General features: G+C 49.9%; 1 protein-coding gene, 1 long non-coding RNA gene and 1 other non-coding gene across 5 annotated transcripts; 1 reads left to right on the top strand and 2 right to left on the bottom strand.

Annotated features, from left to right (window-relative positions):
• Positions 1 to 22985: 22985 nt before the first annotated feature.
• LOC119873043 lies at positions 22986 to 23092 on the bottom strand. The gene has a single exon (XR_005363848.1). It is a non-coding gene; the product is annotated as a U6 spliceosomal RNA (small nuclear RNA).
• A 16174-nt stretch (positions 23093 to 39266) lies between these two features.
• On the bottom strand, positions 39267 to 43182 carry LOC111097151. The gene is made up of 4 exons (XR_005363727.1): positions 43032 to 43182; positions 42157 to 42300; positions 41763 to 41920; positions 39267 to 40947 (listed from the first exon to the last, which is right to left on the bottom strand). It is a non-coding gene; the product is annotated as an uncharacterized LOC111097151 (long non-coding RNA).
• GSC (goosecoid homeobox) lies at positions 43097 to 66025 on the top strand. 3 transcript variants are annotated; one of them, XM_038545639.1, is made up of 4 exons: positions 43097 to 43682; positions 44128 to 44387; positions 44684 to 44810; positions 45943 to 51570. In XM_038545639.1, the coding sequence occupies exons 1-4, from the start codon at positions 43328 to 43330 to the stop codon at positions 46155 to 46157; spliced, it is 957 nt and encodes a 318-aa protein (XP_038401567.1). In that variant the 5' UTR covers positions 43097 to 43327; the 3' UTR covers positions 46158 to 51570. The 3 variants fall into 3 exon arrangements, with proteins under 3 accessions (XP_038401567.1, XP_038401568.1, XP_038401569.1); XM_038545640.1 differs by lacking the exon at positions 45943 to 51570 and adding an exon at positions 65655 to 66025 and having other exon boundaries at positions 43102 to 43682; XM_038545641.1 differs by lacking the exon at positions 45943 to 51570 and having other exon boundaries at positions 43111 to 43682; positions 44684 to 45113.
• The last annotated feature ends 4503 nt before the right edge of the window (positions 66026 to 70528 follow it).

The following is a 70528-nucleotide window of genomic DNA, read 5'->3' as shown; positions in this document are numbered from 1 at the left end:
TACCGCGTGCTGAAGGGCAGAGAGTACGTTTGCTTCATGTCAGCAGCTACCTGGCCTTCAGGTGAATAGGTTAAACACAGCAAGGCCCAGGCACTCATCCATCTGTCCGTCTACCCAGCCATCCAGCCAACCATCCATCCAAAACTTTCAGACTCCACTGCACAGCAGTGGCCTCATAAAACATCAGAACTGACCCCAATTGAACCACGGCCTCCATACCCCCACATGGACCAGTCGTCGGATGCAGACGCCCTTGGGAAGGGGGTGTGAGCCTGAATGAGGACACTTAGCACAGCAAGAGACTCAGCTGGGGGCAGCTGGCAGCCCACGTTCCCAGTGGGAGGCGGACACAGGTTGCCATCCCGAAGGGACATCCGGGGGACACAGCACCAGCTCCGTCACACCCTGCTTCTCTGCTCTCCGTTCCGTTCATAGTCTGCCTCCCTCCGGGATAACGTGATCTCCACTTTCCTGTTTCACTGCCGTGTCTGCGGAGCCTGGGACGGTGCCCGGCCCACAACCCCTGCCCTACGAGCCACCGCCGAATGAAAGGAAGGAAGTAGACACAGCAGCCAATGTTACCGTGTGCTCCCAAGGTGTCAGGCACCGCGCAAAATGCTTTGCAGGAAATATCTTGTTTGAGCCACAGGACAACCCATGAGCTGGGTACCGTTACTCTTGTCCTACAGAGTCAGGACACAGGGCTTCAAAGAGCCAAGCCATTTGCCTGGTGGCACACGGAGTATAGGTGGTGAAGTCCAGGTTTCAAGGATTCTGAAGGCGGGCTGTTGGGTCCAGAGACTTCTAGTTTCCCATGTGCCATCCCTCAGAGCAAGTCCAGAGGGAGTGGTGGCTGCTGAGAGTTCAAGGAGAGCTAGGGACCCAAGGGGCCCTTTCGGGGTCCCACTTAGGTGATATGGGAGAGTCCACAGGAATGCACGCAAGACCCAGCTCCTGGGGGGGAAGAGCCAATATCCTGTTACTTGGGTCCCCGCAGCACCTGCAGGCTGGCAATCCCGAGTCCCCACCTCCAGCCCAGGACTTGTGCTGACCTCCAGACCCCAGGGTCTCCTCGACTTTGTCTCAAGGATCTCAGACCCAACGTGGCTGAACCAGAGTTCATCAGACCGCTCCTTTACCAGATTCCCCATCTCCCCGAGTGGCACCAGCAGCCCCGCAGCTGCATGGTCACACACCTGCGGTCACCTTTACTTGCTCTCTCCCTTCATCCCCTACATCCTTCAGCAAGACCCACAACTCTGCCTCCACATGAAATCCCACATCAGTCCACTTTCCTGCATTTCCGCAGCTGACTCGGGGTGACACGGATGGGCCTAGATGAATGCTTGCTCGTGCAATGGATTTGCGTTACAGGAGAGAAACTCTTGAGCTTTTATAAAAAGTAGGCCGGAAATAAACCCGCTCTCTGTCATGAAGGGGACATTACTTTGTGTCTCAAGCTTGCTCACTGCAAACACAACCCTGAGAAACGGGTCGAGTAAAGAGCGGTCAGAGCCTTGCATCCGTGGCATACCCGATAAGATGAATGTCCTACTGACCTAGAACAAAATTCAGACTATTTCATGTGGCTTTCAAGGCCCAGAGTGATCTGGCTCCTGCCTGCCCCTCTGACCTCACCTGCCAATCCCACTGCCCTCATTCACTCTGCTTCAGCCACAGAGGCCTCCTCAGGGCCTTTGCACTTGCTCCCTTCCCATCTCATCACATGGGTGGCTCCTTTCACCCTTGACACCCTTCGGATGTCACCTCCTTGAGGAAGCCTTCCCCAACCATTCCACCCAACCATTCCAGCTAACACCGCACACCCCCTTCATCATACATCATACACGTCCTATTCTTTTTAAATGCTATCACATCCTGAAATGACCCTTCCTTATAATCATGTTTCCTCCACTTGTATGTCATCACCCCATGAGGGCAAGAACCACAGGTGTCTTGCTCCCCGTTGTACCCTCAGAGTTCAGAAAAGGGTCTAGATGCTAAAAAAAAAGGGGGGGGGATATATAAATGCAAGTCCCCAGCTCAGGAATCTGGAGGCTCTGACAGTGGCCCTGAGGGTGGGAAATGCCAACTGAGTTGCTTCTCAGTGCTTTGGAAACATAAAACCCAGCATGACTCAGCTTAATACCAGGGTGCAAGTGCTGTGTGACTCAGTGCTATGCTTTAAACACGAGGCTTCTCTTTGAAGCAGCCTCAGAGAACATCAGTGGGGACATGGCGGCATGATTGTAGGGGAAGCCAAGTGGTGGAAAGTGGCCAAGTGATGGAATGTCTTCAAAAAAATATATAGAGGGATCTGTTGCTTTAAAAAAAAAAATGCAACTAACATTCCCATAATGATGTACTTGCCCCTCTTATGGAGTGATTAAGAGCTTGAACTCAGGCTCAGACTAACTTGGGTTCAATTTCTGGCCCTGCCTGCCCGAGTCCCCACTGGTATCAGTAAAGGGAGGAAAGCTTTTAGCTAACAGCACTGTCTGGAAGGTGAAGAAGGGGACAAGTTTTTGGGGAAAGATGACAAGGGAGCTTTCAGATACAGAGACTACAAGGATGCTGGATTTCCACAAGGAGGACATTGCCCAGGAGGCAGCTGTGAGTTCGGGGCCTGGACAATAAGGAACCAGCCAGGCTGAAGGAATGGTGGCTCAGGTTGTCAGGATGGCAGGGTGCCCAGGAGAGCAATCCTCAACTCCTCAGAGTGCCCAAGGATGGAAGTAGAAGATAACCCAGCGCCAGAAAAGAAGACCAAGAAGAAATATTATAAGTTGAAGACAGGGACACCTAAGTGGTTCAGTGGTTATGCACCTGCCTTTGGCTGGGGGCATGATCCCAGATTCCTGGGTTCGAGTCTCACATCGGGCTCCTTGCATGGAGCCTGCTTCTTCCTCTGCCTGTGTCTCTACCTCTCTCTCTCTGTGTCTCTCATGAATAAATAAATAAAATCTTTAAAAAAAAGAAAAAATAATTGCTTTAAAAAAATCTAAAAAAAAAAAAAAAGAAGTTTGAAGACAGAGAGAGGTGGTATCTTCTCTGAAGATGATAGAGGAACCAAGGGACAAGGACTGATGGGCAGGGAGCAGGGGTGATGGTGGTCAGCAGTGTCTGTGCTGGAGACACCAGAAAGGATGAGGCTGCTCATTACCTGAGAGAGCGTGGGTCCAGTCCCCTAACCTCTCTGAGCCTTTGTAAGTAAGAGCAAATCTCTTCACCTGCACCTGGTTGGGGAAGCAGTTGGGTCTCTTCTAACTCAGCTGCTGCCCTTCTCAACCAGCAGAGAATGTCTGAGAATTGGCTACCACATGGCGCTGGGTTTCCATTGGGCCATGGGGCAGGTGGGTGGACTTCATTGCAAGCTGGACTCAAGGTCAGGGAAATAACAGGCAGCTGTTTCTTTGAGGTTGGCTGATAATATACAAGGGAAATCCAAGTAGATCTTGTGTTTGTCCATTTGCCAAACACGGCCTGATCCCCTTCTAGGTGCCAGCTTGTGCTGGGCATTTGGGATAAAAGATAAATGAGCCACAGTGACTGCATGTGGTAGAAACAGTAGGCTACGGGCACCCGGGGGACTCAGTTGGTTGAGTAGCCGACTCTTGGTTTCGGCTTAGGTCATGATCTCAGGGTCCTCATTGTCCTGGGATCAGGCTCTATGCTCAGTGCTGAGTCTGCTTGAGATTCTTTCCCTCTCCCTTCCCTTGCTCACACTTTCTCTCTAAAATAAATTAAATAAATAAATAAATAAATAAATAAATAAATAAATAAATAAATCTAGAAGGAAGGAAGGAAGGAAGGAAGGAAGGAAGGAAGGAAGGAAGGAAGGAAGGAAGGAAGGAAGGGCAGGAGGCCAGCCTGGCACTTGCATACAAGAGCCCATGGCCACAACGGCAGTGAGTGTGCCTCCCCAGCTGGCCTCATGGGGCTTGCATAGGAAGTGGGGCATGGAGGCCTCTTGAAAATACAGTCATCTTTGGGGACAGATGACATCTTTCCTCCTGGAGGTCATCTCTGGTGCTCCCAACCAAAGTAAGGCTCCCCCAGGACTGTGGCTCATCATCCTGCCTACCTCCTTTAGCCATGGAGGCTTGATTGGTGGGGTGTGGAGGCCTCATGAATCCATATAAACCTGTTCCTCCCTTCAGCCTCCCTGCATCGGTCTTGGGTCCCCAACCTCAATGGCCTCCATTCTGTCAGGAGAACATACAGTTCATACACCAACGAACACAGGGAGCAGCCATGCACCTTGGTTACTTCATCTCTGTTAGTGTTTGTCAACTTCAAAGGGCTGGGGTATGTTGGGAGCTGGGGGGATGGACCGTCACCACCGTGGCAACCCCCATCTCGCCCCCGCTGACCCTAGGACTTAGGGAAGAGCTAACAGGCTGGTTGCGGGGCTGGTACCTTAGCACAGTCCACGCAGGTTGGCCCAGGATGTGGAAGTGACAGGCCAGAGGCCGCCCAGTGAACCTGGGATAGGCCTGGAGCTCAGGCCTCCCAGTGACCTGAGAAAAAGGCTGCCCGAGAGAATGTTCCTGTCGTGCTGGCATCGCCTCTTAAAAATCACCCAGAGCACAGATTTTTATAAAGCTGTCTTGGGAGACATCCCACAGCCCTACTAAATTAGAATATCTGAGGTGGGGATGGGGCCAGGGAATCTGAATTTTGAAACTCAACTCCAGCCCTGGTGGTGATTGGTTTGAGGGGGCCGGTGGAGCCTTTCTGCTGTGCTTGAAGCCTGCGGGCCAGACGTTCCTCACTTGCCTCCCGGATCTTTGTGCCCATTTTGCACCCTTCTCGGTGCCCATGAGGCTGACTCGTGAGGAGGCCGTCGCCAGGCTGCTCGTCCGTCCTCTGGTCCTTCTGCTGGGGCTGGCCAGGAGGGGAAGAGGCAGAGGTGTGCGTATGCGGGTTGCTGTTTCCTGAGCACGCGCATTGACTCCAGTCAAGGCCACGGGCAGCCCTCTCTTGAGTTGGCAGCAGTAACAGCTCCCCTCGGTTGCCAGCCCAGCCCACCCCTCATCCCTCTATCCCCTCACTCCTTCAATGAACCCCACTGTGTATGCCAGCCTCGGGAGAAGGTTCTGGAATCTGGTTGTGAAGGAGGGCACAGGAAGGTCACCCCACCGGGGCCGGGGAGCTTTCTGGACAGGGTGATCCCCGAGCCAGGGAGGAGGGCTGGGATGGAGACCAGGCCAGGGGCTGGCCAAACAGGGTGGACCCCTGGAATCGGAGAGATCCGGGCACGAGGGGGAAAGACCCAGTGGCGACCAAGAAGGGGGAGGCGGGATGAGAGGGGGTCCCCAGGAGGACTCCATTCCCAAAGCGGTGGCGGGCACGTTCGTGCAGCCCCTCGGGGAGGCAGCGTGTGCCTGCAGGTGCCAGATGATGCCAAAGGCCTCTGGACGGGGCGAGGCTGCACGGCAGCGCGCGGGCTCCAGGCTGGTCCCCTGAGCCGCGGCACCGGGTGACAAGCCCGCCGACCCCTGCCGGACGGGCCGCCGATGGGCAAGTGCTCCGCGAACTACGAAGCGCCGGCCCCAGGGGGACAATGATGAGCATTATTTAAGCAAAAGGAACAAATGGGTTTGTCGGCCGCACCGGAAATGAAGGCCCCCCTCGGCACCCCGAGCTTCCTCCAGGCCGCGGACCCCTGATCGAATAACCACAGCTCCAGCTGCTCCCCAGACAGACGGACGCCTGCTGATGGCTCCAGCAGCCCCGGGGTCCCCGGCGGCAGCCCCGCTGTTCCCGAGCAGAAGCGGGAGGTGCCGAAAATCTATTTGCAGGCTCTCTGATTAGGTGATGACAGCTCTGGTTTTAGCCAATTAAATACCATTTTCGCTCACATATATCAGTCCCAGAAATGGGGGTATTTGCTTCAGGAGGACTTCCCCTCGGGCTGCTTCTCCTTCGCCTTTATGTCCCCACGGCCGCTGGGGGCCGCTGGCCGCGCAGGTGTTGGGCTCTGTCTGCGCGGGACACGGGGTCCCGGACGAGTCCTGACCCCAGAGGGTGCAAGGTCGGCGGGGAGGCCGGGATCCAGGGTCGCCCCCCCTGGTGGTGCCCGGCACATCCTCACCTGCGCGCGGGTTCCTGACCTCTGGCAGCTCCCTTCCCAGCAAAACCCGGTCATTGTCACCTTGGGCGAGGGCCCAGGAGGAGCCCAGGAGAAGAGCAGCGGGGCCGGACACCCCCACTCCAGCCAGGTGCAGGGGCTTCCAGCCTGTGCCCCGCAGAGGTGCTCACAGGACACCTGAGGTCATGAGTCTGCCAGAGCAGGCCTGCACTGCGGAAGCCTCGATTTTCCCATCTGTAAAATAGGAATAATAATACTAGTCGTTGCTTTATAGAGCTGTGATGAAGAAGTAACAGTAATCACATTCATGGATGTGCTCTGCACCGTGCCTGGCAGGCGGGAGCTGCTCAGGGAATGTTCCCTGCTAGCACTGTTGCTCTTCCTTCCCCAGAGCCAGCTGCTGGGCCAGGCAAGGTCTCCATAAAAGCTGGCTTCATGAGGGGGCCAGAGAGAAGTGCAGCGTGGCTCCTCGCGTGTGGCAGCCGAGCACTGAGGTCAAGAGCACAGGGCAGGAGCAACTCGGGATCCTTCCCAATTCCACCTCCTCCTGGCCTCCTGGCCTCTGAGTCTCAGTTTTCTTACCTGTAAAATAGGACAAGGGTCCCTTTCTCCAGTCTCTGACTCCATGTTCTCCTCTCTTCTGTCTCTCTGGAGGTCACTTGCCACTGGATTTAGCGCCTACCTGGATAAAGCAGGATAATCTCATCTCAAGAGTCTTTTTTTTCTTTAAAAAAATATTTTATTTGTTTATTCATGACAGACACAGAGAAAGAGAGGCAGAGACACAGGCAGAGGGAGAAGCAGGCTCCCTGTGGGGAACCTTATGTGGGACTCGATCCCAGGACCCCAGGATTACACCCTGGGCCAAAGGCAGATGCTCAACCACTGAGCCATCCAGGCGCCCTTCATCTCGAGATTCTTAATGCAATTATATCCACAAAGAGCCTTCTTCCAGGGATATGTCCAAAGGACTTGGGCGTGTCTTTTGGGGGTCCATCACTCACCCCACTCAGCCGGGGAGAGCAGACACAGCATCATCTGTCCACGGGCCTCACACAGAGCCTGGTGACTTTTAGGGATTGTAAACACTTGGGGGATGGGGGGAGTTGGCAGCACTATGTGAGGAAGAAAGGAGAAGTTGAGGCCATGCTCTGACCTGCTGGGTGACCTTAAGGGTGGGGTCACTGTCCTATACGGGTCTCAGGCTTCCCTTTATAAAATTGGGAAGTTGGGTGCTGTTGCTTCTGGGTAACATCCTGAAATCTGGACCCAGATGTGCTCCCAGAGCCTGACCTGGTGGCCTCGAGGACTCAGGGGCCAGGCACTCAGGGGACCCAACTCCTCTCCTAGCCAGGCCCCACATTCCCTCAGTGGCAGGAGAGATGGCCCCTGACCAGATGCAGAGAGAGAAAAGAATGAGTATAAAGCCTCAGGAAACTTGCTGAGCGTTGATCTAATTCAACATTCCCAATGCATTATTCCCAGTTTACAGCTGTACAAACTGAAGCCCAGAGGGATCGATCACCAGCCAGAAGCCACCCAGCTAGTGTCCGTCTGCCTCTCAAGGCCTGTGCTTTGGGAGAAAAAAAGTCTGGCTCTGCCACAAGGATGCTGGTGTGAAGCAAGCGTCTGGGGGCTCCTATGCATGCTTTAGTGCCGGGCGCTCTGCTGGTGTTTTATTTTGCTGGATCACCTCATTGAGCCTCAGGAAACCCGGAGAAGTTTGTATATTATATTGGCTCACACTTTACAAATGAGGGATGGTAGCCTGCAGCTTCTGGGATGTGTAGGAGTTGCAGGGTAGCTGGTGCGCCACGAAGTGCCCTGAAGCCAGAGCTGTCCACTTGCCACTCCTGAAATCTGGGGGCCTGGGGGGCGGGGGGGAGGAGGAGTGGTGGTGGGCATAGGACAATGCATCAAAGAGGAGGCACCAGGGGGAGGTGGGTGCTCATCAAAGCAGATTCCTGGGGCTCCTGGGTGGCTCAGTCGGTTAAACGTCTAGCTCTTGATTTCGGCTCAGGTCATGATCTCAGGGTGGTGGGATCGAGCCCCGTGTCTGCTCCATGCTGAGCGTGGAACCTGCTTAATTAAGATTCTCTCTCTCTCCCTCTCCCTCTGTCCCTCCTTTCATCTCAAGTGCACATTATCTCTCAAGAAAAAAAAAAAAAGAAGAAGAAGACCCCTGTGCCAGGCCAGTGTGGGTCAGGGATGCACCAGGGGGTGACACACCATCTCCACCAGCAAAGTCAAAGAGTAGAGTGAGAAGCGCTGTGTGCTTTGAAGCAACACCATGGAAACTGACCAGCGTGACCTTCTGAATTGTGTTATATTCATTACAGAATCATCCAACTCTGCAAAATAAAATTACCTACTCTAAACTAGCTGTCCAGGGATGCCTGGGTGATGCAGGGGTTGAGCATTTGCCTTCAGCTCAGGGCATGATCCCAGGGTCCTGGGATCGAGTCCCTCATTGGGTTCCCCGCATGGAGCCTGCTTCTCCCTCTGCCTGTGTCTCTGCCTCTCTCACTGTGTCTCTCATGATTAGATAAAATCTTTAAAAAAATAATAAACTAGCCATACAATTAATGCACACCCTGTCCTATCCAACATGTTCTTTTGGGGTACCTTCAAAAAAAAAGTAGGTCTCGGAAATAGCCCATCAGTCGGCCCCTCAGCAGGTGCCCCAAGCCTCTGGCCAGGGACTCCCCTGCTTCCAGAGTCAGGAAAATGGAGGAGAGTCACCCACACCTGGAAGTGTCTTCGAGCTATTAAAACTCAGGGCCTTTATGCTAAGTGACCCCTAATGTGCTCCTCCTCAGGCTGACAGGTGCCACACTGACTCTGCTGTCCACCTGCGGATTGACATACATGCACATGTGGCAAACCGTACAGTTGATCCTGAAAAGATGTGTCTGTGCACCTGGGGGTGTGATGCGGGGGGGGGGGGGGGTTCGTATTAACTGGAAGGTTCAGTTAGAAGGGTCAGATCATCTGATATTGTACTGAACGATTCTGCAGCGCCGGAACCTGGGTCCCCCATACTGGGTACCGGGCATAGGCAGTGCTCCGGGCTGGTTCTGAAGGCCGCGTGGCCGGATAAGCCGGTTACACTGCAGTGGCTCTAACACTTCGAGAGCTTCGTAAGCAAATCAAAACCTCAGCCAGTCAGGGCACGTGAGTCCAAGAAAATGAAACTCAGGAATAACCAGTCACAGCAACAAGACTTTCCCAAACGAGGCAATTGCTTATGCTAGAATCGGTCAATTAACTGCTTTGCTTCACCGTCTTCTCTTTAAAAAGCTGCCCCAGCTCCTGCCGGTAGAGTGTTCTAGTCATCTGGTGGGGGTACTGGTTGGTGCTAATCGATGTATGCTCAAATAAACCCTCGAAAACTGTAACGTGCCTCAGTTTACACGTAATAGGGCTCAGAATCGATACTCACCGATACTGGCAGCTCTCAGCTATTGTCATTTTGGCCTGAGTAATTCTTTGTGGCGGGGGCTGTCCTGTGCCTCGTGGGATGTTTAGCGGCCTCTCTGGCCTCTACCGCCAGGAGCATATGGCACCCCATCCCTCAATTGTGACACCCCAAAGTGTCCCCGGATATTGCAAATGTCTCCTGAGTGCAAAGTCGCCCCAGGCGTATGCAAATGCCCTGTGCCTGTCTTCCAGAAATTCCCTTTAATCTGGGGAGGCTTTTAGGTGTGTGCACCCCACGTTGAAGATTTTCGAGCTGGAGGCCTGCAGTAGTCTCCTGGGGCTGCCTTGGCCAAGTACCACAAACAATGCTGGAGAAAGCTATAGAAACCGGAAGTCTGACATGGGTGTCAGCAGGTTCCTGCTTCCTCTGAGGCTCTAGTGGGGGATCCTTCTGGCCTCTCCCAGCTTCTGGTGGGAGATGGTGGCCCGCACTCCTTGGCTTGGAGATGGATGGCTCCAACTTCTGCCTCTGTCTCCAGGTGGCCTTCTCCCCAGCGTGTGTCCCCGTGTCTCTTCTCTTCTTGTAAGGACACCAGTCATACTGGAAATGGGGCCCCTCTTGCTCCAGGATGACCTCGTCTTAACGACATCGGCAGCAACCCCATTTCCAAATAAAGCTGCAGTCCCAGGAAGGACCCAAATTGGGGGCGGAGGGGACACTATGTAGCTCACTAGGGCGCCTTGGAGAGACAACAGAGTCCATTCTCATCTTCAGAGGGAGATCTGAGGCCAGAGAAATTGGGTTACTTCTTCTGGATCCCAGCATCAGATGAGGGCCGAGTTAGGAACAGTGTCAGGATTCCTGACACCACACACAGCCTCCAGGGGGATGTGGAACAGTCGGGACCAAAGTCCTGTCGGTGGGAGTCGGGCTGCCAGCCCATGGCCCGGGTCCCCACACGCACCTGCACATCCAGGCCCGAGGGGCCCCCCAGGACCGCCTCTCCACGTCCTCTCCGGCTCTGCCCCCAAGGAATCTCTTTACTCCTTCCTACTGCCATTCAGTCCCGGTCACCAAAGGAGACAAGCCTCGATGGTTAATTTTCCCCCCCCTTCAAAAAAAATAAATTCATAAATGGCCTTTGGCAAGCTGTTTACTACCCGGCTTTAATGGCCTGTTTATTACCTCGAGCCTGTGTCTGTTAACGCGCGCCTCGCATTTTCCCTCATTAACTGTCAATTTGGAGGCCAGTTTTGGCATAAACCATGCCTGGACCTAAATGGCTGCGGACAGTTGATTTTATGGCCTCGCCTTGTCTTGGAACCGCGGGGCCTGTCGTCAGAGGAGGGATGGGGCCGCGGGGCTGCGGGCGGTGGGGGCAGGTGCGGGTCGGGGGGCAGGTGCGGGTCGGGGGGCCTGCTTCACAGGCCGCGCGGAGGGACAGAAGCACACTTAGGAGTTCGACATCAGAGAGGGACCGGAAAGCATCTCTAATCTGGAAAAACTGCACTCCCATGAGTGCCCCGAAGAAAAATCCCTTTTGGGGAAACAATCTGGACAGATCCACGCCTTGACTCAGACTGACCTTCTCTGGCTCCTCAGCGCCTTGTCCTCCCCTGTTCTGTGCTCTCCTTGCTGGGAGCACACGACTCCGAAATGAGGCGAGAGCGGACTCTCCCCAGGAGCTCCCGTCCAAGGACAGCGACGGCCACATGCACAAGGGGCGACTGGCAGAGCTAGGTGAGCACAGGGAAGCTCCGTTGTCCGCCCCCCCACACCCAGCAGAGGCCCCCCCGGGAACAGAATGGCTCTGCTGAGGGGCTGCCAGGAGCCTGGAAGGATGGGATGTTCATCACAGGCAAAGGGAATGCAGAGATTCCAGGGCATCGGGATGGAGCAGAATCACGGTCACACTTAACACCCCCCGGTCCCCCACCAGCGGGGAATAAAGCCCAGATAGTGAGGCAGGGGTCACAGCCCTTCACCTGCTTTCCAGCACCTCCTGCTACGCAGGCCCTGCCACCCCTTGGGTTCCAGCCACCCCATCTATAGTGGGCTCAGCAGGACCCTCAGAATTCACATCGACCTGGAACCTCAAAATGTGACCTTAGTTAGAATAGTGTTTGGGGGGCACCTGGGTGGCTCAGTCGGTGAAGCCTCTGCCTTGGGCTCTCGGGTCACGATCCTGCGGCCCTGGGATCGAACCCCCCATTGGGCCCCCTGCCCAGCGGGGAGTCTGCTTCTCCTTCTCTCTCTGTCCCCCCTGCTCATGCACACTCTCTCGCTCTCTCTCAAATTAAAAAAAAAAAAAAAAGCCTGGCATAGGGTGCCTGGCTTGCTTCACACTTGCTCTCGACCATGAGCAGGGTCCGGGGCCAGCAGACACACTCACGTACCCCTGGAAGGCTCTGCTCTGACCTGCTCTTGAGCTTGTGAGCCGAAAAAGCAGCCACAGCACCCATGTACCTGGGGCACACGGCGGCCCCTCCAGATGCCCCACGGGGGTGCCCTCACCCGACTTTCCTTCAGGGTGCTCGAAGAGAAGCTGAGCGGAGCTTATCTCAGAGACGGTGCTCAGTGCTCAGCCCGCACCATGCACGTGGCCCTGCCTTTTTTTAATTATTTTATTTACTGGAGTTCAATTTGCCAACATACAGCATATTATCCAGTGCTGAGCCCGTCAAGTGCCCCCCTCAGTGCCCGACACCCAGTCACCCCAATCCCCCGCCCACCTCCCCTTCCACTATCCCTTGTTCGTTTCCCAGAGTTGGGAGTCTCTCATGGTTTGTCACCGTCTCTGAGATTTCCCACTCATTTTCTCTCCTTTCCCCTTTATTCCCTTTCACTATTTTCGTGGCCCTGCTTAATGCAGCCAGACTCACGCAGCATCCCAAAACTAAACTGTATTTTGGGGGGTGATAGCTACACAGGTGCTAAGGTATGAGAACTGCACTCGGGACCTCCAAAGCAACCTTACTCAGGTCAAGGTGAGCACCAGGGACCTGGTTCCACCACTTGGGAGGGGCAAGAGATGCCGCATTTCCAACAAGCCCCATGAAGAGGCCTCGGCTGCTGGTCGGGGACCCCTGAGTACCAGAGCTCTGAGTGACCGGTAACATTCAATCTCTCAACCTAAGGGTGAATTTTCTTACTGTTCTTTCAATTCGACGTATACTATTTATGCTCTTTGGTACATACACTAGGTCTCATCATTTTTTTTGGAAATCTGGTGAAATGTCTCACCTTCTCCTAGAAGCTCTCCTTACCCTTCTCAGACCCTGCGGGGGATGAAGGTGTCCCCAGGCAGTTCCTCCAGGGGTTACAAACTCCAACACCTCTGGGGACCAGGCAAGTGACTTCCCCCACTGAGGCTGGCAGGAAGGACCCAAGCATGCCAGTTCTGAAGAGGTGATAATTAGTCACCTACAGGAATGTGGACTCTGGGCTATCAGATCTAGTTTTTTAAGACAAGCTAGAATGTTCAGACTTTTGTGTAAAATCTGATCCCCCACCTCCCGCCCCACCCCGTCATCCACGGGCTATAAGGGGTCTGTGTGCGGCCGAAGCTCTGACCCAGGCCGTGGTTGATCTAGTCACATGATCTCCAAACACCTGTGGGGTCCTCTGTTCAAGAGGCTCCTCTGTGGCCCGGATGATCCTGATATAGCAGTTACTCTGCGCCAGGCAGGGCTCTAAGTGCTTTACATGTTCTTAGCTCTTTGGGTATTTTTATTTGAATCCTTGCAAAAGTGCTCTGAAGCGAGGTGCTGGCTCCATTATACGCTTGAGAACACCTGAGTCTGGGAGCATTGCCTGAGGTTTCAAAGCTGGTAGGCGGTAAGGCTGGAGCTGGGAATGTCCGCCCAGAGACACGTTCTCAGGGTCTGCACAGAGTGAAACTCAAGCACTGTGCCAAGCTGACCGGCAGGTCTACAGAAAATGCACAATTCTTATTCCAACAAGCCTGTGACCTTGGGCAAGATACACAGCTTCCCTCTGGCTTCAGTTTTCACATCTGTAATATGGGCTTACAGACAGTGCCTGGGTCCTTGGGATGGAGCGAGGACTAAACCAGAGAAAGTAGGCTGTGTCTTCAGCCCAGCCCCTATATACAGTGCTCGCCAAATTGCTGCAAGTTTTGTTATTATGACTATTTGTTTTATTGATGATCATTTTTGTCTGATTTCCAAACGGTCCCTTCCGCCGCCTGTAGCAGCTATAATGGCTGGGTAGGGATCCCTGGGTGGCGCAGCAGTTTGACACCTGCCTTTGGCCCAGGGCGCGATCCTGGAGACCCGGGATCGAATCCCATGTCGGGCTCCCAGTGCATGGAGGCATGGAGCCTGCTTCTCCCTCTGCCTGTGTCTCTGCCTCTCTCTCTCTCTCTCTCTCTGTGTGTGACTATCATAAATAATTAAAAAGAAAAAAAGGATTCTTTAAAAAAAAAATATATATATATATATATAATGGCTGGGCACATTGGGATGCATTCCTTTGCATCCCCATCTGGGGTTTGGAAATCAATATACACACAGGAACACTGCTGGTTAAATGGTGGTGGAAAGAGGAAAGGGGAAAACCAGGGAGAAAGGGAGAGGCAACAGAGGAGCAGGAGGAAAGAACTGAAATCCCAGCAGATGTGTCGTTGGGTCTCCTAAGGCAGAAGGAGCCAGCGAACGTGGCTGAGTTCCCACTGGGAGTCAAGTCTCAGGCTGCCCAAGGGACACCGCCACATCTTGTCACATTCTGGAGGAGGAGGCATTATCCCCCACCTTTACAGGAGGGGAGCCCGAAGCTCAGGGTTCCCATCTCGCCCTGGGTGTTAGCACCCCTGTGTCTGCCTGGGACTGCTGGCTGCGTGGAAAAGGTTTGGGCAAGAGGCTCATCGCTGCTTCTCATCCTGTGTTCTTGAGAACTTCGAGCTTGCAGGAGGACCAAGCCACATCACCACATCACCCAGAAAGGACCTCGCCCACCATTGATAAAATTGCCTTTTGTTTTCGAAGTCCTTTGCTTTTACGTTAATCCCATTAATGTACTTATTCTACAAGATAGTCATAAAAGGAGACTTTTTCTTTTCTTATTTACCAAATAGTTTGCTTATCTCATGTAATCCACTCAGCAACACTCTCCTCCCCCCACTCTCCTTCTCAGTCTTGTAGCCTCTGGGGAATTGGAGCTTGCTGCTCCCCTCCATCCCTCACCCCCTCACCCCAACGTCAAACGGTTCCTTCCACTGCTGCAGTGGCCCATTTCTCCAAGTAAGAGCACTCTTGGGTAAAATATCTAGTTTTAGCTTTCTCCTAGCACAAAATTCAGAGACCACCAAAAAGTAGAAGAGGTAGCCTGTTTATACCTCGGGGGCATGGGAGGATCCTTCTTTAATATTGTGATTGTTTCTAGAAGGCTGTTTGTTTTTTTCTCGTTGGATTATAGGAATTGCTTATGTATGGTGGCTACTAATCCCTTTTCTGCTGAAGTGTTACCATTGTCTTCTTCCCATTTGTGGTCTGTTTGCTGAAGGGGAGTTTGAATAACAGTTCCCGATTCCCTGAAGTCCTATCTACCAATCTTTTTTATGACTGTCCTCTTTGAGTCTTGTTTAGAAAATACTTCCTTTCTTGGAGGCCATCAGAATATCCTCAATGCTTTTTTCTAAAAGTTTTAAAACTGTGCTTTCCTTATTTACATATTTATGTGGATCTAGTTTTTGTAAGTGAAAGCTCAGAAGACTGGCTTTTTTTTTTTTTTTCTCTCCTCTGGATACAAGTGGTCCTAGCATCTTCCATAGACCAGTTGTTCATCTCTCTGGTGGCCAGAGGCTGCTGCAGTCATAGAGCAGATTCCCAAACGTGCTTGGGTTTGATTGTGAGCTTTTTATTCTGCGTCACTGGTCAGCTTCTCTGTGCCAGTAACACTGCCATAATCCACATAGCTCTATAATAAATCTCAACATCTTCTGGGCAGCTTGCCCCACTTCATGCCTCTCCAGGAATGTCTTGGCTATTCTTGGGTTTTTGTTCTCCCATATAAATTTTAGAATCAGCTTGTCCAGTTCCTTGAAAAATCCATTTGGGATTTTGATTGGCAGCGAATAAAAACTATGGCTCAATGTGGGGATATTTAAGACCTCCAACATACTGTCTTCCTAGCTATGAATTGAAAATATTTCTCCATTTATTTATGACCTTTTTAATGATCTTCTCTAACACTGTATACTTTTCTCTATAAAAGCCTTCCACATTTAAAAAATCACTATCCTCAGATGCTTTGTACCTTTTTTTTATTGTCATCGCTATTATAGATGGAATCATTTTTCAAATTACATTTTTTGTTGTTGTTGCTTGTCGTTGGTGTATAGAAAATGTAATTAATTTTTTTCATTATTGACTTTATACCTAGGTACTTTGCTAAACTCTTACTAATCTTTATTAGTAGATTCTTTTGTATTTCCTATGTAAATAATGCTATCATCTGTAAATGATGACATGGCTTTGTTTTGCTTTTTTTTTTCAATCATTACATCTTTTATATCTTTTTCTTGCCTTGTTGCATTGGCTAGCGCCTTGGATGCAATAGTGGTAATAGAATGCATTCTTGTTTTCTCTCTAATTTCTAAGGAAAATATTCTAACTTACCACCATTAAAACTGATGATTTTGGTAGATACATTTACCTGTCCAGGAAACTCTTTCCCGTTTCTAGGCTGGTAAGTGTTTCTTGTTCAACTAATTGATTACAAATGTGTAATAAGTTTTTCAAATTCTTATTTCTTTACACCTTGGGATGGTTTGTTTACTTCAGTCTGCTAACCTAGTGAATATTTATCGACTTCTTTAAATATTAAATCACCTTTGCATTGTTAGGATTAAACCCAACTTAGTTCTCATGTATTATCTTTTTTATACATTGCCAGATTCCATTTGATTGTAGATGACACTTTTGCATTTGTGTTAATAAATGAGATTGATCTGTAATAGTTTATTTTCATACTGTCCCTTACTAGTAGGTTTTGATACCGAGTTATATTACCATCATTGAATGGAATGATGCTTATCTGAAAACACAGGAATGAGTTAGGTACTTTTTATTAATCTCTGCAAGATTTTCTGTAAGATCGGAATGAGCTTGAAAGTTTAGTTGCACTCCCTGTTTTGTTTTGTTTTTTAAATCTGGGACCTGTAATTAATTTTTCCTGTAGAAAGATAATTAACCTCTTATTCATTTTACAAATGGTTTGTAATTCTCTTTGAATCAATTTTGGAGTTATATTTTTCTAAGAATTCAAATTTTTGGCGTAAAGATTTTTATAACATTCTGCTAAATCTTTGTTGTGGCTATGCTTTTGATCCACTTACATTCCTTACATTGTTGTATGTGTGTGCTTTCATTTTTTTTTAAATCAGTCTACCAGAAGCAGCCTATTTTATTAATCCTTATTAATCTTTTCAAAGAACTAACATTTAGCCTTGCTGATCTGCTTTATTGGATTTTTTTTTTATTCCTAGTTCATTAATTTCTGTTCTTTATTGTCTCCTTTATACTTTCTTTGGGGAGTATTCTATTTTTCTTTCTAATACATACATTTTCAGCTTCTCTTCGTTCTAATATGATATTTAAGGTTACATATCTCCACTCAAAGTATCATTTTTCCTGCACATTGACATGTAATCATTTTGGCATTAGACAATTCTTAATTTAAAATTCACCAAAAAAATTCACATTACTCTTCTTTTATACATGGAAGGTTTTTTGGGTGGAGTGTTTTGTTTTGTTTTGTTCTGTTTTGTTTTGCTTTGCTTTGTTTGTTTTGTTTTGTTTTCAAGAGAGAGCACATGGGGATCCCAGAAACTAACTTATTTTTAAGAAAAAAAATGCAATGTTAAAGAAGGTCAATACATAATGATAAAGAAGTTCAATTCACCAGTAAGATGTAACATTGTAAAGTTGCATCCATTTTACAAAGTCTCAAAAATATAAAAAAAAAAAAACTTGAAAATAACTACAGGGAGAAATGGACACATCTACCATAAAAGTTGAGGATTTCAGCACACCTTTTTTCGTTACTGATAAACAGACAAAGAAATTAGAAAAGACAGATTTGAATAAAAATTGTCTGGCTGTGACTCAGTGGATATATAGCTCCTCCAACAATTAAATAATGGTTATTCTTCCCAAGCATATATAGAAACTTTCATCTGTGTTTCGCAATTTCTTAGCCCTGGTTTTTATTTCTAATTTAATTGCATCATGCTCAGAAACAATGATTGAAATGTGTAGACTTTATTATGCCATAAAACATTTGTCATTAGATTTAAGACAATGTCCTACAGATATCACTCAGTCTATGATCACAATGGATTAAAAAAGTAGATACAGATCATGCAAAGACAAATGTTAATAATCTTTCTATGTTTGGAAATGTAAAAGCACACTTCAAAATAACTTATGAAGAGAGGCGCCTGGGTGGCTCAGTCGGTTAAGCGTCAGACTCTATTTCAGCTCTCAGGTCATGATAACAGGGTCCTGGGATTGAGCCCCATTTCGGGCTCCACACTCCGCACAGAGTCTGCTTAGGATTCTCTCCCTCTTCCTCTGCCCCTCCCCCACTCGTGCTCTCTCTATCTCTAAAATAAATAAAACCTTTTAAAAAACTAATAATAATTTAGTCTCATTGGTAGTGCTGATATAGGTCTTGGGGCTTAGGACAACCATGCCTTATAGTTATCCAATTTGCTTGCTTACTGTTTACCATTCCTTGCTTTGGCTCCATTTATTTACTTAGTTGCTTGCTTACATATTTATCATGGCCCTTGAAAGTGCCCTTATTTCCAATGAGCTGATCAATACATTAAGATGTATGTTTGCTGTAATTTTGCCAGGCTCTAATTGAGATTAGAGAGTCCTGCAGACAGAGTGCCATACTGCCAAAGTGGTACACTCTGCAGTCCTCACTATATTTTCCGAAAGTAGAAGTTATTGGCCCTAAAAGATAAGCCAAGATACATGGGCATCAGGGAGTACTGACCGGGCAAGCCCGTCATACGTGCCCATGTACACATGAGTATTTTCCAAACAGCTGTGGGTAAACTATGTGTTGAAGGAAGTATATACACTCCTTCCTTCATCTGTTTCTGAAATCATATTTTTTTTAAAATTATTATCTTACTTGGGTCAATGAATATTCACTATGTATAAAATGGCAAGGGTGTGAGAACCATAAAGATTTTAGAGATAGTCACATCCCTTCAATGTGAATAGTGCTTATCTCTACACGTTGGGCGTGGGGGTGATATGTATTGGCTTCTATCAGTTTTTGCTATCTCTTGAGCTTCTACTGTGGGTCTGTACAAGTTTCACGATTATAGGGAAACAGTTGTTTTACAAAGGGGTTTTCATACTTCAAAGAGTTGGAAACCACTATTTTGAATGGCGATCGAGAGCACTAGAGCAAGAAAAGCAAATTCGAAGGTGGGTATATGGGGCCAGGCCTGTGATGGGAATGAGAAAGTGGGCCAGGTGGGTTTCGAGTGACGGGACAGTGGAGGCCAGATGAAATGGAAGCAGATGCTAGTCAGCTCCAGCCCGATTTTGCCCTCTAAAAATGTAGGCCTCATGTTGCCAGATCTTTTGGTTAAGTGAAAATAGATACCTATATTTGTTATTTGAAATCTTTACAGAGTTTTGAATGCTGGCAACTAATTTTTAAAAAAATATTTAAACATGGTGCAGTTCAAGTCAACCATCTGTGTAGATTAGATATGGCTCCTGGGTGGCCCCCCTATATCCTGTTTTAGGACCTGGGCTCCTTATCGCTTTCACCTCTACTTGCGAACTCTACAGTCACTAAGATCAAGTCCAGCCCTGAAATATTTCTGAAATAGGAGGACCGTACCAAACAATTTCCTCCTTTAGTTCAGATTATTGGCAGCCTCTCCATCCACCAGTTTCAATCACACCGAAAGAGTCACCAAGTTCGTGTATCCAACCATCCATCCATCCATCCATCCATCCATGTATTCATTCAGACAACAGCAGTGTTGTGGACATCTCCTAGACATCACGTGCTATCCCAATAGTGGAGACAATAGGGAGCGAGACTAAGGCATACCCTTAAGGAACATATTACATTCTAGGGGAGGAAATAGGCAATTACAAGCAAATTACAGGCAGGGCGGGGGGTGCTATCCCAAACCAGGATAACGAGTAGTGTTGTGTGGAGAGAAGGTGAGGGGACAGCAGTGCTAGAAAGACCTTCACAGGTGGTGTCTGAATAAGGACCTGCTTGCTGAGAAAGGGCAGCTGTGCAAACGTGGAGGATGAACTTAGCTTCTAGGTAACAGACGGATAACAGGAAGTGCAAAGGCCCAGAGACAAGAATGGGATGATCTAGATTTGTTACGGGAAAACTGCTAATCCTCTTCCTGAGTACCCACACAATGCAGCCCTCCTCCCTGACTCCACTATCAAGTACTTTGTCCTGTGTTATCTCCTGAGGCTGTGGGCCGAGGCCAATCTCCGCTGGTCCATCCTCAGGTCTGGTTTCCAGGGAGAAGACAGACCTGCAGTTCTGGGTCTTCCACCCCCAGCTGAGACCAAGGGCAAGTTCTGGTCTTGACCCTCCTCTCTGATCTGCAGTGGCTATCTTCCTCTGAGAGGGGCCCACCTCCGCCAAGGGGCCTCCTTCCCACTCCTCCAGAGCAGAACCATTAAGCTCCTTTCTAATGTCATTTGATAAAAGTCCAAACTCTATTACCACCTTTGCCCAACCCTTCACCATGCACCTACCCTCCAGCGACAACCACTCCCCACCTTCCCAACCCCGCCCTTTCAGCCCACTCCCCAAACTCCCCAGGCCCTGCCCTGATATTTGACCTTTGTACATGTGCTGTGTTCTCTTAGAACAAACACCATCTCCCCTTTACTTCTAGCACCATCCCCGGTCACCTGGTCCATAGAATGGCCCCGACGCAGTGCATTTCCCATCTGCCTCACCGTGAGCCTCATTCCATTGCCTGCCTCATGTCTCATCTGTCTCCCATGGGCTTTTATCTGTTCCCCTGCAACAGTAAGCTCCTTGCCTGGCTCGCCTTCAAGCTCCTCTGTCCACATCCTGCCACCTTGTCTAACTGCTAATGCCACCTACAATTCTAGACCATTCAGTGCAGCTAATGCTTGTAGGGTGAACAGTTGTTGAATAAAATCCCTGGGCTGATCAGGGCACTCCAAATGGTCTGACTCTGAGCTAGGAGTCATCACAATTGACAGGAGATTTCTTCTTTCCAGCATCTTCTATATGCGTTTATCATGAGCATGGCATTGCCGGCATTGGTCCTAATCTATGCTCACTCCGTGGTTGTTCGGTGTAAACAGAACGCATGCATAGAGTGCTCACTACCTGTCAAGTGCCCCACCTGGAACGCAGCTACCCCTTGTTGTGCAGGTAGAATGAATGAATGCATGACATGAATGAATGAATGAACACTCCATAAAGCACTTTACACAGGTCATTAACTTTAATCTTTTTTTAAAAAAGATTTTATTTATTTATTTATTTATTTATTTATTTGACAGATGGGGAAGAGAGAGAGAGAGAGAGAGAGAGAGCTAGGGAATTGGAAGAGAGAGAGGGAGAAGCAGACTCCCCACTGAGCAGGGAGCCTGACATGGGACTCCATCCCAGCACTGTGGGATCACGACCTGGGCCAAAGGCAGACACTTAACTGACTGAGCCACCCAGGTGCCCCCATTAATGCTAATCTTTAAAAAACAACCTAAGAGATCGGTTCCCTGGTCAATTCCCATCTTACTGTCTTGGAAACATGAAGGCTGAAGGTGAGTACATGCTTTGCCTGAAGTTCACAAAGCTAGTAAGCGGCAGGGCTGGGATTTGAACCCACCACCATCTCATTTCATGGTCTAATCCATGTGCTGTTTCATGTGGTGGCCGTGAGCCACAGGTGGCTACTGAGGACTTGTCCAACCGTGGCTGGGCCAACTCTAGAGGTGCTATGAAGATAAAATACATTCCAGATCTCTGAGATGTAGTGTGAGAAAAAGAATGAAAACTATCTCATTAATGCTTTTTACATTAAATATATGCTGACATGAAGGTATTTAAGATATATTGGGTTAAATAAGATATATTATCAAAATTAATCTCACCTGTTTCTTTTTACTTTTTCAACGCAGCTACTAGACAAATGGAAATTGCACTGTGGCTCACGTTATGTTTTTATTGGACGACACCAGTCTCAGCTCTCAGCTGCTGCATTCTGGGGATTCAAATGCAAAAGCCTTCATCTTTAACATCGCCAATAAAAGGGGCGCCTGGGTGGCTCAGTGGTTGAGCATCTGGTCGTGATCCCAGGGTCCTGGGATTGAGTCCTGCATCAGGCTCCCCACAGGGAGCCTGCTTCCCCCTCTGCCTGTGTCTCTGCCTCTCTCTCTGTGTCTCTCACGAATAAATAATTAAAAAAAAAAAAACAACATTGCCAATAATGTACACAGGAGACTATCAGCCTACAACTCCGTTCTTTGGCCCACCCCCTGCCCCCCTGGGGTTCTTTCTTCCACTGATTCAGTCAACCTCAGGGCCATTGCCTTGCTTTTTAGCTGACTGCTGTGAACAATTTTTTCCCTGGAGATGCCTCCTCCATGGTGAATGGGTTCTAAAGTCAGAACACGGGGCAAAAATTGTTCTAGGCAAAATTATCCATAGAAAGCCTTCAAAGCGGGCATGCCGTAGCTTGTCCCTAGTTTTGTTCACAGGGATATGTACCCACATGTGGATGACAGACTCAGTAATACACGGTGGAGAACAGTACATAGCAAAACCTGAGTTTATAGCATTTTCTCACCTACTGTCATTATTTTGATGAAGCATTTGTAAGTTGCAGATATTGTGACCTTTTACTTTTGACTCTTTCAGGATATAGTTCTCTCTCTCTCTCTTTTTTAAAAGACTTATTATATTTATTTAGTTAGTTATTTTTGAGAGAGGGAGAGAGACAGAGTGGACAGGGCAGAGGGGCAGAGGGAGGAGAGAGCAAATTTTTTTTTTTTAGATTTTATTTATTTACTCATGAAAGACAGATAGAGAGAGAGAAGCAGAGACAGGCAGAGGGAGAAGCAGGCTCCATGCAGGGAGCCCAATGTGGGACTCGATCCCAGGACCCTGGAATCATTCCCTGAGCCGAAGGCAGATACTCAACCACTGAGCCACTCAGGTGTCCCAAGAGAGAAAATCTTAAATAGGCTCCATGCCCAGCACTGAGCCCAACAAGGGACTTGATCCCATGACCCTGAGCTGAAATCAAGAGTTGGATGCTTAGCTGACTGAGCCACCCAGGCACCCCTCAGTATATATATATTTCTTTCATTTGACTCATTTTACTGCAATATTCACTTTATTGTGATAGTCTGGAACCAAACCTCCAGTATCTCTGAGGCATGGTTGTAAAGAAATCCTAAAAATATGGAAAGCTTCATGAATCTGCGTATCATCCCCATGCAGGGCCCATGCTCATCTTCTCTACATCGTTCTAATTTTGATATATATGCTGCCGAAGCAAGCACTCAGGATACATTTCTTAAGAACAAGTCCATTCTCTTATGTAATAGTTCATGAAATTCGGGAAAGTTAACATTTTGACAATACAAATATCTAATATGTATTCCATATTCAAATCTCCCCAGTAATGTCCTTCAGAGCAACTTTCCCCTGATCCAGGATGCAAAATGGCATTTCATACTGCATTTACTTGTCATGTGTCCCAGGTTTCCTCAGTCTGGAACAAATCCTCAACCTTCCTTCATCTCTCATGATATTGGCATTTTTGAAGATTATGGGATAGCTGTTTTCTAGAGTCCTCCCCTATCTGGGTATGCCTGACTGATTTCTCATATTAGATCTAAGTTTTAAAATGTTTTACAAGCATGCAGCATAAATGATACTGTGTCCTGCCCACTGCATCCCATCCCACCATTGTTCCCATCCTGCTGAGCGTATAACTGTGATCGCTGATTGAAGTGGGATCTCCTAGGTCTTCTCCCTTTTAATCATTAAGAAATCTCTGGTCTCCTTTTTTAATCGATAAGTAATCCGTAGCATGAGGCTCTGAGTGTAAGTATCCCGTTTCCGAATAATTTCACCCAGAGTTGTTTAGCATCTGTCACTGATTTTTGCCCTGAACCAATTTTTATTAGGATATCTGCAAATTATCTTTGAAGATGTAAAAAAAAGAGGGAGTGGGGTGCATGTGGCAGGAATACTGCAGAAGGGTTGAGCTTGTTTAAGATAAAGGCCTGGAAGATCTGGAAGATGTTACTCCATTTTATGCAAAATTTTTAATCTGCAAATTTGGTTTGGGAGGAAGGGACAAGTGGTCCCTGCCATTAGAACAGCGTGTGATCACATTGGGGAGACAGTGCAGACAGAGCAGAGAGGACACACACACACACACACACACACACACGAAAGGAGAGGCAGGAAAATGCCAAGTGAGAGGTTCAGAGGGAAGCCAGCCGCCTGGAGGGCCTGCAGCCCGCTGCAGTCTGAGGTTGCCCAGCTCACAGGCTCCATGTAGGGGAAGAGTCCCCCATCTCCAGTGTCACGGGTTGATGGGTCCCAGCCAAATTCACCTGGTGAGATCCTAACCTTCAGTAGCTCAGAATGTGACCTATTTTGAGATAAGGTCTTGAAAGAAGAAAAAATCAAGTTAAAATGAGGTCATTAGGATAAGCCTTAATCCAATATGAATTTTGACCTTATAAAAGAAAGAAATTTGGACCTAGACTGCACACACAGAAGGAAGAAGATGTGAAGACGTAGGGAGAACATCATCAATAATCCAAGGAACACCGAGGTTTCCAGAAGCCTGGAGGGAGGCCTGGAACAGGTTCTCCCCAACATCTCTCAGAAGGTGCCAACCCTGCCAACACTTTGACCTTGGATTTCCAGTCTCCAGACTCTGTGACAACCCATTTCTGCTGGTTAAGTCAACCAGGGTGTGGAGTTGTCACAGCACCACTAAGAAGCTAATACACCCACCACTGGTGTCATGACCCCATGTTCAGGGGCTGCAAAATGTACAGGAAAAGAGCCCAGGCTGGGAGGCAGAGCCTTGGGGTCATGGCCAGGTTCTACTACTTCACAGCTACCTAAGCTCAGGATGATTTGTTTCTCTCCAGTCTTACTTCTTCATTTTTCCATAGAGGGGAGTGACATTGGAACAATACAAATCACCTACGGGGGGGACCTTGCATTCCGCTGTGGGCATCGTGGCTGGCTGATGACCAATCCAGCTATCGCTGGCTGCAGGGCTCCTTCACGGGAATCCCCTCACCCGAGTTCTGCTCTGCAGATGTGGCCACATCTGGACTCCCTTTCACACTCAAGGTCAGCTCGTATAGGGCAGAACTAGACAACACAAGCCAGTTGCCCAGAGTGTCCCCATGCTGCCTCAGTGAAAGGATGGAGTTTGTTTCTCCATCTGCTATTTAACATAATCCACTGTGTACAAGGCCTGACAGGCCCATGAGAGACACAGAGAGGCTGGTTGTGAGGACAGCTAGGGCCTGGCATATAAGAATCATTCAATAAATGTCAGCTGTTTTTGTTAGCACTGCATTTCTCAGCTGGTTTTCTCTCTTCCACTTGTCAATGGGAGCCAAGATTGGGGCGTAAGAAAAAAAAGATAGAGATCTGAGTTTAAAGAGGTTGAAATATAGCCTGAGTTAGGATCAGAAGCATCAGTACAAACTCATGATATATTTTACCCTTTAAAACATTATCTGTATTTTTTTAAAGACTTTACTTACTTATTCATGAGAGATACAGAGAGAGAGGAAGAGATATAGGCATAGAGAGAAGCAGGCTCCCCACAGGGACCCCAGAATCACGACCTGAGCCGAAGGCAGATGCTCAACCGCAGAGCCACCCAGGCATCCGCAGTTATTTGGTGTTTTTTTGTTTGTTTGTTTTTTAATTCTGTTAACTCTAGACCCATTCTGTCAAACCCTAACATCAGACGTGTCAAAGTGTGAATAACAAAACAAGTATATCTCAGAATTGGAAAGGGCCCAGAAACAATGCTGAAACAGTGTCAGTGAGCATTCCCAGTATCCAGATTATGGTCTCTAAATACTATTTCTCAGGTAAAGAAACCAGGCATGGTTGATTCCAGGTCTTGGGCAGGAAATGAATGAGATAATTCTGGGACATCCCATCATACAGGAAAGCTGGGCAACCATGAAGACTACTGAGGCATGTCAGCTTAGAACTCGGAAGCAAATTTGGAAAGGTTCCCATTCACCAGAGATGGGAAACTGTGAGCATCAATAGGAAAATCAATTTCACTATACTGAAACCCATCAAATAAAATTAAATTCATGAATTTGCGACATGCAAAGGAAGGAGAAAAAACTCACTGGGTCACTCTCGGAGTATACGAGGGAATCACCTTATTAATTTGAAAGTGACAAATAAAGGTAAAGAAAAAATACATACATATACATCGCTGAGGGGAATGCGAAATGGTACAGCCACTTTGGAAAAGAACCCACAGAATGAGAAAGAATGTCTGCAAATCATATACAGGATAAAGGACCTGCATCCAGAATAAATATAGAATTCTTACAACTCGAGATGCCTTGGTGGCACAGTGATTGAGCATCTGCCTTTGGCTCAGGTCGTGATCCCGAGGTCCTGAGATCAAGTCCCACATTGGGTTCCCCGCAGGGAGCCTGCTTCTCCCTCTGCCTGTGTCTCTGCCTCTCTCTGTGTGTCTCTCATGAATAATAATAATAATAATAATAATAATAATTCTTACAACCTGACGATAAAAAATACAAACACTCCAATGAAAACTGGGCTAAAGATTTGAATAGATGTCTCTCCATAGAAGATAGACAAATGGCCCATAAGCACATAAAGAGATGCTTATTTAGTCATGAGGAATATACAAATCAAAACTACAGTAGGATAGCACTTCACACTACTAGGACAGCTATAAATGAAAAAGACAGTAACAAGTGCTGACAAGGATGTGGAGAGATTGGAACCCTCCATGCATTGTGGTGAGAATGTAAAAATGGTGCAGTCACATTGGAAACGGTCCGGCACTTCCATAAACAGCGAACTGTAGACCCAGCAAGCCTACTCCTTACATACACACCCAAGAGAAGTGAAAACATACGTCCGCACTAAACTTTATGGGATGTGAATTATATCTTAATAAGGCTATTTTTAAAAGTTGTTGTTATGAAAGACTCTTAACTCTGGGAAACAAACTAGGGGTGGTGGAAGGGGAGGTGGGTGGGGGGTGGGGGTGACTGGGTGGCGGGCACTGAGGGGGTCACTTGATGGGATGAGCACTGGGTGTTATTCTGTATGTTGACAAATTGAACACCAATAAAAAATAAATTTATTAAAAAATAATAAAATAATAAAAGTTGTTAAAGAGGGGTGTCTCGGTGGCTCAGTCGGTAAAGCATCCAACTCTTAATTTTAGCTCAGGTCATGATCTCAGGGTCGTGAGTTGGAGCCCCACGTCAGGCTCTGAACTCAGTGCAGAGCCTGCTTGAGATTCTCTCTCCCTCTCCCTGCTCATGTGCTCTCTCTCTCTCTCTCTCTCAAGTAAATAAATAAATCTGTCCAGAAAATTGTCTTTAGAGATGCCCATGGGTATTATTAAAAATTGACCTTGAATAAACTCCTTAAACTCGGGGTGCCTCAGTTTGGCGTATACATCAGGGCAATACTATCACCCACCTCCAAGGGCTATTATGAGGATAAATGAGAATATAAGTGCACAGCCTCTGGCTAGTGCCTCACTCGTTGTAACTGCTCAACAAATGGCAGCTTTTACTGACCTCATGGTTCCTATCAGATCCCCAGGCACTGTGCTGGGGAACAGGGTCGCATAGGGATGGGGGTGTGGGGAAAACCAGTTCCTCCCCTGGAGGATCTCACAGGAGCAGGATAGAAGAAAACCAAGTTAGTGAGCAGCAGGTACCATGCGACACATGCTGTTGTCACGATGGGAGCCCAGGGCCCAGGGGAAGCAGACACGGCAACTCCTCCAAGGCGAGGGGTGCAAGCCAAGCACAGCAGCTCAAGAATAGCAATCGCACGGGGTACTGCTTCTAACCCAAAGGTGTCATCCAACATAAGATGTGTCACTATTTTATGTATACACAAAAAGACATCAGGCGTAAACCGTAACATCAGATGCGTCTAAGTGTGGATAACAAAACACGTGTATCTCAGAATTGGCAAAATACGGTAAGGGCCAAGCACTGTATCTGAGTTAACTCTGCAGCAATCCTGGGAGAGGCACAGTCCAGAAGGTCTATTCAAACTAATCCTAAGGTTCATACAGCTCCTGGTGGCGGCCTCTAACTCCAATTTCATTCTAGACCCACACCAGATCCTGGAGTCGAACCTATAGCCCTAACCCTAAATGTGGCCCTGGCCTTAACTCTAACGCCAGCACCATTCCCAGTCGTAACTCTGGGTCAGCTCTAGCAGGCATGATTTTCTTCCCATTTTAAAGATGGACACAGTGAGTCTGGATTGGACCGTCGAGGATTTACCCAGGACCCTATGGTTTCCAGCGCAGAGGTGATCGGAGCCCAGAGCGGTTCAACTTCGGAGTCTGTGCAGTTTTCCCGCACTCCTGGGAGCCTGAGGCTCTGAGACAGAAATTCAAAGTGCACCCCGGCTTATGGGGCAGCTCCAGATGAAGTCAGACCCTGCTCAGACCCCAGGGCGGGCGAGGGAGGAAACAACTGCTTCCCGGCAGGGGGGAGGGGGTGGGGCGGAGAGGATGCTTCCTTCGGCCAACAGAGCAGCAGCCTACCCGGGCAGGGTGTTCCAGGGTGCTTGTTAATCACGCAAAGGGTGTTGAAGCCCGGGTGCTTGTTAATCATGTAAAGTGTGACCAGAGAGCCAAGTTACTCAACAGGGGGTGGGGCACCCCCAGTAGGAACCCCATTAGGGAGGTGCAGGGAAGGCCAAGAGAAACCCACCCAGTGGGTATGGCAGGGGGCACATGAGACAGCAGTCTCAGAAAGGAGCTCTGTAGCACACCCAGCACCCCGGCACCCATCGGCCCCATCCTGACCCCAACCCCAGAGGCCAGCAGTCAGCAACCTCACAGGCAATGGGACCTGCTCCTTGGCAGAGGGCTGCCTATGTACCAAGGCATGAGCAGCCTTGCCCTGGTTTCCAGCACATTCTTCCATTGCTGGAAGCAGCGCGAGCTCTGTGCGGCTGGCCCTACCGCCTGTCTGACTGTGTTATCTGTCCTCCAGGTGCAGGTGGGCACCCTGGCGGCGTCACAGACCACTTATGGAGAGGAGGAGAGCTGAAGGGACCTGGCCACATCCCACACCTGCAGTCAGCCCTCCTCCACGTTGTCTCCTGTGCTGCAAGGCGGAAGGGCAGGGCAGTGCTTCTCAGCCCTGGAGTCCCCCAGGGCAGGCGGCAAAGTGCTACTACACCCCAGTCTCAACTGGTCTCAGCGGAATGGCAAGCAGAACGGCGGAGAAGGGCCACGCAGCTCTCCAGCAGGTGCCTGGTTCAAACCCTGGTTTCACCTGCCCACCCTACCTCTTAATCACCCCCACCCTTAAGCACCCCTACCTGTTAAGCACCATGCCAATGTCATGTGAGCATCTGTGCAGAACCCCCCCCCTTCATTCTGATGTGATGAGGGCTTCAGCCTAATGTTACCATAAAGAAATTTCTAGTATATATATCACTGTGTCCTGTGCACGTGAAGGAAAGTGAGAGCCAGGTAAGTTGTTTTCCCCTGACGAGAGTCCAACTTCTATGAACTAGATCCCCATGTTCCCACATAGCATCCCCTGCTGGGCCTTTACGCCTGTTGAAAGCTCTTCCTAAGTGGCTCCCTTATTCTTCACGGCAACCTATGTGGACAGGATGACTGTCAGCCCCATTTTATGGGTGCAAAATAAAAACCGAGGATCAGGGAGGTTCAAGCAAGTTAACACAGAAAGCCCCTGCTGAAAGTTTCCATTCTCAGCATCCGTTCTCTGTCTCGCCAAGGGCTGGGTGCAAGGAGTACAGCCTTCAGGGAGATTTGGGTTTGTCTAATACTTCTACTTTCTTACAATCTAAATGATCACTTAATCTTCCAGGATCCAATTTTCTCATTGTGCAAATGAGGACACTAATGCAACTTAAAAGGGCCTTTAAAGTATATAGAGATAAGGGAGTACTATCAAGATAGTCTTTATCTTTCCCCTTGAAGAGGATGGAGGGTTAATTTTCTGAGCCACATGGAGGATCCACACACTGCCTTGAGTCTGAAAGGTGTTTAGGGTCTTGGAAAATGCTAAATCTGAACACCCAGAATGCCTCCCCTGGATACACTAAGGGATCAGCTTCAGTGGGGGTACAGGTGTCTTGGTGCTCCTCCGGTAAGGGCCAAGGCTGAACCCCTTCTGTGCACCAAGTACTAATCCATGCAACAATCCCCCCAGAGAAGTCCTCACAAGTAATCTTACACGGATGAATCCTGAGGCTCTGAAACCCCGACAACTTACCTGGCACCCTAGTGACCTGGCTATGAGCTGGCGAAATCGGGATTAGAGCTCCGGTCTTAGTATGGTGGTTGGCCCAAAGCTTCATGACATCAAAGTCACATTTCCCGATTGTTAGATGAAGATCAAGCAGGCTCATTACAAAAAAAGCCTGAGCAGGAACTTTGGATATATTCACATCAAAATCAAACTTGGCATCAACATCTGAATTACGAGTCTCTGCGACTCCACAGAACTCAGACATTTGTGCTCTGTCTGTTGTAACACATCAAGCTGGGACGATAATTTCCTGTCCTGTTCACCTCACCCATAGCTAGAATCACCTGCTTTATTTCTCCTTAGCCATGGCTTTTTATTGCTGGAAATTTCTTTGCATGTAAGGGACTCACTGAGGGGTCAAGGACTTTTTCATGTTCATCTTTCTTCCCCGGCACGGAGACCAGTGCCCGGCACACAGAAAGCAATCAGTAAAGATCTATTGAGTGAATGAATGAGTGTGCTGCGAATATGAACTTGAAAGATCAAATATTAGTTTCATGCTCTAACATAGCAATTCCTTTGTGATTATCTTAATTCCTTATAAACTATTTTCAGCTCAGTATCGCAAACTGCCACTGAGCGCAAACAATGCCAGGCACTGTTAGGTGCTGAGGGACAAAGATGATTAGTGTTTTAATGAGGCTCACTTGCCGGCCTCCCCTTGTTTCTTAAGAGTTAAAGGGTATGTAAGGCAAGGATTGGGATCCCCATTGCAGGGTGACAAGAAGTGACTTACACACAAAAGGGACGAGTTTAGGGGGTAGAATCCAGTCTTAAGACTTTAAAACTATAATGTGTCCATTTAGGACTCCCCTCTTGTTCACGCCCCCAGCCACGGTCCAGGAACCCAGAGGAGCAAGTCATTAGCGAGGGGGACTCATTTCCAAGGATGCTGTTTGCCTGTGATGAGGTGTTAGTTGAGGAAATGAGGATGGGGGTGGTGGGGTCGTTTATCCCATTATTTGTTTGACCTTGGTGCTGTTTCCTTGGAACACTGCCATACAGAAGAGAAAAGGACTTTCAGATTTTGGAGATAGCGGTTTTGGATGCATGTTTAATTTTAATTTCACAAGTAAAACATGGATGCTGTGCCTGTGTACAAAAGCAAAACATTAGCAATAAGGCTCCACTCCTCCTTAAGTAGCTTCTCTAATCCCAGGCCTTCCTCCAAAGAGGTGACCGGTCCCTGTTAATTCAGTGGTGGACCTTCCAGATCTTTCTCTTTTGCATTTATATTTCTTTCTCAAACACCATACAGCACTTACTATGTTCCATACCATTGTTCTGCTTTCCAAATATGTATTTTTAAAGATTTTATTTATTTTTTCATGAGAGACACAGAGAGAGAGGCAGAGACACAGGCAGAGGGAGAAGCAGGTTCCCTGCAGGGAGCTCGATGCAGGACTCGATCCCAGGACTCCGGGGATCATGATTGGACCCAAAGGCTCAACCACTGAGCCACCCAGGTGCCCCTGCTTTCCAAATATTAACTCATATGAGCCCATAGTCAAGTTGCTAGGTCGTGTGTATGTGACTCACTCACACAGTTATACTCTTAGAGTTCTATAATTTGTCTTTATTATTCCACAAGATATCTAGGAGATCTTTCCATATTAGTGCATATAAAATGGCCTTATTCTGCTCAATGGCTGTGTGATTATTTATTATGTGTGCACGCTGGTTTATTTAACCAGTACCCTGCCCGTAAACATTTAGGTTGTCCCTAATGAATTTCATCATCTTCATGAATATCCTTCAGCAGACCCTGTGAAGGGGATTGCTGGGTGGATTTACTCAAGGGTTTTAAATCTTAATCTTCAATAGGTTAGTGTATGAATGATACATGTCACACCCAAACAGGTTTGGGGCAGCTTGGTGGGGAGGAGGGGAGGAGGAGGAGGGATAGGGCTTGGGGTTACGTGTGAACTCTGACCTAAATACTGCCCCTTCCGCCCTGAATTCCTTGGGAGATAGAGATACCTCCTTCCAAGGTGTGTGCACAGCTTTTCCGGAGGATCCCACCCTTTCAGCGAGTGGTCCTTTAGCTTCTCAGACTCCCCACACTTGGAAGCCACCCTGATTTTTCCCATAGCAGAGCTGGAGCAGCTGGTTGTTTGAAGAAGCAAAAAAGCTAGGCTGCATAAGGAAGGGTCTGGTGCAAGGAGCCCCAGGCTATCAGGCCTGGCCATGAATAAAGGTGCCAAGACCTCCTTCAGTCACCAGGAGCAAAGGCATTAGACTTCTCTGGCCCTGAGTCTCTTCATCAGGCAAGCCAGATCCCTGTTCCGTGGCTCCCAGTTGCTTTAATCTGAGAATCCAATGAAGTAGTGGAGAATCGCGATTCCTAAGTGATGCATCCTAAGTGATGCATTTCCCTTGGGAACTCCCCCAGGATAGGATTTGAGGCTTTCCTTTTGCAGCGAGCAAAATCCCAGGCCTCTATCTACCTGTAGTTAGGCTTCTCTCTCCCTTGACGAAGAACTAACTTCTTAAACTGTGTGCAAGACCTGGGGCCCTAATGGTAAATATCCCTTAATGTGGTAAAGACTTTGCACTGCAACAATGACTACAGCTGTTTGGTGGGTGCACACTGCTCACTTGTCCTGAGGATGGGACCCTACCATCTCCATTTTAGAGAGTCAAAGACCGAGACTCAGAGAAGGGACAGGGCTCGCTCCAGCTCACACAGCTTGCAAGAGTCAGAGCTGGAAGTCAGTCTAACAACGAAAAGCCTGGATTTTTAGCCACCACACCACCCACAGGGGGGTAAGCCGCTCTGGAATTAGGAGCTCTGGAACCAGCCTGAGAGAGTTGAACTTTGCCAGCCTTTGACATGACTCTTTTGCTAGATGCACTGCAAGTGCCTAGAATTTCACCTTGGAGTCTCTAGACTTGCTTTGTCAGTGTGGTGAGCAGGGAGTGGTAAGCCAGGATTTCAAAGAGGCCTCCCAAAGGTGGTGGAGGCCTGCCAACAGTGCCTGTCACCTCCTAGGCCTCTTAAGAGGCAGGGTTTTTTTTTTTTGTTTTTTGTTTTTTTTTTTAAATTCATGATAGACAGAGAGAGAGACAGAGGGAGGCAGAGACACAGGCAGAGGGAGAAGCAGGCTCCATGCAGGGAGCCTGACACAGGACTTGATCCCGGGACTCCAGGATCACGCCCTGGGCCAAAAGCAGGGGCTGAACCGCTGAGCCACCCAGGGATCCCCGAGGCAGTGTTTTCAACAACCCAAGACCAGGAGGGGAGCATCACGGAGGGCCAACTTTGTCCATGCAGCTCTGCCCTCACATCTCCCTGCGGCCTTTAACTGGATTCTGACTCCTTCTACCTCTCAGGCTGTATCACTGGAAAACAAGGATGTGTCTCTCCTGACCCCAGGCAGCACTTACATTAATGTTGAATAGTGGCAGATGTCTGAGCTGAGAGGGGATGCACAGCTTGTTTCTTGATTATTCCCCCATTTCAGACATGGGAAAAGGAAGGCTCCAGTGGAAACACAACCCAGGGCACTCTGGGGAGTCTTCACGCTTTCTTCGCACAGGACCCACCCAGAGGACAGTGGACATTCCACCCAGGTGTATCAGTCCTCAGGGGAAATGATGATAGCCGGCCTCCCTGTGTACACAGCTGTGGCTGGAGAGACACAGGGATGCCTGCATGCCAGTGTACGCCTGTGCACACCCTAGCCACATAGTGACCCCAGCCAGCATCTGGGGGAACTGCCTGGGCTTACAGATGGACAGACCTTCTCCCTTGCCTGCTCTTTTATCTGTTTCAGAAGAGCACCCACTGTGGTTAATTAACACTCTCCTGCTAATGGTGTTTAGCCTGGAATTGGGGTGGGGAGGGTGGAGCGCAGGAGAAGGGGTGCAAATGCATTCTCTCCTCCTTAAACAAGTGTTTTAGCACACTTCCTGGGCCAAGGCCTGTGGCCAGCTGGTGGGACCCATGGAGCAGAATCAAGGCTGGTTCTGCCCATGGGGTCTCAGCTCCTACACCTCCAACTCTAGGGGGCCTCGTTCTGGAGCCCAGGAAGGCCCCAAGGATTCCCTCCAGGTCTTCAGAGTAGCAGAGGCCATGTCCACACAGTGCCCTGGACAGGGAAGCCAGTGTGGTGACGCAGACCAACAGGGAAAGGCCAACTGGGATGATGGGAGAAGGCAGCCAGGGAAGGCGCAGAGACTGAGCAGCCCAGAGCAGGAGCCCCCGACGTGGCCAGAGTCCGGACAAAGTGGGACAGAAGGGAGGAAAAGTAACTTGGCATCAGCGAACAAAAGGTATGGCTCGCCAGGCCAACGAGCTGGGCATTCACTTGTTCTGCAAGAGCTGGCAAAGTCAAAGAGCGACAGGGAGCGACTCAGAGCTCCCATCCAGGCCTCAGCTGGAAGAGGCGGGGCAGAGGGAATGATTCCTACCTGCAACAGGAGACAGTGACAGGGCCCACCTCCCAGGAAGGCAGTGACCATCCACCGGGCACACGGAGATGGTCCTCTCTGTCTCCCTCTGGCCTCAAAGTGAGGATTGCATGCCAGGTCCATTTGCTGCGTTTTCTAGAACAACCGAACGGGTGGTTTGTCCTAATTAGACATAGTCATGGCTGGTCCTCAATACCAGTTTCCACTGCCTTCCGCCCCAGGATGCAGATGTTTGCTCCCATTTAGAACATGAACCCATAAAAAGGCAATTTGTTACTAGGCTGGGAGACCAGGTCAGCCCCGACAGAGATCCAAGGAGCGAGATTTCACAGCGACTCCAGCTTTCCGAGCGAGAAATATTCAATAAAGAATTTCCCTGAAATATGGAGTGGTACGCATTCGTCACACATATTCAATATCCACCAACCCTCAGAAGCACCACAAGGCCCCTGCCACGCAGGGAGCTCTGAAAGCAACGCACTCCACTGCTGCTCTTTTACCGAAGGACCTGAATGGTGAACAAGTTATTTCAAAAATTATTTCAAGTGAAACTTTCAGTTGATTATCTAGTTTTACTTGGAAAGCCACTTTCTGAGGGTTGGGGGTGGCGGGTGGGGGCGGCAGTGGTGGGGGTTGAATGGCCAGAGCTTAAATCAGAATGTGGATAGCATTATCGAAAACTCCTGTTCCCATCTTAAAGTCAACTTCAGGATACTTTAAGATCCAAATAATTCCAGAATCCTAGGCTTTCAGAGGAAAGCATTGTCATTAGCTGGGCAGGAACCGTGTTTGTTGATGTCAGCATTTCACTTGTAAATACTGTTCTGACCTACCAGGCAGAGAAGAAAATGACCCTATCTACAAACCTTATAAGAGGGGAATGAAATGTTCTTTGGGGACCTGTTAAGAAAAAAAAAAAACAAAACCCTGCGAGGTATCATGTAGACAAGAGGGGTTCTTTTCAGTTCAACTGTCCTATGTTTGGCTCATACACTGAATTCCCCAAGCTATCATTACTACAAACAGACTACTTTCCCCCCTTATGCATAAATTACTAACAACCCAATGACAGGGGAGATGGACTCTTGTGATTTTAAATCCAAAACCTTCTGGTCTGCAGAAAGAATTTTACTGCTAAGTGAAACCAAATCTACCTCTGGACCCCAGCATCATTCAGGTTTTGTCCCTGGCTGCAGGCAGATGCCCCCAAATAAGAAAATAAACACAAACTCCAGGAAGGAGGTGACCAAAGAGCTGGTACTGGCATTCGCTGGCCCAGAAATGACCAAGTGTGCAAACTGAAGGAGGAGGGGGCCCGGCGAGTGTGAGTGTGTGTGTGTGTGTGTGTGTGTGTAGGGCAGTGCATTCCCAAACTCCCAATCTCCTGGCTATGAAAAGATAATAAAAGCCCCAACACAAATCAAACAGATTGAAAGTTGAGGTTGTTTCTGAGGATTCTCTTTTTTTCCTTTCCAGGACAGAGAAGTGATCTAAATTATCAGCCTCCTCTGCCCCGTGGCAAAGCCAGGTTTAGGATGAGTGACAGCATCAGACCCTCTGGGTGATGGGACTGAGCAGGTGACATGACCTGTGACCTCTGAAAGTGGCTTCCCCCCCCCTAGCTTCCCATGACTCTGCCTGACTCCTTAGGCTTCAGAAGCCGAAGGATTTCTGCATGTAACCAATGGACTAGGGAGTTCTAGCTGCTTCTTTATAAAGCAGACAGGAATCAATAGGCCCAAGTAAGTGCCCTTTTAGGAATTCAAAAAACCATTCAAACCACTACTGATGGTGATGCTAGAGCCTCCCTTGGCGGGTGAGCACTTTGAAGGACAAGGCACATCTGGGAATCTGCGTGTTAGTTCCTCACTCCGATGTTTTAAAAAGAGCCAACAATGCTACCTGCATTGATCACACTCAGATCTTAGGATGACGTACTGTCCAGTGACCATTTTAGCAAGTCCTCTTTCAAAAGATACACATGCTAGCAGAGTTTCACATGACACATATGTCCGCTGACAGTAACACCAACACGGCCATCCCGGCACGGCTATCTTTTCCTATAATTTTCAGTTTTATTTTATACTAGCCTCCCCTTCAAAAAACAGAACAAAACACAAACACCCCGAAGTCCTCAACCTCTCAAATTATCTTTCAAGTATTACGTGTTCCTCTTTTACCCAAAATACAGCTCTTGCCTAGCTAACTTTGATCACAAACACATTTTTTTTGGGGGGGGTGGGTGGTAAGTTCCTAAAAGTTCAGCAACTGAACGCTACGGAAATATTTTATTAGCAAATCAATTGTTTGTCTAAGAAGTTTAAAACTACAGCTAACAGGGGGAAAAAATTACCCTTATTCATTTCAAAATGGACGGAAGGGTTAGACAGGAATGTAGAACGCTCAGGAAAAACAAAACAAAACAAAAAAAAGTCTGGTGCCTTCTTTATGCTCTGAAATATGTCCTTTCCTTTCCGGTTTGCTGACCACAGTATGATGTGTTGGAATGCGTAAGAAATGTAAATAAAACACCTCCTCCTGTCTTTCTTGGCCAGTCTTTTTTTTTTTTTTTTTCATCATCAGGGTTTTGTCTTTAAAGAAGATCTCTGCTTGCTCCCGTGACTCAACTGTATACAAAGAAACCGGGCTCCGTTGCATCCTATCTCTCCCCCGAGTTCCTCCAAAACTTCAGAGGGGGAGATATCTCTTGGGAAAGTCGGTGTAGGACAACGCTGACATGTAGGATAAATAGGGTAGGACCCCCGAGAACAGAGGGGAGGGCGAGATGACCGCCAGGCCAGGGTGCCTAGCAAGTCAATGCGTGCCCCCCACGTCTAGCACCCCGGGCCACCTCATAGGCCAGGCAGCTCTCTCTGTCTCCCTCCAGGGTGACCAGCCTTCCAATCCACATCCCAAGCTTGTTTACGGGAGACGGATATATTAGCAACAAATGGGTTTATGCAGATGGATCGGTGTTTCAGAAACTGGGGGCAGCCCAGAGGGGTCTCTGAACTATGTGTCCTGGGCTGCCTCTGCCACCCCCAGCAACGGCCTCCTGCTGAGAGAACCCCCCCCCCCCCTTGCTGCAGGGACTCAGACTTGCTATTTGTGTGCAGGGATTCGGAGCCCAGGGTGATTCTCCTCCCGGGACTGAGTGATTTTTGCATCTTAATGGGTTCTGTGACACGAAGCCATTTCGCTGGCAACGTCCTGAAGTGATACCTAGATTTGTAACACCTATTTGTGTGTTGGACGGATTGGCTCGGCCCTCCGATAAGCATTTAATGACACGGCAGACAGTTCCAGCCCTGCCTAAGTGTCCCCTCAGACAGGCTGGCTTAAAGAAAAATGACAGAAAATGTTCTTTAATAACTATGGTTTATCCATTTCTTTCAGATGGTAAGTGGCACGTTCTCACCTCATTTGTAGCTTTTAATCCCAAATGGACATTGCTTTTGAAATATCCTCTTTCTCTCTTTCTTTCTTTCCTTTTTTTTTCTCCCCGAGGCTGCCACTGGAAAGTTGAAATCTAGCAAGAATGTAATGGTAGGTGCCAGCTTTCAGAATTACAGGGTGACCGCCTGAGCTGATCCTAAAAAGCAAGTGTCTTTTTTATACCGCATAAAAGGCTGAAATGTTTACATATCAAAAGGCTATAGGCCAATTTCTGTCAAAATTACACATGAAGTTAAGCAGTACAAGCAATTTATTTAAACACTAGTCATTGTAGAAAAATTCAAAACCATATGCTCTTTTAGCAGTTTTTCACAAATGCATTTGACCCATGACTTGGCTAGACATACAAGCTTCATAATTTACTCTAAATTTCAAATCCCCTTGACGTTTAAATAAAAGATCTTCATTAATGAGGTTTACATGAATGAAAACTTTAGAAGCTGATATTGGTTAGCGAGGGGCTTCGGGAACCGTCTGTGCATTCGCTCTAATTTTCAAATGACTGACTTTGCTAATCATTTCAAGAGAAAGTTCCACTAAGAACAAATTATCATCATTTGCATTCTGTGATTTGCAAAAGCAACGGTGCAAGTCACTTTGAAACAAACTTAGGTAAACAACTCTGCCGAAAGCGAATTTCTGCAACCCTAGAATCCCGGAGCTTTTTTTTTTTTTTTCCCTGATGCTTTGGGAAGACGTCATTTTTCGACACTCTCTTCTCCGCCCCCCCCCCCACCCCCGTTATGTTGCGTTTTCCTAACACCTTGATTATTTTGTCTGCAAGGGCTCAGAGCGCTTATTTGGACTGTTGCAAAACTTTGAGCAAAACTCAGCTAGTAAGTAAGCGTCCCTACATCCCCATGAATGGTGCGGGAGATCCAGCCCTTGCCCGCCGCCCCTTAGCAGGGTGCTATCTGCACCTGGTGCTGTACTCCACCCTCCCCAGCTCACACGGAAAACCCCCTGGGGCTACCGGAGGTGTCCTCCAAGGAGCAGGGCCTTGGACCGGGGTCTGTGCACTATTTTTGAGGCACTGGGTTTTTTTTTTTTTAAGCAGGACTACAAACAATAAAGCCGATTTGCGCGCTGTGAAGGCTGGATGGGGTCCGGATGCCACGCACGGGCTGTGGCCCCGTCTGCTCATTGTTGCTCATTCCTCTGAGCTAATTCACCCTTTTGGGGGGGGCTCCCTACCTTTGAAAAGGACACATCAGCTTTTTGCCCATGTCACAAAAAGTCCTTCTTAAGGGCGCCCGATGATGAGCGGTGACTGGGTGAGAGGCTGAAAAAATTAAGAAAGTTCCCGAAATCGCAAGAAGTTAGGACCGCATATGCTTTTTTTTTTTTTTTACAGCCAGCGGGGTGCGTGCCTGTGTGCATGTGCGTGTGCGTGGAAAGATTATGGGTGACAGTTTTCTCCACGATGACACTTTCTTGGGGCCGGCCAGTGGAGATACCCAGACGCACACTCCAAATCTCCGAATTTGGGCTCTCCGTTTTAAATCAGAGAAGCAATTTAATCTGTGCCCTATGAATCAATTTAGCGATGATTACGGAGCAAAAGCGCCTTGACACATACCAGGTCCGCACATCTACCTTATGCGTACGGAATCCGCTGATCTGTTCTTTAATATATTAAAAATGAGGGCTATTACTGGGGCGACTGACTCCTCAACAAACACATTTTCATAGACTTCTGGCATGGTGATTGCTTTGTGTGAAATCGTGTTTGGGTGATAATAAGTAAAATCAGCGGCGTGTGTATTGCATGTCCGACCTAAGCGCTTGCTGGCTGCCTCCGGACGCTCCGGGTCCTCCCATGCTGAGCGGTGCGTGCGGGGCCGACAAACAATCGCTTAGGAACAGGAGGCAGGCAATTTGCGTGCTTTGCATTTGTTATTCCAATTGCGCCTGGCGAAGCGAGGCGGATGATTGTTTAGCGCCCGACGGACACTTGTGGGTTTTGGCCCCGTGGAGGACGCTCAGCACGGGCTGCGCATCACCTTCCCCCGCTCCTGCCTCCCCGCGGACACTGCAGCCCGCTGATTGAGGGGCAGCCAGGATGGGGAGCCCCCGCCTTGCAGGGGGTGAGCTCCCTGAGAGGGAGAGAGAATAACCGGCTGAGTAACTGGAGTAGAGCGGGGTCTGGGTCCCTGTGACCTCTTCCCAGAAAGTCCCTTCTGCAAGAGGACACAGCTCCCAGACTCCCTTTGCCTAATCTTGGAACCAGCTGATAGAGACCCTGAGGTGGGTGGGGGTGGGGATAGCACGCTCCTTTGCCCCAATGCAAAAAACTAGAAAAATGCTCCAAAGTCTACCCCCCAGGTCTCCTTGGCGAACAGGCGACAATTAGCTAGCCTTATTAATTCTTATGGTTGTAAGGGACCCAATGATGGTTGGCGTTGTTTCCATCAACTTAAAACCAAAAACAAACAAACAAACAAAAAAACAACCAACCCGAGACCTACAGAGGAGGGATCATTTCCAAGGTGGCTGTGTTGCGTGGATAACTGACGCTCAGACTCTCCGTACAGTGCTCTTCCTTCCAGGAATCCGAGGGTAGTGAGAGAGCACTGCAGAAAGGCAAGGGGCGAAGTCTAGAGGTTTGCTAAATCTCATGATTAAAAAAAAAAAAAAACAATGTACCAAGTGGAAGCATGACACATGGTGGGGGGGGGGCAGGGAGGCTGCCTTATTTAAAAACTAGAAAGCGCTCTTTTAGAAATCTAGCTGGTGTCTCCGCGCGCCTTGCTGATCTGAGCACCTTTGCAGAAAAGGATGAGGAATCTGCCTCGGTTTCCCGCAGTGCTTCTGTGACTCCGACTCCGCTTGGCTCAGCAAAGGTCTTAAAAGATCCACTCACATAAGTGCTGCCCCAGCACCCAACCCTGAACACAAACGCGGCCAGAGTCACTGCAGGAGCTGCAGCCTTTAGTTGTCTTCCATCGACTGCCCTGCAGAATCAAACCCAGGAAAGGTTGGCGGGGGGATGTGTGCCCGGAAACTGGTGATTTTTTAAGTCTCCCAGAGTGGGGGGAAAAATGCCTCTATCCCTGGTTCTTTCCCTAGACCTGACCTCTCAGAAGGGGAGGGTCACACTCTTATCCCCTGGGAGCGGTTTCTAATTGTTAAAAAAAAAAAAAAATCGATTGCCTCCCCAAACTGAGAGCCATCTCGGTCTTGCCCTCATCTGCCACTACAACTAATTCTGAGTCTGCTCAGCATTCGGAGAAGCAAGGCTCCTGGGCCACAAGCGGGTGGGCCCGAGGGTGCAGAGGTCGGCGAGGGGAGGGAGGCCTAGGAGAAGTGCCGCCGCCTAGCTTCTCCCGGCCACACTGGCAGGCGCACCCACCGCGGGGACCATGCCCGGGCCTGACCTGAGCTTCGCGCCACCGCTCCTCTGACCGGGGAACAGCGACTGACAAGTGCCCTGTCCCCTTTGCCTTACCGCTGGGCGGAGGCAGCCCCCAGACTTTGCCTTTCTGGAGCAACAGCAGACAACCCCGCGGGGATCCCTGTTAATTAGCCTGCGAGCCACAGGGAGAAATGGGGGTGAGTTAAAGGTGGCCCTTCTACGGCGAACCCCAACCCGGCCCTCGGCCTGTGTCGCTGGGGCTCAGCCCTACCCCTATCCCTACCCCTGCCCCTGCAGTGGCTGGAGGTGCCAGCGCAAAGAGCCGACAAAGGCCATCTCTGCAAGACTAGGGCTTGCCCCGGGCCCGCCAGGACCTCTGGGGCTCCTTTCGTTCCGCGCGCACCCATCGCCTACCTTCTCGAAGGGCGTCCGCCGCCTGCGCTTGGCCGTGGGCTGGAGGCATCTCCAGCAGCTCGGCCGGCTGGGGCTCCGGTGAATCACGGCGGCCGCCTGCAGCGAGCGGGGCCCGGCTTCGGCCAGGCCGCCGGGGCTCGGGGAGCGCAGCCTGGGGCCTGTCGGGTGAAGGGCAGCTAGGGGGCCTGTCCCAGCCAAGGAGCTGGCAAGACGGATGGGGGGAAATGCAGCTGGACTGTTGGGGGAAGGAGTGGGGAATCCCCAGAGCCCCATTTTTGGATTTTTGGATTGCAACAAAACAAAACAAAACAAAACCAACAACCCATCTGGAGGAGAAGACACCCCATTTCCAAGAATAATTTTTATAAAGGAAGAGAAAAAGCGTAAAACCTACCGACAGCCACGCAGGGAGCAGCTAGACACGTCCCTTCCCTTCGGAGTGCTACTCTTGGTGGCGAATTTTAATGAGCGGCTGAATTTGGTCTCCGCTGTGTAAAGGGCCTACGGATTCCTATGGTAGTTTTCAGACCCAAAGTGACTGCGGGGGAAAAAAAATATAAACACATATTTTTAAGAACCAACAACGCACCTCTCGCATCGATTTTTGTCTTCACAAATTTTGGCCTTTGCAAAAACAAAAAAAGGGTTGGGGGCTGGGGTTTACCGGTTCCACCCGGGAGAGAACCTCGAAATTCAAAAAAAAAAAAAAAAAAAAAAGAGGTGAAACCTGGCGGTGAGTGTTTTTTTTTGGGGGGGGGGGGGAAGTCCGGAGGAAGAGCGGAGTTTTGCATTTTGCTGGAGACAGGACGCAGCCCCTCGTTATTTTCCAAAACAAAACAAATTCCGAAGTGGGACAAAAAGGAGCCCCAAAGTAAAACTGGCCACAGTGAATTTGGGAGTTTCTCGCAGAGGAAATCGCACCCAATAATAGGACCCAATCTGAGAAGAAAAAAAAAAAAAAAAAAAAGGGTGGGGGCGGAGAGGTCGGGCGGAGGGAGCTGTTAACTGCGCCGCACAATGGAATTAATGAGATTAACCGGAGCAATTAGGGCGCCCGCCCAGCTCGGCCGGGCCCCGCGGCGGGGCCCGCTGAATGGGAAAGATTAGGTTAATTTCATTAATTTGCAATCCACAATCCCTCTTCTGGCCCCCCGCAGCCCCCTCCCCTTGGCACCTCTCCCCCTCCCCCCTCGCCCTCAAGCCCCCCCCCCACCCACCCAAAGGAACAGAAAGGGCCAAATCTGGTTCTGTTTGTCATCTGCATATTACCAGGAACTAAATCCAGGATGACGTCGACTCAGTATAAAACCAACAAGAGGTTCAGGCGGCCTGAACTCCGTCCTCCCCGCGGGTTGAGCTCGGCGAGCGCTGCAGCGCGGGGAGGGCGGGAGGAGGGCGAGCGGACGAGGGGGCGGGGAGGGGCGCGGGGCTGCGCGCTCGGCCGCGCTCTCTTTCGCTTTGGTCCGCGGCTGCAGGCGAGAGGACCCCCCCCCCCGCCCGCGCCGCTTTGAGGCTTTTTCCCCGGCGCCTCCCCGCCGCCCCCGGTCCCGGCGCGGGGCTCGGGGATGCCCGCCAGCATGTTCAGCATCGACAACATCCTGGCCGCCCGGCCGCGCTGCAAAGACTCGGTGCTGCCGGTGGCGCCCAGCGCCGCGGCTCCGGTCGTCTTCCCGGCCCTGCACGGGGACTCGCTCTACGGCGCGGGCGGCGGCGCCTCCTCGGACTATGGCGCCTTCTACCCGCGGCCCGTGGCCCCCGGCGGCGCAGGCCTCCCGGCCGCGGTCGGCGGCTCCCGCCTCGGCTACAACAACTACTTCTACGGGCAGCTGCACGTGCAGGCGGCCCCCGTGGGCCCGGCCTGCTGCGGGGCTGTGCCGCCGCTCGGCGCCCAGCAGTGCTCCTGCGTCCCGACGCCCCCAGGTAGGGTCGCGCCCGGCGCCCGGTGCCCGCTGCCCGCTGCCCGCTGCCCGGTGCCCGGGCCGTGGGCGGGCGGCGGCGCTGGCGGTCCCCGGTTGCACAGACTTTCCTCCTTGCGCTTGCGAGCTCGCTCCCCCTGCATCACACACACCCCTCCTTTTTTACTTTATTTTATTTCTGTGTGTGTGTGTGTGTGTGGCCGATCGGGCACGGGAGGTTGTACACTTGCTGCAAACTTTAGGCGACAGTGAGAGGAGACCAACTGGCTCAGGGGCTGCGCGGGGAGACCGGGCTTTTGGGGATTCCCGAAGTGGCCCTGGGAGTGTGCGCGCGGACGCACTGCCCTCGCCTCGGCTTGCCGCGCACCGCCCGGATTCCCCGCACCCTGCTGCAGAGGATCTGCCCGTGGGCGCGGAGCCGGCTGACCTGGAGCGCTCCTCTGTCGCAGGCTACGAGGGCCCGGGCTCGGTGCTGGTGTCCCCGGTCCCGCACCAGATGCTGCCCTACATGAACGTGGGCACGCTGTCGCGCACCGAGCTGCAACTCCTCAACCAGCTGCACTGCCGGCGGAAGCGGCGGCACCGCACCATCTTCACCGACGAGCAGCTCGAAGCGCTGGAGAACCTCTTCCAGGAGACCAAGTACCCGGACGTGGGGACCCGCGAGCAGCTGGCGCGGAAGGTGCACCTCCGCGAGGAGAAAGTGGAGGTGGGCGCGCCCGCCGGCCCCCCGCGGCGACCTCGGGGCCCTGCAGCCCGGCCCGGCCCAGGCCTCCCCGAGCCTCCCCGACGCCCCGGGCGGCCCGCAGGCTGCAGGAGCGCGCTGTAGGCCCGGGGAGTTGCATGCATGCAAATGCAGAAGCGGGACCAGGTCTCCCGGTCCTTCGGTGGGCGTGCGCGCGGGGTCCCCGGGTGCCCACCCCGGCCTGGGGGTGTCCGCCCCCCCCCCCCCCCGGGGGCGCGCCTCTGGTCTTACCGCTTGTTTTGTCCTCCGTTGCGCAACAGGTCTGGTTTAAAAACCGCCGTGCCAAGTGGCGGCGGCAGAAGCGGTCCTCGTCGGAGGAGTCGGAGAACGCAGAGAAGTGGAACAAGACCTCGTCCAAGGCGTCCCCCGAGAAGAGGGAAGAGGAAGGTAAAAGCGATTTGGACTCGGACAGCTGACGGCCGCGGGCCGGCCGTGGCTCTTGCCTAACTCGAAGGACTTGCACAGACAGAGGATGCTACTTTCTTGCACACGCGCTGCCTTGCGGGAGGGGGTCGAGAAAGAGGAACGAGGAGCTGTAAATAGTGTACAGAGCCGGGAGGGCCGGCGCCTGGGGTCGGTCGCGCCCGGGGCCCCGAGGCCAGGAGGTCTGAGCCCGCAGGCGCCCGGCTCCCCACCGTAGTATTTATAGTTAAGTTAACGGTGACAATACAATAAAGTGATGGCGATGTAGACGGGCCACATTCTGTATTTCATACCCATCCCACCTCCTGAGCCCCCCCCCCCCAAAAAAAAAACCAGAAATCTACCACTTTACTTAGTTCTGTAGTTTCGAAAGAAAAATCGGACAGCTCTGATCTGTCCTGGGGAGAAAAGAAAAAAAAGGAAAAGAAACTCTGGGTGTGAATCAGTCACAGAATGAGTGTCCTGCTTTAAAATCCACTCAAGTCTCCAGGTCTCCAGGTCTCCGGGAAGAGGTGGAGAGGGGTTTGCCAGGTTGTTGGGGGGTGAGTGGCATTGCCTTCCTGCTCCCCCCGACCTGTGGGGAGAACCAGGGCGCTTCTCCCTTGCGGCCCGTGGGAAGCCCTAGAGGGAAAGTAGGATCTACCCCGGAGCTGGGCGATCCTGGGAGCCTCTTGCCAGAGCCAGCTCAGCCGTCCCCGTTCCCACGAAATCTTCAGACCTAAGGCTGCGAGTCCTAGGATGGAATTAGGTGGTAGGCATGCCTCTCTCCCGACACTTTTCTGAATCTTTCTCGGCCACTCTGCTGCTCCTCTTCTTGCCGGGCAGCAAGACCCAGATGGCCCCACAATCTGCTGGGCAGGACTTCGGCCCAGCGTCGGCTCTAAGCTGTGGGCCCCGAGACCCACTGGGGACCTCGGCCGGCGCCGCTGGGCTGTGGTGCTTTAACCCAGGCATTTGGGGTGGCCAGGTCTGCACCCTGAGTTCTGTCGGCCAACCAGGTACAAGAGCGCAGGGTGGCTGCAGTGGCACTTCTAGACAGGAGTGCTGATGCCTTTGGCTTCCCCTCCTCCCCCGCCAATCTCCCCCTCTGCACTAGATGGGGCCCGAGAAGGAGCATCCCCGGAGCACAGCTGGTGGGCTGGTCAGCAGCTTGTGAAGGACTGGAGAGGCAGAGAAGCTTCTCGGTGCTGGTGCCGCCTGAGCGCTTGGGACAGGGATGAAGACAAGAACATGCATTTTGTATGGTTCCCCAGGCCACCGGGCAGCGGTTGGGGTGGGTGGAGACCAAGGGCCAGCAGGAATGGTTTTTAATGCTTCAACTTTATTGATTTTACAATAAATCCATTTTATAGATAAGGAAGCTAAGGCTCTGAGAGCTTCCCGGGGTGGTGGACTTGTGTGCTATCCAGGGAAGTAATGCCCTTGTTCTACTTTCTTCGGCTGCCTGGGGTATTTGTGGTACCGTCCTTCCAGGGGAAGATTGTGCATCCTGGTTGCGGAACCAGCACATGCAGAAGGGCTTTTTACAAGAGGCGGCATTTTTCCCACAGCATTTTCATGTTTAAAAGGTAAAAGTGACTCCTGGAGCATGTGAAGGGACACTTACGAACTATGGAGTAACTCTCAGACCGCCTTTTTAATAAGGAGCATCCCTAGGTGGAAGCAGGAGACAGCTGTTTGGAGGCCAGGTGTGCCTTGGGGGTGTCAGGGTCGCCTTGGTTCATGTGTGACCTTGAGCAAATTACCGAACACCTTTGGCTTTGCACCTTCTGTGACTATAAAATGGGCACAACCAGAATATCTGCTTCCCTGGGGTTGGTGTGGACACAAACTCAATTAGAACAGCTGGCATAGGAGAATCCTTCAGCATGGCTTCTAATTTAAAAAAAAAAATACTACTATGATTTATATTGTCAGACCCAGCGCTTCAAGATTTATGTACATTATTTCAGTTTACTTTTCAAGAAACTGAGATGCGGAGTTCTCACCATTTTCCAATTGAGAAAATTAAGGTTCAGAAAAGTTAAATGCTTTAACAACATTCAGCATTAGCAAATAATCATCTTTGGGCATCCTTGCCCAAGTAAGTTTTCTACCGTAATTGGAAATGTTTCCACTAATACCAGTTCCGGTGAGAAATACTTAAGAGGCCATTGCATTCATTTCAAATGAACCTTAGACTTCAGACTTCCATGGTTGAGAAAGCCTTGCCTTTCCCTACGCCCCTCCTCCATTGCTGTTCCTAAGTACTGTCACCTGTCCCATTGGAGACTGGTGAGCCTACAGGGGGAGCCAGGAAGAGCTCTGACTTCTACCCCTACAGTCTAGAACACTCTAACAATGTAGGACCTAAGTGGGCAGTGTCATTCCAGCCTGAGACATCTGACATTCCAGAACTCTAACTCCTGTGTCTCTGTCTGTGACTTACCCTTGGACTCCCTATAAACAGGAATCATTTAAAAAATGACCTGCATTTGTCTAATCTGGAGAGGTGGCCTTATCAGGTGCCAGGGAGAGAGAGATTGAAGGAGGAAGAGGTCCTCAGACATTCCTCCCCCAGGAGCACTCGGTGAAAAGCCAGGACAAATGGAGTGTGCAAGGGGGGGTGGGGGCAGAGCCAGGGAGCTGCTCTAGCTTGGTGACAAGACAAAGGTCCTTTCCTGTCTGTGTCTCCATGCCGGAGGATCCTGCACCATGCTTCAGCCTAGGCCCAGCTCACTGGAAACGAACATAATAAACTAATCTGGAGTGAAGAGGGAAATGTCAGGAAGGTCTCATACACCTCACTCACTTCCGGATTCCCCAATCAGCTATGCGGCTCATTTTGTCTGGAGCCAGGGAGGGCTAATGTCATGGAGCAGAGGACACCTGGGCTTCAAGAGCTGTCTTTGGGCCTTGTAATTGTCTTTGGTGAGAATTGGGATCACAGTGTTGGAACGTGGCATATATATGTGCTGGAGGGGGCACTGCCTGAATGGCCTGTAGCCTGTACAACCTTCCCTCCAAATGAGAGTGTTGTCCCCATTTGACAGTTGAGCAGACTGAGGCACAAAGTTAACACAAGGGCCCAAATGAGAACTGTCATCTTTAAAAGATAAGCCTTTTTTTTTTTTTAAAGACTTTATTTATTCATGAGAGACACAGAGAAAGAGAGACATGGGCAGAGGGAAAAGCAGGCTCCCTGTGGGGAGCCTGATGCAGGATTCGGTCCCAAGACCCCGGGATCCCACCCTGAGCCAAAGGCAGATGCTCAACCACTGAGCCACCCAGGTGCCCCAGGACAAGGCCCTTAGTTTCCATAAATTGGTCTGCCTCGCTGAACTAAGCATTCTTTTTGGTGGTGGTGACAGGCTGTGCATAAAAGTTCCCCTACAGCAAATGATGCGGGAACGAATGCACTTGCCCCTGGGGGACGTGGGGATTAATCTGCCCTAAAGTGCCAGAAAGATTCTGGCAAAGAATGACAATGATAGCCTCTCCCAGGAGTCTAGCACTTTCCACCCCAGAGCCCTTCCTACATACATCTCTGGCCCTCTGCAGGTGAGAATCAGCAGCCCATTTTGCAGATGAGAAGTAGAGGTTCAGACAAACTAAATGCCTTGCTGGGGACACACAGTAAATGGCAGATCCCCCAAACCCCAAGCCTGAGCAGACTGTCCCGCACACCCCTTGGGGTGGCAGCAAGGTATGAGGTAATGGCTTCCAGCTGCCCCAGGGCGAAGGAGGGCCCTGGCTTCGGGCAGCTGACAAGCACCAAGAAGGTGGGGGTGGGGGCGGTGTGGCAGGGGAAGAAACCAGATTCTCGGGTTCTGGGTATACCGCGTGGAGGGTATGTTCTCACCATTGTTGCAGTGGGTTGGGGGGGTGGGTGGAAGGGCCTGAAAACAAGTGCTTGATCAACCGTACCCCTGGGGTGGATGTGTCAGTGACGGTTCTTGAATCCAGTTGCCTCTTACTGACTTCTGAACTTTGAGCTCATGTCTTAGGAGCCTGGTGTGAAGGATGCCCTTTCAATGGGTACCTGTGAGATGGAAGCTGGTGGATTCCTCTTGTTTCTTTGTGTGGGGGAGGGGAGGAACTGGAGGCTGAGAGGTAGGGGTCACAGGGCGCTCTTTCTGAATTGTGCTCAAGTGGAATTGTTCCCGCACCAGGGCTCCTCCCCCACCGTGAGGATCTCCTCCAGTCAGGTCCCCCCCAATTCACTGTCCCTTGTTCCTGGCACGTTGCAAACGCAAACCTCCACCTTAAGGAAGGCGGAATCCCAGCCTGGGGGCCTGCAGGGGTGTGGGGTAGGGGTGGAGAGTGACAGTGGTGTGGCAAGTGGACTGGCTGGGTGGCTGGTACAGGTGTGCATCTGGATGGGGCCACGTGCTCAGTCCCCTGAGTGACCCTGGAGAGGTTCCTTCCTCACCTGCACGATGGGCTCGGCTGGGGGATTAGAGATAATGTAAGAACCCAGCAGAGTGTCTGACACATTTATTATCGTGCGCTTTGAAAAACACCCTCCAATTGTCTGGATAATGCCCTGCCTGCATAAGTAGGTTGGAGTTAGGAATTAAGGAATGCCCCCTTGTTTTTAATTGTCCCTGGCTTAGGAGTTTATGCGTGACCGCAGGACACAGACTGTAGTGACATTAAATGTGACTGCGGTGGATTTAAGACGAGGTGTGATAGGTTGTATTCTCCCTAAGAGGTTTAGGACAAGGAGATGTAGGGTGAAGGAGAGAATGCCCAGGGGTGTGGGTTCGGATTCCACTTCCGAGTTTTATGAAATGACCTTGAAGTTTTGCAAAAGTTAAAAATGAAAACAAAACTGCTGCAGCCAGCGCACAGCTCCCTGAAAGTTCCAGAAGAGACGAATAGGCAGCTGGAACTTTCCGTTGCGGGGGGCTTCTCACTCTTTGGGGAGACACGGTGTGTCCCGAGGCCTGTCCCTAGACCCATGTTGACAACACAGAAGACCTCTGGCTTGGTTTTAAATCTGGGATGGGGAGAAAAAGCCATTGTCTTTTCAGTCCAAACGACCCACGGAACGAGCAGGATAAATTACGGCGTGTTGCGGTATTTTTAAGTGTGTCTATAATTTTTGGCTTCCAGCAGCCCTCATTTGTTCTCAAGTGTCCAGCCCTGGGAAGCATCAGTGAAGAGAGATCTTAATCCCACTCTCAAACCCTCTCTTCCTTGGGAGTTCGAGACACTTGTACCTTCTGTTTTGCTAATTCCGAGGTCCTCTGGAGTCTGCTGACCAGAGCAAGCGACCCACCTACCCCTACCTACCGGGTCAGTTGTGTGAGCTGCATTTTGCAGATTGTCCTCCCTCCGTCCCTCCCTTAACCTGAGCAGATTTATAGAAGCTATAATTAGTGAGGTAATTTTAGCTGTGATGGACAGAGTTCAAAACTGTCTATATCCTTTCCCCGATCTGCCCGTTGGATAATGCCGAGCCCGGGAAATGCTTCCACCCTGTTGCATTATCGGGGAGGCTCCTGACCCCCGAAAATGCCAGCACAACGGGTTAAAGAGACCAGTTCTCTTTGTCGGACCGAGCGAGGCCGAGCTCCTTCCCTGGCGTGAACATTGCTTTCCTCCGGCTGTTGCCCTGTTCCCAGTGCTCAGGACTCACACATGGTAACTTGTTTAACATTTTTCGTGGGGGAGGATGGGGCGGAGGCAGGAATATCTTAAAAGTAAGCATTTTTCAGAGGAATAAACCACCATGTCCTGCAGCCTGCAGTGAGAAAGATGGGGTGCTACAGGTGCAGTGTCCCAAGTGGCCGTCCGGCACGTGGCCACGGGGCTGCCCTGAGAAGGGACATAGCGACAAGGGCCTCCCTCCAGCGAGGGGGTGAGCGTGTGGCTTGGGAGGGGCTCCCCCAGCCAGGTAGGGGCTCCCTCCCGGCAGGCCAGCCTCGGGGCCGGCGTGGTCTGGATCACACCAGCCAGTGTTTGACCAGCCGGCCTCACCGTGACTGTGTCCCCTTTAATCGTGTCCCAAGCAAATTATTGACATCACCCAGCAAGGCCTGGAGACGCTTCTTTCCAGATGGAGTATGGCTAATCCTCCTTTGAAAATCCTCAAAGTGCTAACTATGGGACCAGAAAAATAAGACTGCCCTTCTCCAAGAAGCAGGGAGGCCCAGAGCGCTTGGAAAGTCCCCCCTCTGCGAGGGAGACTCAGAACTCTGTGAAGTCGGAATCCCAGCTGGTTGTTTCATCTGAAGATGTTCAGACTTGGGGCCAGATGGCTGGGACATTAGGGGATGCGCATGTTCAACATTGTTTTGTATTTGAGGAATAAATATTTAAATCTGAAACCAAGTGAATCACTTTCTACTGAAGTGGGGCAGGGATGGAAAGTTGTGTGTGCTTCTTGATGTAGCCCCCTGCCCTAAACATAACCCCAGGGCGTGTGATTCCTGCCATGCTGGGAACCTTTAAAAAGGGGGTACCCCCTTGGCGGGCTGGTGCAGGACACCAGAACCGTGGTGGTGGTGGTGCTTCCTCTGCTTTAGGGTTGCCAGCTCTGTTTCGTGTCTGCTTTTACCCTAAGACCCCCAAGGCGCATGGATGCAAACTGGGGACCCCCGTCCCTTTGTCCTCAGCTTGGTGAAAACTCCCAGGTTCTGTTTCAGCTCGGACCGGTGTCGGAACTGGTCTCTGATACAAATGTCAGCGGCTGAAGTCTTAATCCTTTTCTGGACTGTCATTAAAACTCTCAAAAGATTGTAGGTGTTTATGATTTATTTTTGTCTTAGTAGAAGATGTGCGTGTGTAGGTTTGTTTTTTTAAAGAAGGGAGATTTTTTTTTTTTCTTTTTGCGACTCCCAGGGGGTGTTGTTGTAAAAAAAAAAAAATAATGTATCATATGTTAGTTTGGGGATTGACACATTTCATAATCATTTTCCTGGCCATGTCCTTATCTAATCCCTTCTAAGCCTTAGGAGGCAGGGTGGAGGTGGTTACCGTCATCTGGTTACATAATAGTGGCTACTTTGACAGTTTTTGCCCCGTGTCCGGCCTGCACTGTTCTGATCGCTTTGTCATCTGTGCTTAAGCCATCCTATCCAGGTCCCTGTGAAGTTGATGTTGTTGCCACCATTAAGCAGAAGGTGATGTGACCTGTCTATACAAGGTTGGATCTTAGACTCCAAGTGCACTTCTCTTTCTGCCCTGCTAGACTTCCTTCTTAAGGGCTAGCCAGGAGGTCTGGGTTCGAATCTCTGCATGGTCACCAGCAGGCGATGATGTCACCTTCACGCTTCAGCCCTCTCATTTCCAAAATGGGAGGATTATAATTTCCTGCGAACACATGAAAATTACCTGAGGTTTTGCAAATGCCAGTGATCAATCACGGGAAATACATCAACACAGTAACAACACTCATAAGTGTATAATCGAACAATATATTTATTCAAGACCTTCATGAAACGGTCATCATAATGATGGCCTCCATTCAGCCCACAAATATTAAAAGGGTGCCCAGTCTCTGCTCAGTACTGTTCCAGGTGTTTGGAGAGAGAGAGAGAGAGAGAGCCTGTGCCCTCCTAGAATTTGCTTTCTATTCGAGGAGACAGTCACTCACCAAATAGGCCGTAATTTCAGACAGGGCTAAGTACCAAGATGAAAACCAAGAGAAAAGGGTGCTGGGGGCTGGAGCAGGGTTTGGGCTGTTTTATAGCGTGGTCTGAGGTCTGTGTGGTGAGGGGGTTAAATGCCATCTCGAGTAACCCTCCAGAGCAGGGTGGGCAGCCGATGCCCATGGGCCAATCTGGCCCACTGCCTGTTTTTTTTCCCATAAAGTTTTATTGGAACACAGCCATGCCTGGTTCATTTATGTCTTGTCTGTGGTCACTTTCCCCTGTGAAGGAAGAGTTGAGTAGTTGCAGTAGAGGCTGTAGGGCCCACGGAAACTGAAATAGCTGCTTGCTGCCTGGTCTCTCACAGAGTAACTTTGCTGGCCCCTGGTTTAAAAAATTTAGAGTTCAAGCTAAAAATGGAAACTGTGGCTGATAAGGGGTGCAGCGAGGATTTATACCTATTTACCTAATGCTGTATTTCCTTCTCTGTGCTTTTAGCTCAGCATTAGGCCCCTGTGATGGGGTGAGTTGGGGGGAGGTCAGAGGGTAGGACATAAGGCGGAGCGGTGAAACACAATATGGTGCCTGATGCCGGGGTTGCTGCTTTCTCAGTGATGTGCAGGAAATGATTTTAGACCAGTGGAAAACAGGATGTCAAGAAATCCCAAATTATGTGTCATTGACTAGGAGACCAAGAGGGAAGACAGCCGCAATCCCAGAAGGCTTCCTGGAGGAAGTGGGAGTTGCAGGGAAGGTTTGCATTTGGCCACGCAGAGCCGAAGCACCGAGAGAGGCAGGTACGGTGGCGGCAAGGAGACCACGTAGTCAGATCAGAGAGGAGGCTGGCGCTCCCTCCGTTCCTCCAATACTTGCCATGCCCCTGCTGAGCGCCAGGCAGGCCCCAGGCCGAGTTGGATCACAAACACAAACGGAGCAGTGTCCATCCTCAGGCAGGTGCACTCTGGGCTGGCTGCTCCAGTACTAAATATTGGTGCTGGGGTGGAGCGGGGCCCACGAAATGCTGTGGTTGGGCAGAGGTGGGGCCCTAGAAGCTTCTGAGAGCAGATCCCTGGAGCCACATACTTTGAGGCACATGGTGATGAGGGAGGGGAGAGAGAGAGAGCACCTTCAGGAAGAGGGAGCCGTTTGAGCCAAGGCATGGAGGTGGGAGGGGAGGGTGCGGAGGCAAACCGGCCATGGGCGGCTTTGGCAGGGCAGAGGCTGGAGGGCACTGAGGGCAGGAGCCTGGTGGGTGTCTTGTTGGGCATGTGCAGTGCTCAGGTCACTTTTTTTTTTTTTTAAGATTTTATTTATTCATGAGAGATAGAGAGAAGCAGAGGCACAGGCAGAGGGAGAAGCAGGCTCCATGCAGGGAGCCCAATGCGGGACTCGATCCTGGGACTCCAGGATGACGCTTGGGCCGAAGGCAGGCGCTCAACCACTGAGCCACCCAGGGATCCCCTCAGGTCACTGTTTTAAAGCTGACTTGCAGAATAGGCATCCCTGCCCTCCTAGATGTCGGAAGACAGGGAGATGGCCAGGGTCACGCTGACACGTGAGTGATTCACGTCCACCGCCAGCCACGGGGGCCGTGTCCCGTCAGCATCTGCTCGGCATCCTCTCCATCTCCTATCGGAGCAGAGGAAAACATCTCGCTCAGAGCCTTCTGCAGAGAAGGTTTTTTTTGTTTTGTTTTGTTTTGTTTTGGAAGGGATTTTAAAATACAGTGATTTGTGGCGGGTAGTTGAGTTCATCAAAGTAATTTTTCCAGATGCTGTAATTTTTGGGCAGCTGACACGTCAAGGCTCCCTCATCTCCACCGCCTCCCCCAGGCTCCGAGTCCCCCCGCCAGCCTCAGGCACCGGTCCTGCCCCACGGGAACCGGCCCAGGCACGCGGACGGCATCTTGCAGATCGTCCTCCACGGCCCTTAACGCTCTGTGTCTGTAGCGACCATGGGATGGGATGTGGGCGGCGTGGGGTCTGTTCTTCCCATTTTACGGAGGAGGAACTGGATCAGAGGCATCAGGCTGCTTTCCTGAGATCGCGCGGCCGCGAAGAAAACGAGTGGAAGAGCAGAAGTCTCCAGCCCTGGAACTTTCCATTTGTATCTGGCTCTGCCTGCTGTTGGGAGTGTAGCTGCCCTTTCTGGATGTGACAGCGTGTTGGTGTCCGTGTGAAGTGAGGCTCAAACCCGTGCCCCTCCTGGGAACCGAATCTTCCAATGCCCTTTCCTCCAGGCAGCCTTCTTGACCACTCCAGCCTTGCGTAGGCCTCAAAGGCTTTGGCCTGATCTCTTGTGCCTTCTAAGGGTTTGTAAAGATCCTTGGATGTGCTTGGACGTCATACAGACCCATACTGTCATGATGGTCCCCTCCCCAAATAAATCAAGCTTTGCGTTTGGCAGTGACCGTGACATTCTAATGCTTTAGAGAGCAGATTGGCCCCAAATACCTGTGGCTACCACCCTCCCCCGCCTCTGTACAGATGTCCATGGCATTGGCATAGACTCTCACCCCTTCCTTATCAGGGGGGATCACCTCCATTCAAAACCTCTGGCAAAAGGCAGACCTGGGAGGAGTTACATTAACTCCCTGGCATAGATTTATTCTCAGGCTGCTTCATCCCGGGAACAGACCCAGGTCAGTTAGCCTGAGCTCCCCAGGCTCAGGGGAAGGGCTTAATCTGGTGGGTGACAGCCACACCCTCTCTGGGCTCTGCATCAGGGTGGGGCTGCCTCTCAGAGCACAAAGCCAGGGGACAGGAAGGATTCTTCTCCACCTGAGCCGCTGCTCTTCCTGAGAGCGTTGTGGACGGCTCAGGCCCAGGGAGTGGGGCTTGGGTGCAGGGTGACAGACGTCTTCATCTGCACTCCTGTGACCTGGGCCCAGGCAGCTCCAGCCCCAGCATCCTCCTTCCTCTCTCTCACAGCTAATTATTACAACGGTAGCCTTGGAAATCTCTGACCCAGCCTGGGGGGTGGTGGGAGGAATGGGGCAGAGAGAGATCAGGATTAGCCATCAGAAGCGAGGCCTCTGCTGCTTCCTGGCTGGGTGAAACTTGGCCGCCAGGCTCAAGCTCTGGGCCTCAGTTTCCCCATCTGTTAGGGATAGTCATTAGTCCTGCCTTGTTCACCTGCCAGGGTTGTTGAGAGGTTCACATGGTTTGATGAGTGTGAACAGTGTGTGATGGGCCCCATGATCACGTGTCGATCGGAGCACCTGGTGGCATGAGGACTTTAGATTGTACCTGGCAGTGTCCCTGTCAGTTCTTTTTTTTTTTTTTTTTTTTTCCCTGTCAGTTCTGACTCTACTGTTTGGTCTCTCCTGTATGCATGTTGCCTCTTAGAACGATGGAGCAGTCTGGCCTGGTCACTGGTCCAGCCAGAGACATGAGGCCCCCTTGGAACGCGGGCCACAGAGAGGCATCTGTGGGACATTTAGTTTGCACCCTTTGAGGAAAGTGCAGGGCCTCCACAGGCATGGGACCTCTTTCTTCTTTTCCTGTCGTGCATTAAACTGGGGTCCCCAAGGGATAAGTTCTCGTCTTAACCCCAGGAACCTCTGAATGTAATGTTATTTGGAAAAAGGGTCTTTGTAGCTAAAGATCTCACAATGAAATCGTCCAGGATTTGGGGTGGGCTCTGAATCCAATGACTAGTGTTCTTAGAAGAAGGGAGAGGGGACCCACCAGGGTCCACCAGAGGCTGATCGGAGCGATGCTGTCACATGCCTAAGGAGCACCTGCAGCCACGCAGAGCTAGAAGGAGGCAAGGAAGGGGTCTCCCGGAGCGCCCCTGGAGGTACCGTGGCCCCACCAACACATACATTTTGGAATTCCGGCCTCCAGGACTGTAAGGTGAAAACTATCCGTTGTTTCAAGCTACCAAGTTTGCAGTAATTCCTCGTAGCAGCCCGAGGAAGCAGATACACCTGCTTTGTCCTGAAATGCTGCCCCTAAATCTGACTCATCCTACGGTTGTTTGTAATGACACTGCATTCAGGCGACCGTGACTTGCTGTTTCCTACCGCTCGGCCTGTGTTTCCCCACTGGATTTCATCCTAGGATCTGTGAGCAGGCAGCAGGGAAAACAGATGACTCTTTTGAATTTAGGAAATTAACAGTTTTTTTCCTTCTGGAAACATTATAGGATGACATTTACAGGAAAAACTTCCACGGCCCTTTGCAGCTCAAGAGTTGAGTGTGTGGACTCCAAGAGAGGAGAAGAAGAAAGGCAGGGGGGCTGGCCCGGCCACCCAGACGTAGCTCGCCGTTTCCCACCTTGGGGCATCTGTCCATGTGGTTCCCAGGGTCGAGGATACCTCTTCTCCCCACGGTGCTGGCTCCTAAAATCCCAACAGTCCTCCGGAGCTGCTCAGGGGGCAGGAGGCAGGGAAGTAGTCACTGGCCTCTGATTCAGAGGCTCCCTGTTCTAGGCCTGGGTTTGGGGCCTGGATAGGACTCCCGCCTCGCTCGCCTTCAGTTTCTCATTCTGTAAATCTAGCTCAGCTCACGGGGCATTTACTAAAGCATCTACCCTATATCAGGCAGGGTGTTAGATGTTGGGGATCAAAGAGTGTACAGACTGGTTATGTTGTCCTTGCTTCTGATTTTAGGACCTAGGAGAGATCTGTAGAATGAATGCGTGAGTGAGTAACCCTTCCCGGGCCCTGCTGTGTGTGTTGGGGGTGGGGGTGGCAAGGGGCTGTCTGCACACACCTACCTCTCCCTCCTCTTAACCCCGCAGCAGGCAGGATGGATGACAGAGTCAGCAGGAGACAGACCAGAGAGCTGCAAATGCTGCCGAATTTGGATTTTTGCTGAATGATTGTGCTCGTGCGACGTGACCAGGTGTTTGGGTCTTTTCAGGTCACCAAGGGGCCTGAGGGCATCCTTAGACGATCCTGCCCAGACCCTAGAATGTTCCCAGAGACAAAAATCCTATTGCTGCACACCCCAAAGAACTACTGATGCCTTGACTGTGCTGGGGTTTGTTGTTTCAACATTATTTGTGGTCATTATGCCGCCACGGGTTGGGGGTTATGGAGTGTCTGTTGCCGTTACCTGGACATGCAGCATCCCACTGGCTTTGCAGTTGGACAGACCCGGTTCTCATTCTGGCACTAACCTATCGGAGCAGGACCCCACCCTTATGACCTCTCTTAATGATCAGATGTAGGCTTTGTGATGTTGGGCACATCTCCTAACCTTTCTGAGCTTCCTTTTCTTCATCGGCAGAAAATGTATTACTCTTACCACCATGTCCACGTGGAGCCAGTTCTCAAGAAACCGGAAATATTGTTATCAGGAACTTTGTTTCATGACATGATTCTCTACTTCTGATTTTGCCTGTCTGCTAAGCTTAGGGGCTGAAGTAGGGGATGGGGAGGCGTGATCAGCTTCCTGCAGTGGCTGTAACAAGGTATCGCACACCTGGTGACTTCAAATAAGAAAGATGCACTCTCTCACAATTCTGGAGGCCCAGGAGCCTGAAGTCGAGGTCCTGGCAGGGAGATGCTCCCTCAGAAGGCTCTAGGGGCAGTTTTGTTGCTCATCTCTGGCAGCTTCCAGGGGCTGCAGGCTCCTGGGCTCGTGGCTGCATCACGCCCATCTGTGTGTTGTTGGTGGCCAGTTCCCCTGTGTCTCTGGGTCAGATCTCCTTCTGCCTTTCTCTGATGGGGACACTTTCATGGCATCTACAACCCACCCTAAATCCAAGATAGTCTCCTCTCGAGGTCCTTAACTAAATGACATCTGCAGAGACCCTTTTCCCATATACCCTTACATTCAGAGGTTCCTGGCGTTAGGGCATGGACACATCTTTTGGGGGCCTACGACGGAGTCCACTCCAGAAAGCAGGAAAAGAAGGGATTTCTGCGAACCCATTTCTCGGCAGAGGATGAAACGCTTCTCTTATGTGCTCCTCCTCATTCTAAGAAGGTCTGTAGCAGACCTCTCCCTTGGGTTCTCACCATCTGGTCATGCCGAGGGTGATCTACATGGACTCGTGATGCTCTGAGGCCTGAGGGCCATCCCAGGGCACCCACAGGACAGGCCACAAGTGCCAGGAAGGTGACTGGTGGCAGCAAATGCCAGATGGGACTGAAGACCCCCTGTGTAATTAGCTTGGGCTGCCAAAACAGAAAATTATGGAGTGGGTGGCTTAAAAGACAGACATGTTTATTTATTTCTTTATTTTTTAAAGATTTTTGTTTATTTGAGGGAAAGCAAGAGAGAAGGAGATGAGTAGCGGGGAGGGGCAGAAGGAGAGGGAGAAGCAGGCTCCCCACTGGGCGAGGAGCCCGATGTGGGAGTCTATCCCAGGACCCCGGGATCATGACCTGAGCCGAAGGCAGACACTTAACGAGCTGAGCCACCCAGGTGCCCCAAAGACAGACATTTATCTCCTCAGTGTTCTGGAGCCTGGAAGTATAAGATCAAGGTGTTGGGAGATCTGGTTTTGTGGCCTGTGGACACTGCCTCCTCTCCTTGTCTTCCCGGGCCCTGCTTCTGTGTGTGCACGCTCCTGGGGTCTCTTCCATTGCTTCTAAGGACACCTGTCCTATCAGGTCAGGGCCCCACCCTCCTGACCTCATTTCACCTCAGTCACCTCTTTAAAGGCCCCTATCTGATCCCTGGGTGGCTCAGCGGTTTGGCACCTGCCTTTGGCCCAGGGCATGATCCTCTCTTTCTCTATCTGTGTCTCTCATGAATAAAGAAATAAAATCTTAAAAAAAAAATAAATAAAGGCCTCCATCTCCAAAGATGGGGGTTAGGGCTTCAACAAATGAATTTTGGAGGGAGGCACAATCCAATCTCTCCCACCCCCTTTGCTCAGCTTTGCCAACAGAAGCAATGTTTGATAGATTGGGCTGACCAGATGTTGGATTTCTGAAGTCGCGTGATTGTTTCCAGTTTTATTAATCAACGCTGCCTACCGGAGCTTCCACCACGTATTAAAATCTTCATGGGCCTCTAACTGATGATGCTGCCGGTGAGAGCCACCACGTTTCGAGCACTGAATGCGGTGCAGGGGCGCTTACACACTATGTATCCCGGCCTCACTTCGCCCTCCCACTATAAGCCAGGACAATGATTTGTTGCATTTGATTGATGAGTTGCTGGGGGCTTAGAAAGGGGAGATCCCCCTAGCTGGGTACCATCAGGAAGACACTGTGAAACCCCGTCTGTCTGACCCCAGAGGCTGGGCCGCCCCCTTCCCCACCATTTCTTACCCATCTTGGCTCAGAGGAGGACATTCAACACACAACTACTACTTGGGTACTGCCACTCTTTTTTTTTTTTTTTTTAAGATTTTATTTATTTATTCATGAGAGACACACAGAGAGAGGCAGAGACACAGGCAGAGGGAGAAGCAGGCTCCCCGATGCGGGACTCGATCCCAGGACCCCGGGATCACACCCTGAGCCAAAGGCAGATGCTCAACCACTGGGCCACCCAGGTGTCCCACCACCCTTTCTTTTATTCCAAAAAGGCCTGATCCCCCCCCCCCCCCCCCCCCGATCCCGCAACTTCTCCCTCTCTCTTTGGAAGGCTATGGCCCTGGCCAGATAAATTGTTGTCCTCTTTTCAATAATCCCAAAGCCAGCCCCGCAGGGACGTCCGCTGGCACGCGCGGCCTTCCCCCTGCCTGCTATTACATTCAGTGCTTGGGGGAAAAACCTTCCCCACACATAGCAACGGTCTCCAGGCTGAGCCGAGCTGAGGGCTTCCAAGTAGAGGGGTCATTTGGATACTGACCAGCATCTTCATGGGATGGAGGTGACCGCCAGCCAGCCAGCCAGCCAGCCAGCCAGCCACGAAGGGTGGGTGTGTCTCTTTGCAGCCAAGGGAAGGGGGGTGGCCTCGAGGATGCTCATTCTTTCCAGTGCGTGGGGCGTTCTCGTCACTGCCCCTGGAAATCTGGATGCATTTGCCTTTGCAAGAGTGGCTTGTTTGCAGGGCAAAGGTGAAGAGACGCAGTGAGCAGCGCAGCCTCTCGCACACGCTTGTCCCCAGAAGCATCTGTTGCCAGAATGCTAGAATGCTCTCTCGTTTGCTCTTGCTTTTGTTTGGAGCCTCGCTGGAAATGAGCGATTTTCAATCATTTCGACCCCATTCGGTTGAATCCTTGAGGCTGTCTCTACTTTCCCCGTCCTGAGGGGTTGCTCTGCATTTGGTCCAAATTATGGGACCGCCGACAGACGGCAGTAAAAGTGCTTTGGCAGGCAGGGCCGGACGATGGTGGGAAGAGCTCTCCTCTGGGGATGGAGAGTGATGAGCTTGGCTCCGCTCCCCGAGACCCCTCGAGCCTGGTGACACAGTGAGCCGTTTAATCTCTCAGAGATATAGTTGCCTCAAGTATAAAACAGAGCTAATAACTCATGCCCCTTTGTTCTCTCCAGGGCACGTTACGGCAATCTTGGAAGCACAAAAGCAACTTTTTTCCCTCTTTTCCCCGAGAGAGGGAGGGATGAGTGGACTCCTCAGATGAATTGCATGTGAAATAACAGAATATGATGTTGATAACAGTCCATATTTTTGCCTGTGGAATAGTGCACATCTAAGTATTCTTTTTATAGACCCACGATAGAACATCTGGGAGGCCAAACACAGACTACACGGCCCTGGCCTGGGCTCTTGACGCAAGGCTGAGCGAGGCATTTTCGCGTCGAATGCTTGCAATCGTGGATGAGAGCAAGGAATGTTCTGGAAAGGGACAGAGACGTGGGGAGGAGTAGGGGCGTGTCCAGGATCTCACTGGAGCTGGCTGCATCTGTGAGGCGAGGGCCAACTGAGCACAGAGTCCGGGACTGGGGGCCTCCCAGCAGTGCCCAGAGCACCAGGGAATGGGGCCGGGAAGAGGGCCCAAGCCTCAGGTCAGGGGGGTAAGGAGAGGCCGAGGTCCCGGCCCAGGCTTTCAGTCTGGTGCCAAACAGACCGGAACATCTTTGGAAGCTGGGCTCCTCGGGGTGCCCTGGCTGGCGCTGTGAGCAAGGTCAGTGGGCCCGGACCCTGGTTCTATGGGAACAGCGGTGGGGGCAGGGGGCAGACCAACAGGATGGAATATTCTGGGCCTGAGGGGCACCGGGGCACCACGTGGAGGAGAGCTGAACTGACCCCCATGCTCCAGGTCCACAGGACGCCCTACCCTGCAGACCGTGTGAATGCAGAGTCCCTGTGGGAGCAGCACTATTTTTAGCCAACACTGGGACAGAGAGACATAATGCAATGGGCCAGTTCTTGTCCTGGCCTCCCTGGGGCTGCCCCTCTGTACCCCACACAGCCTGTTCTCTGGGCCCCACATCAGGCCTCACTTGGCTTGTCTTTTTTGAATTTTCTTCTTCCCTCTCTCTCCCTTGCTTTTTATTCCCTCTTTTCCTGTCTGGCCCTTTCCTCCTCCAATGCCTTTTCTCTTTGGCTAGAGGCTGGGGGTGCGAAGAGGAACAGGACAGGGACCCCACCAGGGCAGGAGACAGACTCCAGCACCGGGATGGGATCCTCTGGAGACAGTGGGTGATGCCAAGAGAGAGGTGGGTGCAGGGCGCAGCAAGGACGGGGGTGGGCAGGGACGCTTCCCTACGTCCCCTGGGCCTCCCTCAGTCTTCGGGTCTGTGCAGTGGGCCTGCTGATGCCAGTTGCTCCCTGGGGCCCAGGACTACACCAGCTACTGTGTAGACCTCGCGCCCTGAGCCGGGCACCTGAGCAGCACCCCTGCCCAGCCCGCGCTGGCTGCTTACATTGTCCTTGTTGTGCTACCTGGGAAAGGAGAGAGATGGGGTCAGGAAAGATAAGAATTAATAAAGGTTGGGGACACCTGGGGGGCTCAGCAGTTGAGCGTCTGCTTGGGCTCAGGGCGTGATTCCAGGTCTGGGGATCGAGTCCCACATCGGGCTCCCTGCAAGGAGCCTACTTCTCCCTCTGCCTGTGTCTCTGCCTCTCTCTCATGAATAAATAAATAAAAAATCTTTAAAAATAAAAGAATTAATAAAGGTTGAAAGATGCACGCCCTGTGGCCTGTTCCAGGGGTGCCACACAAAGGGTGTCCAGGTGGAGTTGACAGAGGCTGGGGCGGGGTGGGGAGGCTCTGGGGCGACAATAGAGGGACTGAATCTGCGGGGTGGGGGTGGCAGGGCTGGATTAGGGGGGCTTTAGTGGGACAATGCTCATTAATAGGGGCTGATCCCGGCTTTTCTTTCCCTCAGAATGACCCTCCCAGTGTCCTTACTGAGACAAAGATGCCACCACCGGATCAGGATAATGAGGTTGATTGTGCCATAAATTGGCAACAGCTCCATTCACCGCTTAAGACACGCACAGCTCTGTGGGTCACTTAGGAAGGGCTGCTGGGTCTTCAGGACAGGGAATTTTATTATTTTTTTAAAATTTAAATTCGATTAATCAACATACAGTGTATCACCAGTTTCAGAGGTAGAGTTCAGTGATTCATCAGTTGCATATAACACCCAGTGCTCATCACATCACATGCCCTCCTTGATGCTCATCCCCCAGTTACCCCATCCCCCCACCCCCCTCACCTCCAAGGACAGTGAATTTTAACTTATTCGTTAGTTAATTTTAAAGATTTTACTTATTTATTTGACAGAGAGAGAGAGAACAAGCAGGACGAGCAGCAGAGGGAGAGGGAGAAGCAGGCTCCCTGCTGAGCAGGGCTGGATCCCTGGGAGACCACGATCTGAGCCGAAGGCAGACGATTAACCCATGATCCACCTGGGTGCCCCTTAGGACAGTGAATTTTATTTTATTTATTATTTATTTTATTTTATTTTATTTTATTTTATTTTATTTTATTTTATTTATTCTATTCTATTCTATTTATTTATTTTATTATTATTTTTTTTAGGACAGTGAATTTTAAAACAGAAAGTGATGAGGGAATTAAAGTCTAGATCTGTGTCTCTGTGTGTATCTGATCATATCTGTATTATAATAAAATATATATTTAGATCTTTAATCCATCTGGAATTTATTTTAGTATCTACGGTGAGATAAGAATTTAAATGTATATTTTTAAAGTGTTGGCCAGTTGTTTCAATGCTATTTACTATATTTTCTATCACCTCCACTATTATTTTATAATATAGCATCATTTCTATTTGTGGCATCATATCTATTCTCTCTCTCTCCTTCTCTCCTCTCTCATCTATCTACATCTTTATGCCCCCTTCATTGTGTTCCCTTAGTTTATTTATTGCCGTATTGTGTAACTATCCTAGTTGTACCATAACTCTTAATATCTGATGGAATAAGATCTTGTTCTCTTCTGTTTGGTTTCTTTCCCCCCTAATTTTAGTAGCCAAATTTGTTTTACAGTTTCATTTAAAATCTCAGAGAAATAAATATCTGTTGGTATTTTGATTGGAATCACACTTAACCTCACAGATTAATTTACAGAGAATTTTTACAATTACAGAGAATCTTTGCAATTACAGAAAATCTTTACAATAGTGAATATTTCCATCCAGGACTCTGGAGTTTCTCAGTTAGCTCTTACTGTATAACAAAGCATCCTGAAACTCAGTGACCTGAAACCTAAATATTTGTTATTGCTCACATGTCTGTGAGTTGGCTGGAGACTGGCAGATTTGGGCTGGGTTCAGCTAGGTGGCTGTGCTTCCAGCTATAGATACATCTAGTTAGACTTAGCTCCCCACTAAAGCTGGGGCTTAGGGCCATTCCCTTTGTATTCCTTTTGGGCTCCAGGGCGGGGACAGCTTCTCTCATGAGAATGGCAGAGATGCAGAAAGGCAAGCAGAAGGTTCTTAAGTCCTGGCCTCAGAATGGGCACATTGTCACATATGCTTACGTTCTGTTGGCGAATCAAGTCATGTGGTCAAGCCTAGACTCAAGGGATGAAGGAACACTCTGCCCACAGTGAGGCCAAGTTCAGGAAGGGATGCAGAGAGAGAGAGAGAAAGAAATGGGGCCAGTGATATAATCGACCTCAAGGTATAACTTTATATTTAATTTTTCTTTTTTGTTCCTTAATTCCTTTTATAGCATTTTGCATATGTATTTCATAATGCTCATTAGATTTATTCCTAGATATTACAGTTCTTGCTGTTATTATGAGTGGAACCCTTTTTCCATTATACATAAAAATAGTTTTTACTGGCATACAGAGAAATAGCTTATTTTATTTTATTTTTTAAGATTTTATTTATTCATTAAAGACACAGAGAGAGAGAGGCAGAGACACAGGCAGAGAAGCAGGCTCCATTCAGGGAGCCCGATGTGGGACTCGATCCCGGGACCCCAGGATCACGTCTTGGGCCACCCAGGCGTCCCGAGAAATACTTTATTTTATTATATCCAGCCACTTTACCAAATTCTTTCCCATTCAACATGATTTTCAGTTGACTTTGGGTATATACTAGGTGTACAATAATATCATTGGAAATCTATAATGATTTTGCCTATTCTCTTCTAATACTTATCTCTTATTTCTTTTCTTTAACTTATTGCACTCACTAGGTTCTCTAGAACAATAGCGAATATAATTGCATTGATAGCAGGCATCTTCATTTCCTTCTTGTAAAATAATTGCTTTTGGGTTTCACTGACAAATATTATATTTGCTATTGGTTGTTCCATGACAAGTAATGGTAGATGCTTACAGTGAAGATAAGCCTCCTTCTAGAAAAGTAAAGAGATAAGTTTGTGAGTCAAACATGCTTTCATAAATTATTAGCTTGTGTTCTTTTTTAAGATTTTATTAATTTATTCATGAGAGACACAGAGAGAGGCAGAGACATAGGCGGAGGGAGAAGCAGGCTCCTGGTGGGGAGCCCAATGCGTGACTCGATCCCAAAACCCTGGGATCATGACCTGAGCCAAAGGCAGACGCTCAACCACTGAGCCACCCAGGTGCCCCAAATTATTAGTTTGTATTCTTTTGGCTACCAGTAATAGACATCAGCTCAGTCTACCTTCAATTAGGAAAAAACCCCAAAACCTAACAACAGCATTTATATAAGGATGTAGGACAGAAACAGCTAAGCTTGATGAAGGGCTTATGAGGTGACTCAGATTCTCCCTTCATCTCTCATCTCTGTTCCTTTCTGTGCCTCTTCCATATTTTTATATGCCTAGACTGGTATTCTCTGTTCCCCAAGTCATAGGGCAAACACATGATTCCTAGACACTGAAGCAGGATCACACTCCTCCTTTCTCTGTCCTTCATCACTCTATTTCTCCATGACCCATTCCAGATTCTAGCAGAAGGAACTCTGATCAGCCCTACCTGAGTCAGATGCCTTCCAGCTTCCAGAAAACATCGATGGTCAGGGGACAAAGATGCCTCATTGTACATGGCCCAGAGGGTCCCCATCTGGATCTGGGGAGGTGAGGAGTGGTTGTTTGGGGCAAACATTCCACAGACGTTGCTTGTGCAGAGACTGCCCTCAACCCAACAGCAGGAATCCTGGGCTTGCATCCGAAAGGCTTCAAGTCACATCCTGACTCTGCCCCAGACTCTATTCTTGACCTTGGAAATGTAAAAGCCCCCAGCCCTCCGGCTCCTGATCTTTGCCAGCTTTACTGATGTATAATCAACAAATAAAGTTGTATTATTTAACGTGTATGCCGTGATGTTTGATAAATGTATACAATGCGAGATGATCACTGCAATCAAGCTAATTGACACACTCATCACCTCACATCGTTATCATTTTGTGTGTGTATGTGTGTGTGGTGAGAACATAGACGATCTATTCCTCAGCAAATTTCAAGTATACAATATAGTTGTATTAACTGTGGTCACCATGCTGTACCCTAGATCCTCAGAACTTACTCATCCTGCGTAACTGAAACTTTGTACCCTCATTAACCTCTCTCCATTCACCCCTGACCCCAGCTCCTGGCCACCCCCATTCTATCCTCCATTTCTATGAGCTTCACCTTTCAAGACTCCACTGATGAGTGAGATTATACAATGTCTGGCTTCTTTCACATGGTATAAGGTCCTCCAAGCTCATCAAGTTTGTCTCAAATGGCAAGATAGCCTTCTTTATTAGGGATAATTAATATTTCATATGTAGATAGGTAGATATCTCACCTTTTCTTTATCCATTCTTCCATCGATGGACACTTAGGTTGCTTCCCTACCTTGGCTACAACGAATAAGCATTTTCTCCTATTTTTTTTTTGAGATTTTATTTATTTATTCATGAGAGACACAGAGAGTGAGGCAGAAACACAGGCAGAAGGAGAAGCAGGCTCCCTGTGGGGAGCCTAATGCAGGACTCGATCCCAGGACCCCAGGATCACGCCCTGAGCCGAAGGCAGATGCTCAACCACTGAGACACCCAAGTGCCCCACATTGTCTCCTATTTTTGACGTTGGATTAACAATGCCTGTGCTTCTTGCTTGCAAGGCTATGGGAGAAAGTGATGCATTATGTAATATGAAAGTATTTTTTGTCCCATAGCTACCAATTGCATAATTGCTGTGATGATTTCTTCTGCTGTTCATTCCCCTTCCTCTCCCTCCTCCTTCTTAAAATATAACCTGTTTCCTTGCATTATAAAAAAATGTACGTACTCATCGGAGATTTAAAAGAAAAAGAGGGTGAGCCAGAAGAAGAAAATAAAATACCCTTATCCTTTGTTAACACCATATCATTCACTGGTCATGACCTCATTTTTTTACCCTTTTTTTTTTCCTTTTGTTCCCTACTTTCACTTTTTAAACAAAAATAGAAACATTCAAGGAAGTTCTTCCTTCTGAGTGTCTCCTCCTCGGGACAGAGTGGGAGTGGCATGTGGAGGCGGACCCTGCAGGGACCCAGCATTCTGGAGAGGAAGCAGAAAGATGAGGGCAAACTGGACTGGAAATAATCTCCGGCTGCCCCTTCCTTTGTGGGCTTTCCTTCCTCTCTCCTTCCTGGCTCCTGTGAGGGGCCAAGGGGCTACCTGCTGGGTCAGGGTACAAGAGGGGTGCAGAGTGCTGCCTGCCCTGGGGTCAAAGCACCCCACCTCTCCATGCGTCTGTTCACCCTCCTGAGCCCCTCCCACTTCAGGACCACCATCTCTTTGTGATTTTTTTTCACCTTCAAGAGCATGCATCACATTTAACTTAACTTCCTTCAATGTGTGTATATTCAACTGTAGTGACACTCAATGCAGGAGACCAGACTTGGACACCAAAGTCTCCCACAGATAGTGCAGAGGAACCTGACCTATCAGAAGTCATAGGTACTGCCCTGCTGGTTTGCATTTATTTATTTGTTTGTTTGTTTGTTTATTTATTTATTTATTTATTTATTTATTTATTTAGAGTGAGAGCACTGTGGGGTGGGGAGGGGCAGAGGGAGATGGAGAGAGAGAATCTCAAGTAGGCTCCATTCTGAGCATGGAGCCCAATGTGGGGCTCGATCCCACAACCCTAGATCATGACCTGAGCCAAAACCAAGAGAATGCTTAACTGACTGAGCCACCTGGTGCCCTCCAGCTGGTTTGCTCTTCAGGCTGCTGGGGGACCGGGGTGGGATCTTGGGGGTAGGCCAGTTGTTGGTGGGGCTTGGGGTGGGTGGTTGTGCTATCCAGGAAGGATGGAGATGGAGATTCATGCCACAAGCCCAGGAAAGGTACACAGACAGAGCTTAATATATCAGTTGGTTTAAAAACTGGGCTCCTAGGTCAGCTGTCTGGGGTCAAACTGTGGCTCTGAGATCTTGGGAAAGTCATTTGCTCTCCAAACCTCAGTGTCTTCATCTGTGAAATGGGGATGTTAAGGGACTGGATGTGAGGTAGTAAGTCCTGATTTGCAGTGTTTGTCAACATTCTCCTCATGGAATGTTTGCAGCCACACACCGTCATCATTAGATTATTAGATTATTTCTAACACACTCACACTGTGGATATAAACAGCCCCCAAAGCATAGATGACAGTAAGATGATTAGGAAATGATGAGTTTTGAGTCTGTATTACCTTTGTTTTTCATATAATTTACTTAATTCTAAGTACATATAATCTGATTTTTAGTAACAGCTGTATTTAACAAGTGGCTCACACAATTTCCAAAAATTTCAGTTTGCTTTCTTGCATGCCCGCAGGAGCCGGCTCAGGCCAAGGCTCAGTGGGTCACCCCGAGCAGACATGAAGTAAGCAAACCCATCAGCATCCTGCTTGCTCTGTAGCAGGGCTTCCCACACTTTGCTGCGTGTAGCCCTGCCCAGAAAACTGATCCAGGCCACTGAGTCTGGGCCTTCACAATTTTACCTCATTCCCGGGTAGTTTTGATAGATGATCTAAGTTTGCAAACCACTGGCACAGTGTTAGGATACGAGGGTGCCCAATTAATGTTAGGTAGAATGGTACCAGGTTGCCCTATTCTACTGTTTGGACCGGTTCTATTGGCAACTTCACAGAGCTCCATCTGATAACTCTTCCTTGTTGCTGCTTGGGAACCACTAAAAAATTTCTGGGCAAAGCACATGGGGTGTGGGTGTACTGACAAGGCTGATACCGAGGCCATGGCTTCTTCTTTTTCTTTCTTTTTTTTTTTTTTTTTTAAGATTTTTATTTATTTATTCATAGAGACACACAGAGAGAGAGAGAGGCAGAGACACAGGCAGAGGGAGAAGCAGGCTCCATGCAGAGAGCCCGACGTGGGACTCGATCCCGGGTCTCTGGGATCATGCCCTGGGCCGCAGGCGGCGCTAAACGGCTACACTACTGGGGCTGCCCGAGGCCGTGGCTTCTATCTGTGGGCTGTCAGCTTCCCACAACCACACGCCGGGAGAAAGGCGCTGCTGGCCCATCACTGAGCATGGGGGACAAGCGCAGGCCCAGCAGGTGCCCAGGGGAGCCGGGCAGGTGGCTCCGCCGGGAACCACTCATCTGGTTTGCCAATCCCCTTCTCAGACTCACCTGTCAGGTCAGCAGGACGGATGTGCAAAAGAGCCTCAACAGCTGATGCACAAAAAGAAAAAAATCTCTCCTTCTCCCTAAGATGCAATGGGACGTTGCTAGTGTGGTCAGTGGGTCGGCAGCGTTGGCCTCACTTGGGAGCTGCTTCCAAATGCACCCCCACCTGAGGTTCACAGCCACCCAGGGGCTCCCATGCATGCTAAAGTTGTCCTTGAGGCAGCAGAGGGGCATCTTGTGGAAAGGAGCCTGGGAGGACGAGAATGGGAGCTCCCAAGGGTGCGGCTCTGTCCGCTTTTGTCTTGGGGTGGTTACTAACAGCTGCATTGAGGTATAGTTGACATATGAGTCCGTTCACCCGTCTTAAGTGTACGATTCAGTAATTTTTAGTCTATTTACAGAGCTGTGCCGCTGGCACCACGATCTAATTATAGAACATTTCCATCGCCCCCAGAAGAGTTCTTGTGCCCATTCACAGTCATCCCCATTCCCATCTCAGCCTTAAGCAAACAGGAATCTACTTTCTCTCTCTTTAGATTTGCCTTTTGGGGACATTTCATACGAATGGGATCAAACAATATGTGTTCTTCTAGCTCCCCCACCCTCTTTAGTGTAGTATAATTGACGTACAGCGTTGCGTGAGTTTAAGGCGTACAGTGTGGTGCTTGGGTACACGTCTGTGCTGCAAAATAATGAGCTCCCTAGCATCAGCGAACACCTGCATGCCATCACTTAACTGCCCTTTCTTTTTTGTGGTGAGAACACTTAAGATCCACCCTCGGAGTAACTTTTAAGTACATAGCACAGTGTTCTTAACTCCAGTGGCCGTGCCGGACGTTAGATTCCCCAGAACTTACTCATCTTCTAACTGGAAGTGTGTCCCCTTTGACCGACATCTCCCCATTTCTCCCACCTCCCCAAGGACTTGGACTGGTTTGTTCACTACTCTATCCTTAGCACCACTGTGGCTGGAATAAATGTGGGTTTGTGTATTTTGATGGGAAAAGTGGGTCTGGGATCTGGAGCGGGGGTGAGGGGGATTAGCATCCGTGCTGGGCTGCTGGCCAACTGGCGAGTCTTGAACCAGAAGCTTCGTATCTCCGAGGCTCAGTATTCCTGTCTGCAAAATGGGATTAGCAACGACTGCCTCGAAGAGCTGTTGTAAGAAGTGAGACAATAATGCAGCTGAGAGCAGAGGCCCAGGCACTGGGTGTGC

This window comes from Canis lupus, chromosome 8 (assembly GCF_011100685.1).
Source record: "Canis lupus familiaris isolate Mischka breed German Shepherd chromosome 8, alternate assembly UU_Cfam_GSD_1.0, whole genome shotgun sequence".
NCBI lineage: Eukaryota > Metazoa > Chordata > Mammalia > Carnivora > Canidae > Canis > Canis lupus.
Note: the sequence above shows the minus strand (reverse complement) of the source record. Positions and strands in the feature narration are given on the sequence as shown.

What these genes read in the sequence shown, in the direction of transcription:
- GSC (XM_038545639.1), top strand. Translation starts at nt 43,328, where the DNA reads ATGCCCGCCAGCATGTTCAGCATCGACAACATCCTGGCCGCCCGGCCG. An exon ending in TCCGCGAGGAGAAAGTGGAG is followed by an intron (nt 44,388 to 44,683) that starts GTGGGCGCGCCC and finishes GTTGCGCAACAG; the next exon opens with GTCTGGTTTAAAAACCGCCG. An exon ending in CGAGAAGAGGGAAGAGGAAG is followed by an intron (nt 44,811 to 45,942) that starts GTAAAAGCGATT and finishes CCTCTGCACTAG; the next exon opens with ATGGGGCCCGAGAAGGAGCA.